Below are 72089 nucleotides of genomic sequence, written 5' to 3'. Positions count from 1 at the left end.
GTTCAGCAGAAGAACGAAATTCATACAGGTTTGAAACAACTTGAGGGTGAATAAATGATGACAGAATTTTCATTTTAAAGTGAACTATCCCTTTAAAGGGTCTCTGTGGATACAATCAGTACAGAAACAGATAAGTCACTTAATGTATTTATTAAGCAGTTATATAAAAACTTGAGTCAGAAACATTTTAAAAAGGCATGTAAAAATATGTACAGAATATCAAAGCAAATTGTTCATTGAAAAAATAAATAATTTTTGATTCATGCAATGTGGCCTGTCTTTATCATCTGCTAACATAAACCACAAATTCAACATCATTCATCAACTATCCTACAAATCATCAAGGAATATACAATACACAACACCTCTTGCTTTGTACAACTTTTAACAAACGTTTTTACAAACCAGTTGATTTAGCAATCACTGCACAACACTTGGACACATGTTTGTAAGAGCACAGCAGACTGTGACAACTTTCTTCTTGTTCTTTCTCCTCTCCTGGCCTCTTGCTAATTACCTGATGTGTGAGGTATTTTCTTAACTGACGTGCAAACCTCTCTTTGTTCATCCCTTTCACTTCATTGTGGCCCAGAAGCAAAGATGGTGCCCAGTCAGGATGAGTATCCAGCATTTCTAATGCTGGTTGTCCTGTAAATACAGCAATTTTGTAGGTTATAGATAATTATGGACATCTTAATATACTTTCAACACACATACACACACACACACTAATACATATACATATATATATATATATATATATATATATATATATATATATATATATATATATATATATATTCACACACATACATAATTATGTTAGTAGAAACTGGACCAGAAGATAAACAAAAGCTAACAATTTTAAAGTGATCTTAATAAAACTATTGACAATGTGTGACATATATATATAATCAACTTCTTAGATATTGTGATTGTTGTTGCAAATGGAACATTATCTGTTGATAGCCACAAATTATGCATTGCTCTGGAAGTCAACACACACCGACGTTTAAGACAATAAGAACAAAATGAAAATATTGTATTTAGGTCAAAGTTAGAGACCACAGAACTCACCTGACTGAAAATGCAGCGAACACACTCTCGCTGATGCAGGGATGTTTTGGAAAGTAAAATTTTTTTCTCCTGATTGCGGCAACCCACGCGATCCGGTGTTACGGTTTAACTGGTTACCGTGTTATCTGGTGACCAACTTCCTGTTTAGGTCTCCGCTGCAGATGTGCTGGAACGACGGCAGCAGATTCGCCGATTCTGAAAGCACAAACTGACGTGATATTAAGTGCCTAATAAACGCAGACTTGCTCATTGCATGATTTTGATATTCTTGCAGAGATAACAAGTTATAGGTATGATCGCCCGTAGCGGCTGAAGTAAGTAGGATAAACAAAAAAATAAAATAAAGTAAATCTGTGTTGGCACGGGTTTCGAACACGCGCTAAAAGACGACGCGCCGCGAGACGACACTCACGAACCACCGAGCCATCGATCTTTACATAAGCAGCTCCAGATCTCTGGATTCAACACAGGACTCTCGGCGTCACATCGTGAAACTGGCTGAATCAAGGAACTGTGACCGTGTTAACTTCTGACCTCTGTTTGCAAGCCAAAATCCAATTTTACTGTTGCTATAAGTTAACATTTCCAGCCAAAGCGCTTCTAATGCTGCTAAATGATTTGATACGATCTGAAAATTACTCATCGTCAAAAATTACGAATCCCATTAATGTAAACATGCATAACAACAGCCCAACGTTTAAGTAGCTTAGTTCCATTGGTTCATTGGCAAAACACATTCTTAAGTGGCAGGCTGCCCACATACACTTCTTGGCTATGAACTGCAAAACTAGATGTACAGAATGCATCATTTCACTTTGAGGAAGAATATTTAATAATAATAGGTTGCACTACTTTGCTGTAAAGTGTAACTTACTTTGTTTAAATAACTGCAACATATTTTTCTGCTTGAATGGTTGTGATTGTATGCATCTGAATTGAAATCAACTAGACACAAAGCACAATTGACTACATATAATTATCATTAAAGACTTACATGCAAAGACCATCAAAGTTTTGATTGAACCCAAATGGCCATTTCCGTTACAACCATTAAAGCTCGTGAAAATGTTCTGTGTTGTTTTTATTCAGGTTTTTCAGCAGCATTTAGACAATATAATAGATAATATTTCACATAATCTTTATTAAACAAATTAGATGATAAACAAGTTAACACAGGCACATTGTCTTTAAAGTGCAACATGCATTCTTCACAGATTAATATCACATGTGACCTATGGTTTCACTGGAACTGTGTTGGTCAGCCTCCTATTGAGGAAGATTTCTTTTGTCCAGCTTGTGTTTAAGTGTGTGTGTGGTAAAGCAGTGAAAAGTCCTCTAGAAGTGTTATATGAATTTGTTTTTTACCTTTGTTTATATAGTGCTTTATACAATACTGATTGTGTCAAAGCAGCTTTACAGAGTCAACAGGAAAATGGAGAACAACAGTCATTTTTCAGCTAAAGTCAGTTCATTGATTTAGTGATGGCATCGTCAAACCAATGAGCTTAGTGATTATGAACCAGTGAAATGAACCACTTCTGTGTACACTGTCTTTTGTAGCATGATTGATTTGAGCATTAACATTTCTTTGATTCATTTTGTTTTCTTTGTATTTTTGACAAATGTCTAGTACACCAAGATAAATTCCTTGTACCTATAAATCCATTGTATCTTACAATAAAAGGGATTGTGAAAATAACTTGGAGCATTGATTGAAAGATTTTGGAAATTTGTCATTTACATATTTTGACATTGTGGCTGAGAGGTTGCATGGGAACAATGTCCCAACAGATATGGATCCATTTCGAAATCCTGATTTTTACTAGTGTTTTTGACACTCTTTAAAAGTTGTGGCTATTTAGTAACACTTTAAATGTTGTTTTGGATAGATGACAGGTGATATATATATTTTTTTATGTTGTAAAACAAGAAGTGTATGTGGGCAGCCTGCCACTGTAAGAATGTGTTTTGCCAATGAACCAATGGAACTAAGCTACTTAAACGTTGGGCTGTTGTTATGCATGTTTACATTAATGGGATTCGTAATTTTTGACGATGAGTAATTTTCAGATCGTATCAAATCATTTAGCAGCATTAGAAGCGCTTTGGCTGGAATTGTTAACTTATAGCAACAGTAAAAAAATTTTATTTTTTTTTTTTATTTTTCTGTTTGCAAGATTTTGGCTTGCAAACAGAGGTCAGAAGTTAACACGGTCACAGTTCCTTGATTCAGCCAGTGTCACGATGTGACGCCGAGAGTCCTGTGTTGAATCCAGAGATCTGGAGCTGCTTACGTAAAGATCGATGGCTCGGTGGTTCGTGAGTGTCGTCTCGCGGCGCGTCGTCTTTTAGCGCGTGTTCGAAACCCGTGCCCTCACAGATTTACTTTATTTTATTTTTTTGTTTATCCTACTTACTTCAGCCGCTACGGGCGATCATACCTATAACTTGTTATCTCTGCAAGAATATCAAAATCATGCAATGAGCAAGTCTGCGTTTATTAGGCACTTAATATCACGTCAGTTTGTGCTTTCAAAATCGGCGAATCTGTTGCCGTCGTTCCAGCACATCTGCAGCGGAGACCTAAACAGGAAGTTGGTCACCAGATAACACGGTAACCAGTTAAACCGTAACACCGGCATCTTTTCGTCAGCTCCTCCACCTGCTTCCCTTGTTGTTTTTTCCAGGAAGGAAAGCTGAAAAAACGTATTCCGTTGTTCAGTTTACTCCCTGAACGATCGTGTGACCTGCTATGGCAGTTTTTGATCGAGCAGTACTGGCCAACCATATCGACATTTATTAAAATCTCGACAGAAAATCCAAACACAGCCTCCAACACACGAATTCAAATACAGCGGTATAGGCATAGACAGTAAAAGAAATGGACACAGCGACCCCATTGGAACTCAATTGAGACAAGTGAAGCCCATTTTTAGCGTTTTTTAGCACTTCCGTTTCTGACGCGCAGACTCAAACTAAGCTTGACGACGTCAGCAACCTGTCTGCCAGATGTAAATCTTCTAGTGGCTGTGCGTGCAAACTGCCATCGTTAATCTTGCAGAGACGGCGAGCTCGAGCGGGGACTTCTTTGTCGTGAGTGAGCAGGAGTAAGTATTCTGATTAATTATTTTGTATAGTATTTTAAAATGTAACGCCAGTACGCCATATTAAGTTAATTGCCTGCAAGCTTCTCCTCCTGTCTGTACGGTAATGCGACAGAGAGCCGAGTGCTTATGACGCAATCGTTAGCCTATTTTTTACAAAAACTGTTTATACGGGGCCATAATGTAACATAGAAGGTAATGGAGCCCTTTATACATTGTCGTGTATCTTTAGAAATAAATAATGGACAAACAGAGTCTTTAAACGCCTCAGATGTAAAGTTATTCGCTGTCAAAGTGACGCCAAAATGAATGGGAGTCAATGGGAATGCTAACGCAAGTGAAGTTCTGCTAAAAGATGGCAGCCCCCACCCGACTTCTACTTCCGGTCGAGTTCCTTGCCCCTTGGGTATAGGGCGCGATCCTGCAAATATGGCGGAGGACCCATAATGCAACACGGCGTGACGTCACCTTCACATTCCCTATATATGATGACGGAGCTCCCGCTGAGCTCATCTCCGAGATCGGCGAAACACATTTTTTAAATAGACGCTGTCATTATAAATAAACCGCATATTTGAGTTTAAAACAACTACATTCTCGCCTGAAATACTTTTAAAACTACATTTCATGACACAATAACAGTAATATTTTGAAAATTATCCGAATAAAAATGGCGGTTGAAAATGTTGCATGAACTCAGCTGGCAGAAGCCCCCCCCCCCCCCCCCCCCCCATGACGCCAATTCGCGTCTGTTGTGAAGTTAATTTCACGCGCGAATGATCTCAAAATGGTCAAGCGGCAAACTAGACGCGGTAGACGTGAATTTGACGCTCTATTCGCGTTTGGTGTGAACACAGCGTAACAATATTTAAGCGGAGCGAGTGAGATGAGGCGCCCGCGCTGTAGTGCGTCACTGCACCGTGACAGAGAAGAGCTGTCTGCTAGCTAGCGGCCACTAACGCTAACAATGGCCAGTTTTGACTGCAGAAACTTTACCCAGGAACTAAACTTTTGGGTGGTTGAAATGTTAGCTAGCGGCTACAAAGATGATAACACTAGCTGAGCTAGCAGGGCCATAACGGCGGGCTCAACTACTTTCTATAATAAAATATGGAAGTTACTGCAAAAGTCTTTTTTTTATGTAATCTAGGTTGTTGCTTTCTTCATTATTCATAGCATATGTGTTACAAACATTCGGTATATTACCTTATATTCAGTATTCCGAATGATAATAGATTATTCCAGCGTAGACACTTTTCCCTCGTGGAAACTTCCGACCGTTAACGATGTCCAACGTCGTCATCACGACACTTCACGTCTCTTCAAAAGATGTACTGTATGTCGTGCGTAGCATAGACATAAGCCGCGTCCGAAATCGCATACTTCCATACTATATAGTAGGCGAAAAACAGTATGCGAAGCAAGTAGTATGTCCGAATTCTCAGTATTCGAAAAACAGTAGGGCGAGATGTACCCGGATGGCCTACTACTTCCGGCCGAATTCCGTAGTATGCATAGGATGGACACTTCTCTATCCCATGAGGCACCGGGAGAGGGCTCGTCATACTCATATTCGAAAATAACGGAAAATCGGAGGATCGTGACGCCGCTGTTTTGAAGTGTAAGTACCTTATGGATAAACGCTGTTCATTGTGGTTAAAGTGTACTTGTTTAACATAATCCAAGTAAACGACTGATTTGTTAAAGCTTTACACATTGTAAACTGATGAGACTGTTTTGTAAATTGAGTTTAAAAATATGTTTAATAATCATTATCGATCAGAGGCTGTGCCTCAGCTTGTTAAGGCTGCTTTCTACAGATGGCTCGTTAAGTAATTTAATGATATAAAATTACAAAATTTTAAGTAATTGAAACGAGTTAATTTACATTTTACTAGTGTTGATATTTTGATAAAAAAAAATGTTGGTTAACTTACAAGGCATAAATCATCAGTAATGTGTAATGTGTAAATCCTGTTCTGATGTTACAGAGACTAATGAACACAATCATGTTCTCATCCACTGATGAAACCCTATTCACTGGAAAGCATAATTCAGTAAGTATATAAATTAAAATTAATCTTAACTACACACACTCTTTACATGTATTTATTTTAGGATCATCACTGAATTATGCTGTTTTTTTATATTATAATATGAATTTCCAGGTATTTCCAGTTGCTAATTGGTCAGTTGCAAAGTACTTAATAACAAATAACTTTTGAAGCAGTTGTGTGCACTGATTTTGTAGCAGTTTTCAGTTGTTTTTTTAACATCTGAAGAATGTTGTCTTGAGAATGGGTGCCACACTTTAGAGAAATACCCATACAAATTATTCTCTTTATGTATTTATTTATTTATTTTTTATTTCTACATGGATAAGAGCACAAAGCTTCAGACAAAACCACATTAACATTTTCATAAAGTAGTATAATAGAGCTTAAAGCAACAGCAAAAGGGAATTTCTTAAGACGTTTCTATAATAATGTCAGGAAAATAAACTTCAGCAGCTTCATTTCAGTAACTGTAGATGAGGACTTTAAATTTGGGAATCAAAAATGAGTGAAAAAAAGTGGAATTCAAAAATATAACCCAGGGATAAAGTAATACATATTTTAAAATTAAACTTGTTGTAAATATGTTGGTATGATATGTTATGTGATATGTTTCTAGATTTTCAAATTGTAAAATTTTCATTTTCAACTGTAATATGAATTCCCAGTTATGAGTGTAATATATTTGTGTATATATAAATACACACACGTTTAAATTTAAATACTTACATGTGTATTTATACATATTTATGTGATTTTATAGTATTTATATTTCTTAAATAAGTAATATATGTATATCTTGATTTGACAGTCTTAAAATGACCTGCACAACGTACACAAGCTGAAACAATAGCACTATGAGAACATGAACTGATTTGCAGAGTCTTAACCTGTTCGACTGTCCTACAGGTAATCTGCTCTTGAAGAGCTGCACACGGTCATCTGGTGGGACACAGCTGTGGACAGATTGTCCCGCACATGCTCTTCTGTGCTGACTTCTGTGTTTTGGGGTTCCAGTGTATCATCGTCATGATCCTCCACAACTTCTGGATCAGCAATGTCCTCATTCAGAAGACCGAGGTGGTGGAGCACTGCACAGCATGCAACAACATCTGCACAAAGGCAGGACTCACTTCCAGGGCCTTGAAGAAGAAGATGGAGCACAGCTGGTCTTCATCATCCTGAAGGCTCTCTCAACAATGTTCTGTGCACGAGCATCATTGGTGTTGAATCAAAGCTGTGCAGGATTGTGTTCAGACTCTCTGTCTGCTGTGATGAGGCAGATGAACACCCACACAAGGATACACACACCATCTCCCAGGATGTGTTTTCCTGCAGGTGGATAGGCCTCCAGTGTTCTTCAGCACCCTGGCATCATACACAGACCCGGGATACTCAACAAAGATATCAAGGTACTTCCCATGGTGGTGACCTGCAGCTGAACAGAATGAAACCGCTTCCTGTTGAAATAACATTGGGCTTCACTTGCTGGAGGTTCGGTTTGTATGTGACAGCCATCTATTGTCCCAGTTACCAGAAGAAAAGCTGCTTCCACTGCCTCCAGGTCATCTGTGGTGGAGAAGGCAATCAGCCTCCTCAAAATCCCCATGACAGACCTGCTCATTCTGTGCACAATGTTATGCAGCTCTTGGATGTCAAAGGCCAGTGACAGCAGCCTGTATGATGCTGTTCACAGTCTGTAAATATCTAGTTTTTGTTTTTTAGAATAAAATTTCAATAGGTTACACATTTTTTTGCTGATATATCTATATCTAACTATATATATTTATATATGTGTGTATATTGTCTATAATGTATATATTATGTATGTATTTATGTATATATTGTGATGTGTGTATTTATGTGTATATATGTGTGTGTGTGTGTGTGTTTATTTGCCTAAGCATTCATTCAAGTTTATTAATTTATGTTCGTTTTGTGTAATTTTATTTGTATTTATTACAATAAATTACTTTATATCCTTACATAAAATCAGTCTGTCATTCTGTTCACAGCTGTAGCTGCTGTTATTCTGAGGTAGAAAATTAAAAGCTACATTTATTTTAGTAAAGGATTTACAAGCTGTCAACGAAGGCATGATCTGCGAACAGCTGACCGACGCCTGCTTTGAATTGTTAATTCAAACGACATAAAAACGCAGACGAAAGCGGCAAGAAAAACGAAAAACATCACCGATGTTCGCTCAGTAGATTGGGCTCTTTAAATTTACGCGCTGTTGTGACGACGTATGTCATGTGACAATGTCAACATGGCGGATGTAGTACGTCCGAATTCCATTCATACTACCCACATTCATACTATATAGAACGTACTTTTCTAACGGTCGAGTAGTACGTTCAAATTCAAATGTAGTATCCAGTACGCAGTATTCGATTTCGGACGCAGCTATATAAATAACTACACGCCTCATTGGCCGCTCTGAGCCGTTGCTGCGATACGTCAACGCCGCCGCCATGTTAGTGAGGGCAAGACTGCCTTAAAAATACATGGAAGTAAACGGGGAGCTCCGGTTTTTTTCTGAATAAAAACACTATAACGTTCACATTTATCAACCGATTTCAGGTTTGTGATCTACGTGCAGTTAAAAACTTTGCCTCCAATTATTTAGTTAGGTTTGGAAAATTATTAATTTTCGTAAGGAATTGTGAAAGCTCACATTTGTCTCACTTCTTGATTTCGTTTATTATTTTCGGTTTACAATTCTAATGCTAATTTAGTATAACTGTGACATATGAATGTAATTTAATTTGAATATTCATTTAATTAAATGTATTTGATTTTATTGCCTTGTCTGTGTTCAATCCCAACATTTTTCTCTTTTTTCTCTCTTTTGTGTCTCAGATCAGAACACAGCTCATTCCCTTTGAAATTCTGTGATAAAATCTAAGTAATACATCTTTAAACACTAATAATTTACTATTGTTGAGAAAATTTAATAAAACAAGTAAATACAAATCAAAAAGTGACACTATAGCCTACAGATGAACTCCACAACAAATAATAACACATGTAACTGATGAGGCTATGGACCCAGTGAAAATGAAAATATGAACTGATACAGTGCACAGTAGAAATATAGTAAAAGTGATATGTTATATTAAAAAGTACATGTAGTACAACTTAAAGTAAAGTGAATAATATGAAAAGCGAGTACAATGCTACAATAACATATTCGATATAATAGATTTATAACAGTATAAAATTATTTGTATAATATGAATAATACCATAATAAATAACTGAACAACAATAGGTTAACAATAGCAAGAAGAATATGTAATATCAAGGGTGGAATAATACAGAATAGACAAAAATGAAGAATAAATTAATAGTAAATTAAAGAGTAAAATAAAAAAAATTGAAATGTAATTTAAAAATTCTATTTGTGTAATAATTATTAATCAAATTCAGACACAATATAAAAAAATTGTGGACATGAGTTCCAGATTGTGTTTAATTAATGAGCTCCTTAAGTAAAATATATACATGTATAATATATACATGTACACACACACACACACACACACACACATATATATATATATATATATATATGTGTGTGTGTATATATATGTATGTATATATATATATATATATATATATATATATATATATATATATATATATATATGTTCTATAATGCACATTACACACACTCATGCAGAAAACACACACATTTTGAAACAGTGATTTATTTTTCCATGTATGTTAACACATATAAATGTTTGGGTGCGAGTATGTGAGGTTTACCTTGCACAACAAAATCTCAAAGTATAGTTGTTTATCACAGACCAGAATATGAGATGCTCCCCTCAAAAACTTGATATTAATCAAAATTAATAATAATTATAATAACATCACAATGAGTTTATCATGATATTGCAGCTGGATTCACTATGAGTTCCTGTGTTTTTCATTTCTAGGCTATTAACATCATGTAGTTTTTGTGTAAAGACACACGCAGTACATTATCAGCATTAAACAGCCTGTGCAAAGCTTTTTAAAAGCAGTCTATAGTATTAGAATATGAGCTGGTCATTCTGTCGATTCATTCAGGGCTGCTCTGGGTTTAGTACAAACACAACAATAGTCTGTGGAGGTATAGTCTTGTCTCTGAGAACAGCTTTCCTCAGCTTTCCTTCAGACTGTCCTTGTCCTGTTTGCAAATGACTAAAAGAGAAGAAAAAAGAATACATAGAATCAGTTCACAGTTTTATGAAAAGCAATGAAATCCTTATAATCAAGTGATGATAAACTTAATCGGTAACACTTTTGAATAAAGGTCCATAAGTTAATATTAGTTAACTACTTTAGTTAACATGATCTAAGCAAGAACAATCCTTCTACAGCATTTATTAATCTTAATTGATGTTAATTTCAACATTTACTAATGCATTATTTAAATCAAAAGTTGTGCTTGTTAACATTAGTTAATGCACTCTGAATTAGCATGAACTAACGATGAAAAACTGTATTTTCATTAACTAACATGAACAAAGATGAATAAATACAGTAATAAATGTATTGTTCATTGTGTTTTCATGTTCATTAATGAATTAACTAACATTAACTAAAGGACTAGTATTCTAAAGTGTAACCACTTCATCTGTGTAAATAAGTAACGGTAGTGAACTTAAAGAGAGAAGCTTTAGCTCCATCATTAATCTAGACAGTCAAAGGGCTCACTCTGTTTATTGTGCTCATAACACCATTTAGTTTATTATATAAATGGCAATATAAGTTAAAACGAAATAAGAATTCATTTAAACTTCATCTAAACTTTTTGAATTCTTATAAAGTCTCAGCTTTCACTGCTAACTACGTTAGCGATATCGCTATCTATTATTAATCGTCTGACACTGGTGGTTAATTAAGCTGTCAACATAAAGTTAAAAATGACCAAAAACATCGAGAAAGAACAGCTGAGTCTTACCTGTGAAAGATAACACCCCGAGATCTGTTTTTATTATCGTGTGACGGTTTGTAGGTGTCCAATCTGTCGATGAGTCAGGTGTGTTTTCTTCTGTCCTGATGTGAGAGTTATGACAGTTGCCCGCTCCAATATGGCGGCGACGTTGACGTGCGGTCGAGCGGCCAATGAGGCGTCTAGTTATTTATATGTCTATGTGTATAAGTGTGTGAGAGTGCAATACCATTAAGCGAGTTAGGGGGGCAGTACTGAGCAAAATATTAGCACACTTAAACACACTTTTTTTTTTGTTCATCACTTGTGGGCCAAACTCAGATTTCTGCACTAGACATATCAGCAAAGCGTCATTCCAATCATAATCTTTGTGGGGTCCAGCAAAATGGCCCCACACCGTTTTTGGGACCCCACACCGTGAGTGTGCTGTCAGGTTGCGGTCCCCACAAATTAATAAAAACAAGCACACACACACACACACACACACACACAACACCACATTGTCTTAACAACATACTCCACTCTATACCACACACACACATACACACACACACACAACACCACATTGTCTTAACAACATACTCCACTCTATACCACACACACAAACACACACACACACACACACACAACACCACATTGTCTTAACAACATACTCCACTCTATACCACACACACACACACACACAACACCACAAACATTGTGTTAGCATCATACTCCACTCTGTATCACACAAACACACACACACACACACACACACACAAAACTACAAACATTGTCTTAACAACATACTCCACTCTATACCACACACACACACACACACACAACACCACAAACATTGTGTTAGCATCATACTCCACTCTGTATCACACACACACACAAACACACACACACACACACACACAAAACTACAAACATTGTCTTAACAACATACTCCACTCTATACCACACACACACACACACACAACACCACAAACATTGTGTAAACAACATACTCCACTTTATACCACGGACACACACACACACAAAAAGCTCCATCGTCCGACACGTAAGTGCTACGTTAGCCGAAGGTAAAGTGCACACTCATTGTTTGCCTGGTGCTCGTGTTCTCGATGTTTCTGCGCAGATACCCGCGATCCTGAAGGACAACGAGAGCCCCAGAGCGGTCGTGCTTCACGCCGGGGTTAACGACACAACGCTGCGGCAGACGGAGACGCTGAAGAGAGACTTCAGGAGCCTGATCGAGACGGTTCGCAGCACGACGCCCGCGGCAACGATCGTTGTGTCAGGACCACTGCCCACGTATCGACGAGGACAAGAAAGGTTCAGTAGACTTTTTGCTTTAAATGAATGGTTGTTGTCATGGTGTAAAGAACAGAAACTGCTATTTGTTAATAACTGGACTCTTTTCTGGGAGCGTCCTAGACTGTTTCGCGCTGATGGATTACACCCCAGCAGAGTCGGAGCGGAGCTGCTCTCTGACAACATCTCCAGGACACTTCGCTCCATGTGACTAGTAAGACAATTCTCAGATAACTATTATGATGAGTTTTGTTCCACCCGCTTAAATGATAAAAGTACTTGCGCTGTAAAAACTATTAAGACTGTGTCTGTTTCCCGAATAGTGAGGTCAAAATATAATGTAGGATCTAGAAAAAATCTTATCGTAATTAAACCAGAAAAATGTAAAGTAAATGAACAAAAACAATTTTTAAAGTTTGGGCTCATAAATATTAGATCACTCGCACCAAAAGCAGTTATTGTAAATGAAATGATCACAGATAATAGTTTTGATTTACTCTGCTTGACTGAAACCTGGCTAAAACCAAATGATTATTTTGGTCTAAATGAGTCTACTCCACCAGACTACTGTTATAAGCATGAGCCCCGTCAGACTGGTCAACAATATATAGTGATATTCTCAATGTTACCCAGAAAACAGGATACAGGTTTAACTCTTTTGAAATGCTTCTGCTAAATGTTACTCTGTCAGACATGCAAAAGAAATCTAATGTATCTCTTGCTCTGGCTACTGTGTATAGACCACCAGGGCCATATACAGAATTCCTAAAAGAATTTGCAGATTTCCTCTCAGACCTTCTAGTTACAGTTGATAAGGCGCTAATCATGGGAGATTTTAATATTCACGTTGATAATGCAAAGGATGCATTAGGACTTGCGTTTACTGACCTAATAAACTCCTTTGGAGTCAAGCAAAATGTCACCGGGCCCACTCATCGTTTTAATCATACACTAGATTTAATTATATCGCATGGAATCGATCTTACTGCTATAGATATTGTACCTCAAAGTGATGATATTACAGACCATTTCCTTGTATCGTGCATGCTGCGTATAACTGATATTAACTATGTCGCAGCGTTACCGTCTGGGCAGAACTATTGTTCCAGCCACCAAAGAAAGATTCGCAAATAACCTGCCTGATCTATCTCAACTGCTATTTGTACCCAAAAATACACATGAATTAGACAAAATTACTGACAACATGGGCACTATTTTCTCTAATACATTAGAAGCTGTTGCCCCCATCAAATTGAAAAAGGTTAGAGAAAAACGTACTGTACCATGGTATAACAGTAATACTCACTCTCTCAAGAAAGTAACTTGTAGTCTTGAACGCAAATGGAGAAAAACTAACTTAGAAGTTTTTAGAATTGCATGGAAAAACAGTATGTCCAGCTATAGACAGGCTCTAAAAACTGCTAGGGCAGAGCATATACACAAACTCATTGAAAATAACCAAAACAATCCTAGGTTTTTATTTAGCACAGTGGCTAAGTTAACAAATTACCAGATGCCACCTGATTCAAATATTCCACCAATGTTAAATAATAATGACTTTATGAATTTCTTCACTGATAAAATAGATAACATTAGAAATACAATAGCGAATGTAGATTCTACAGCGTCTAACACTTCAGTTTCATCCATCGCACCCAAAGATAAACTGCAGCGCTTTACAACCATAGGACAAGAAGAGCTAAATAAACTTATCACTGTATTTAAACCAACAACATGTTTATTAGATCCTGTACCCACTAAATTACTGAAAGAGCTGTTACCTGTAGCCGAAGAACCGCTTCTCAATATCATAAACTCGTCGTTATCTTTAGGACACGTCCCAAAACCATTCAAGCTGGCGGTTATCAAGCCTCTTATTAAGAAACCAAAACTAGATCCTAGTGTACTGGCAAATTATAGGCCTATTTCAAATCTTCCATTTATGTCTAAAATTTTAGAAAAAGTGGTGTCTGCTCAATTGAGCACCTTCCTGCATAAAAATGATCTGTATGAAGAATTTCAGTCAGGTTTTAGGCCCCACCAAAGCACAGAAACTGCACTTGTTAAAATTACAAATGACCTGCTCCTTGCGTCAGACCAAGGCTGCATCTCATTTCTAGTCTTACTTGATCTTAGTGCTGCGTTCGACACCATAGATCATGACATACTCATAGATCGATTACAAAACTATACAGGTATTCAAGGGCAGGCTCTAAGATGGTTTAGATCCTACCTGTCCGATCGCTACCATTTTGTTTACTTAAATGGGGAGTCATCTCATTTATCATCAGTAAAATATGGAGTGCCACAAGGATCCGTCCTAGGTCCCCTTCTATTTTCAATATACATGTTGCCCCTTGGTAATATTATTAGAAAATACGGAATTAGCTTCCACTGTTATGCTGATGATACTCAGCTATATATCTCAACGAGACCAGATGAAACTTCCCAATTATCTAAGCTAACAGAGTGTGTTAAAAATGTAAAAGATTGGATGACAAAGAATTTTCTCCAATTCAATTCAGATAAGACAGAGATACTAATTATTGGACCAAAAAACACTACACAGAATCTTGTAGATTACAATCTGCAACTAGACGGATGTACTGTTACTTCCTCTACAGTCAGAAATCTGGGAGTTATATTAGACAGCAATTTGTCTTTTGAAAATCATATTTCCAATGTTACAAAAACTGCATTCTTCCATCTTAGAAACATTGCCAAGCTACGAAACATGTTATCTGTTTCTGATGCAGAAAAGCTAGTTCATGCATTCATGACCTCTAGACTGGACTATTGTAATGCACTTCTAGGTGGTTGTCCTGCTTCTTCAATAAACAAGCTACAGGTCGTCCAAAATGCAGCAGCTAGAGTCCTTACGAGGTCAAGAAAATATGATCATATTACCCCAATTTTACAGTCTCTGCACTGGCTACCTATTAATTTCCGTATCAGTTACAAATTATCATTACTTACCTATAAGGCCCTAAATGGTTTAGCTCCAGCGTACCTAACTAGCCTTCTACCACGCTACAACCAATCACGCACCCTAAGGTCACAAAACGCTGGACTTTTGGTAGTTCCTAGGATAGCAAAGTCCACTAAAGGAGGTAGAGCCTTCTCACATTTGGCTCCCAAACTCTGGAATAGCCTTCCTGATAATGTTCGGGGTTCAGACACACTCTCTCTGTTTAAATCTAGATTAAAAACACATCTCTTTCGCCAAGCATTCGAATAATGTATCTTTTTAATTGTGAGTGTAGTTGCATCTGATCAAATGTGCATTTTATTCATTAGCTTGGGTTAAACTAATTTTACTTTGTTGGATCAGCAGCTATGCTAATGATGTCTTTATTTTGTTTCTATGTTTCGCCACGGGATTTACATCCCGTGGTAACTAGGATTTACACAAGCTCCAGTCTGGATCCAGAACACCTGAGAAGAGATGATGCTGACCCTCAGATGATGCTAACCCTGAATCAACAAACAGAACTAACAATTATTGCTAAATGTGTGACTGAATCATATAATAACTTAATTAATAATATTGATAGTTCATCGTCTAGCTGACTACGTCTTGTAGAGCTGTAATCGGGCCTTTAAAGTTAGGCCCGACAGGACCCGAACCCGACAGGTTTCGGCCCGAGCCCGACAAGTACATTTTGATTGACAGCTTTTTTAAAGCCCGACATTATTCAAATGTGCGCACGCACACAGCTCTTTTGCCTTTTGCCAACAATGAGCAATTTATTCATGATTTAACATAATTTACTCATAACTAACGTAGACTAGACCACTTGGAAGTTGGAATAAAGAAATAAAATAAGTCCTGTGTCACATCGTAACATCTCAGCATTCTAGACATAGGCTCATTTAACCTATAAATAGACCAACGCACCAATAAAAACGAGTCATTTAAAAAAAATTAAATTAAGATAAATTTTAAATTAAGATGGGTATTTGGCAATAACGAAATTAAGATAAAGGCTCCGCCGGATTTGCTTTATTTAATAAAAGAATAATGCCAACATTAGCGTAAACACTCTGTCAACATTATGCATTTAAGACTCAATTAATATTTAGTTATCATTTGAAAAAATATCAAAATAACTTATCAAAATAAATAAGAATATATCAATATCCATCCAACATCCACACATCCAACATCCATCCATATATCCAACATCTGGTCAACATCCATCCATCCATATATCCAACATCTATTAAAGATCCATCCATCCATCCATATATCCAACATCTGTTCAACATCCATCCATCCATCCAACATCTACCCTACATCCATCCATCCATCATCTACCCTACATCCATTCAACATCCATCCATCCAACATCTACCCTACATCCATCCAACATCCATCCAGCCATCATCTACCCTACATCCATCCTACATCCATCCAGCCATCATCTACCCTACATCCATCCAACATCTACCCTACATCCATCCAACATCCATCAATCCAACATCTACCCTACATCCATCTATCCATCATCTACCCTACATCCATCCAACATCTACCTTACATCCATCCAACATCCATCCAGCCATCATCTACCCTACATTCATCCGACATTCATCCATCCAACATCCATCATCTATCCTACATCCACCCAGCTCTCGAACATCCATCCAACATCCATCCATCCATATGTCCAACATCTATTCAAGATCCATCCATATATCCAACATCTGTTCAACATCCATCCATCCAGCCATCATCTACCCTACATCCATCCATCCAACATCTACCCTACATCCATCCAGCCATCATCTACCCTACATCCATCCATCCAACATCTACCCTACATCCATCCAACATCCATCCATCAAACATCTACCCTACATCCATCCATCCAACATCTACCCTAAATCCATCCAACATCCATCCAGCCATCATCTACCCTACATCCATCCAACATCCATCCATCCATCATCTACCCTACATTCATCCAACATCCATCCATCCAACATCTACCCTTCATCCATCCATCCATCATCTACCCTACATCCATCCAACATCCATCCATCCAACATCTACCCTACATCCATCTATCCATCATCTACCCTACATCCATCCAACATCCATCCATCCAACATCTACCTTACATCCATCCAACATCCATCCAGCCATCATCTATCCTACATCCACCCAGCTCTCGAACATCCATCCATCATCCATCCATCCATATGTCCAACATCTATTCAAGATCCATCCATATATCCAACATCTGTTCAACATCCATCCATCCAGCCATCATCTACCCTACATCCATCCAGCCATCATCTACCCTACATCCATCCAGCCATCATCTACCCTACATCCATCCAACATCCATCCATCCATCATCTACCCTACATTCAATTCAATTCAAGTTTATTTGTATAGCGCTTTTTACAAAACAAATCGTTACAAAGCAACTTTACAGAAAATTATGTATCTAAAATATTTAGTGGTAGCTAGTAGTTTGTGCACATTTGACAGGATTTTAGAAAAAAAATAAAAATTAAAAAATAATAATAATAATACAAGACGTTAGAGCTGAAGATCTTTGCCCGAACCCGACGGGTTCGGTCGGGTTCGGGCTTAGTTTCTATCATCTTATGCGGGCTCGGGCCGGGCTCGGGCTTGCGCTCCGGTTTGCGAGGTAAACGAGCGGTCATGTGATGTGTTTCGATTAGCGCGAGAAAGATGCGAAAATGAATGCTGAGGAGGTGTAACGGAGGCTTGCCTCTGGTGATTACGTTTTGGTTGCACCAGCAACTAAAGCAAACTCTGAGGTGTGGAAAAGTTTTAACCATGCTTATAATGAGAATAATGAGTGAATAATGACGCACCATCAGTGAGCGCAGGAACACGCTGAAGACATCTACAGTGGATTCAATCATTTTCCTCCACAAAAACATGTCTGCTTAGCCTAATCGCTGTGAGTAAAGGTTTTTCAAATGATAACTAAATATTAATTGAGTCTTAAATGCATAATGTTGACAGAGTGTTTACGCTAATGTTGGCATTATTCTTTTATTAAATAAAGCAAATCCGGCGGAGCCTTTATCTTAATTTCGTTATTGCCAAATACCCATCTTAATTTAAAATTTATCTTAATTTAATTTTTTTTAAATGACTCGTTTTTATTGGTGCGTTGGTCTATTTATAGGTTAAATGAGCCTATGTCTAGAATGCTGAGATGTTACGATGTGACACAGGACTTATTTTATTCTCTTGAGCCCTTTGTCAATTTAATCAGACTGAGTAAGCTTCTTGTTGCACTAAAAATCTTTTATCTGCACTGTTTGTTCACTTCACGGATTTGCACTCGATCTGCCTTGTGCCGCTTTATTTAACTTGATTTTTAATTTTATTATGTCTTTTTTTACATTCCCTTAGTGTATAGTTGTGTCTACATTTTATATTTGACCTAGATTTTTAGGCTGTACTGTTAATGTTATCTGTATGCACCGGGGGTCTTCGATTCTCTGTATGTATGTACTGTACATATGGAAGAATTGACAATAAAGCAGACTTGACTAATAGTTAACCTTTAAGTTAGTAATTTTGTATTAGTATGGGTCTATATAGACTTATATAGATACATATATAATCGAAGTGGATGTAGGGTAGATGTTGGATTGATGGATGTTGGATGGATGTAGGGTAGATGATGGCTGGATGGATGTAGGATGGATGTAGGGTAGATGATGGCTGGATGGATGTTGGATGGATGTAGGGTAGATGTTGGATGGATGGATGTTGAATGGATGTAGGGTAGATGATCGATGGATGGATGTAGGGTAGATGTTGGATGGATGGATGGATGTTGAACAGATGTTGGATATATGGATGGATGGATGGATCTTTAATAGATGTTGGATATATGGATGGATGGATGTTGACCAGATGTTGGATATATGGATGGATGTTGGATGTGTGGATGTTGGATGGATATTGATATATTCTTATTTATTTTAATACATTTATTTATTTATTTTAGGGCCTAAATACTGAAAGTGTGTGGGGCATATGTTAAATATTTCAAAGGATTTTTCATTTCTTTAAATATCTCTGTATCATTATTTCAAAATTTGAGGCTTCACTGGAAAGAACAACTTGTGTTAACATGACATTATGGATGGATGTTGGATAGATGATGGATGTTGGATGGATGAATGTCGGATGAATGTAGGGTAGATGATGGCTGGATGGATGTTGGATGGATGTAAGGTAGATGTTGGATGGATGTAGGGTAGATGATGGATAGATGGATGTAGGGTAGATGTTGGATTGATGGATGTTGGATGGATGTAGGGTAGATGTTGGATGGATGTAGGGTAGATGATGGCTGGATGGATGTTGGATGGATGTAGGGTAGATGTTGGATGGATGGATGTTGAATGGATGTAGGGTAGATGATGGATGGATGTAGGGTAGATGTTGGATGGATGGATGGATGTTGAACAGATGTTGGATATATGGATGGATGGATGGATCTTTAATAGATGTTGGATATATGGATGGATGGATGTTGACCAGATGTTGGATATATGGATGGATGTTGGATGTGTGGATGTTGGATGGATATTGATATATTCTTATTTATTTTAATACATTTATTTATTTATTTTAGGGCCTAAATACTGAAAGTGTGTGGGGCATATGTTAAATATTTCAAAGGATTTTTCATTTCTTTAAATATCTCTGTATCATTATTTCAAAATTTGAGGCTTCACTGGAAAGAACAACTTGTGTTAACATGACATTATGGATGCAGTCCAATATAACATATAATTTCAATGCCTATATAAGAGAAACTGTTGGGTTTACATAAAAGTTCAGGCTGATGTTGTTCAAACATTGAGTGCAGATTGTACAGACCTAGACATTAAATTAATAATTTGTTTTAATCATTTCATAAAAAGTTTATTGACTGACAACTGTGTGGCATAAACTTTGTCATTACAATAAAATTGGGCATTTCAGTTTTGTCATAAAAACTGTCTTTAAAGCCGTATGTCTTGTAATCTGTAAAGGCAGATGGAAAGTTTCACATATATACATAGTTACTCATTACAAAAATAACTATTTTAGTCCAAAAATAAGGGAACTGGGAGTAATAATAAAGGCTGGTGTCAGCAGCTGCAGATAGTGACCTTGGGCCCCATTAACATATAAAAACTTGGTATATATGTGTGTATGTGGGCGGACCTCTCAAGTCGGCAATCCTAGAAACGTTCCCCACAAGGGGCCAAATACCTTTTTCAACAAAACTTTAGAAATTTATCAAATTGAAGTGATATTAATGATTGAGATTTTTTTTTAGATCTAATGTTGTTTTTATAGCAGTGTAGGACCACTGGAAAGGGTGGATCCCACAACGCATAAAAAAACTGGTGGGCCCCATGAGTGGGCCTGCGCAAGAATGTGTGTGTGTGTGAGAGAGGAAGGGTAGGAGAGTGTGTGTGAGAGAGAGAGAGAGGAAGGGTAGGAGAGTGTGTCTGTGTGTGTGTGAGAGAGAGAGAGAGAGAGAGAGAGGAAGGGTAGGAGAGTGTGTGTGTGTGTGTGTGTGTGTGTGTGTGTGTGAGAGAGAGAGAGAGAGTGTGTTTGTGTGTGAGAGAGAGAGAGAGAGTGTGTGTGTGTGTGAGAGAGAGAGAGAGAGAGAGAGTGTGTTTGTGAGAGAGAGAGAGAGAGAGAGAGAGAGAGAGTGTGTGTGTGTGTGTGTGTGTGTGTGTGTGTGTGTGTGTGTGTGTATGTGTGAGAGGGAGAGTCTGTGTGTGTGAGAGAGGGTGAGAGTGTTTGTGTGTGTGAGAGAGAAAGCCAGAGATAACTTTTACTCTTAAATAAAACTTCTGTGTGCACACATGCTTCTTTCAAGTCATTTCCATTGTCAGTTTGAAATACTCTATAACGTTTCTCCACACTTGTTTGTAGTTCTTTCTTCATGTAAGTGCAGATAGTCTTGGCAGAAATGCATTATGTTCCTTGTTGTCTTCTGTAAACAACATTGAAGGGATTATTTCCCTCACTTCGATTATATATGTATCTATATAAGTCTATATAGACCCATACTAATACAAAATTACTAACTTAAAGGTTAACTATTAGTCAAGTCTGCTTTATTGTCAATTCTTCCATATGTACAGTACATACATACAGAGAATCGAAGACCCCCGGTGCATACAGATAACATTAACAGTACAGCCTAAAAATCTAGGTCAAATATAAAATGTAGACACAACTATACACTAAGGGAATGTAAAAAAAGACATAATAAAATTAAAAATCAAGTTAAATAAAGCGGCACAAGGCAGATCGAGTGCAAATCCGTGAAGTGAACAAACAGTGCAGATAAAAGATTTTTAGTGCAACAAGAAGCTTACTCAGTCTGATTAAATTGACAAAGGGCTCAAGAGCAGTTATTTTATTTAACTGACAGGTGAGTTGGTAGAATGACGCCAGTTCGATTAGCAGCTTTTAATAAATAAATAAAAAACTACACAAACGGCCTTTGACAATACTACTGACCTCAGTCCAAAACACGGCAAGTTAAGTAAATTAAGCCTAATACCAGCAATGAATCGCAAAGTATGGAGGAAAGTGATCATGTATTTTCATGTAACGACTCGCAAATTCTTTATTATTTTGGATTGGCAACCACGTAAACGCATAGTAATGCATAGCGTAAAGTTACATTTAAAAGCATCCAACTAGACCCGCTGTTAAATGTTAAACACAATACAACTAACGTTACACAAATATGCCACAAGTTGTGCCGCCTTGCCGTCAAGTGTTTTAGTAGGTACCGATAGTGTAGGAAAACAGTGACGTTTTCTTCTACGTAATTACGAGCATGCGTAGAACGGATCGTGCAGGTGGAACGGATCGTGTACCGACACTCCCCACAATGTACTATGGGTTTTAAAATCTCCACACCATACTACTATATCTTCATTTATCCCTTTAATACCTTCCATACTTTCTAAAGTTAGTCGTTTACATGGATTGTAGAAATTTATTATTACATACTTCTTTTTTCCAATCCATATCTCAATACTTATGTATTCCATTGCTGTTCCCTTCTCCAGAACTCCATACGCCACTCCCTCTCTTATAAAATCCATACATCCTCCACCATTCCCTTCTTCCCTATCCCTTCTCACACTTATATATCCTTTTAAAACAAAATCTAATCTAGGCTTCAGCCAAGTTCTGAACACATATCACATCTGGCTTTTCATTCAATTCATTTATATATCCTTTGAATTCTTGTCTATTTGCACAAAGGCTTCTGGCATTCCACTGAAGGATACTTAACATAAAAATTATTATCCAACCCATATCTCCTGACTCAGCTGAGATTCTGTATTGATTAGACTATCTCCTCACATTTCAGTCCTTTAATATCTAGGAATCTTTCTGCAGCTTTGACAATTATCTGTATCTTTTCTGTTCTCCTTTCAGTTTATTACTCCAACCATAAACAATACAAAATTTTTTCTTATTTACTATCATTGCTTCTTCTGGTATTTTGCTCTCTCTTCTTCCTCCTGTTATCAGGTTTTTGGCAAGGAGGAACTCAGGTGCAGACAGGGATCTCAAAACAAAGGGTTTATTAAATACAAAAAGGGGAAAACAAAACCCACGAGGGGGAAAACACGGAGCAAGGTAAAGACTAAATAACAAAAACAGGACTGGACTGACAAGATAAACAAGGACTCTAAATACTAACTATAAACACTCACGGTAATACAAGGACTTCAGCGGGTACAGCACAATCTCACACACAATCATAATTGTAGAACACCGTTGAGGTACAATCACAATGACAATGAACCGACGCAAGACAGAGCACACTAGGAGATCTAAATAGGGGTACTAATCAAGACACGACAGGTGTTACAGATAGGACAATCACGACACGACTAGGATAACAAGGGGGCGGGGCAAGGGAACGAGACAACACAAGCACATGGCCCAAAGACAAGGCCATGCGCTTGTACACAAAACATGGGTCTGTCATGATCCTGCCTCAAGACTAGGAAAAATCAAGGACACGAGGGCAGAATCATGACAGAACCCCCCCCTTAAGGAGCGGCTTCCAGACGCTCCTCAAGGGAACATCAAACACGGGACATGACTGACATGACAGACTGGGACACAGACACAAACCAACAGGACATGACAAATAACAACAAAGGCAAACATGAGTACACAACGGCAGGGTTGGGGTGACAAATCAAAAAAAACAAACAGGGAAGGGGAGGGGGCGGGACCACAAAGTTCATGGGGGACAGACCAGGGCGGGTGGGTAGGGTAGGAATCCTAGGAGGACAGGACGAAGGCTGACGACGGGGGGTACGGGCAGGTCTGGGTGGTGAGGGGCGGGGAGGGGTCTCGGGACAACTGACAGGGGACATGACAGGACCAGACAAGGGACGCGGGACAACACTTACGGGACGCGGGGCAAGACTTACGGGACGCGGGGAGACGACATCTACTGGACACGGGGGGACCACAGGACACGGGGGGACCAGAGGACACGGGGGGACCACAGGACACGGGGCCACATCAACGGGACACGGGGCCACATCAACGGGACACGGGGCCACATCAACGGGACACGGGGCCACATCAACGGGACACGGGGAGACAACGGCTGGACACTTGGGACTTCTGGGGACAGGGTCAGGGGACAAGACAGGACTGACGGGGATTTCTAAAATTTGGACAAGACGGGACAAATAATCAGAAAAGGCTTTAGCAGCCAGGACAATTGGCATCTCCTTACGAGATGAGACAGACTGTACAAGAGTCTTTGCTGCAGAGTCGGCCGCGGCTCTCTCCTCCGCTCTCACGACTGCAGACTTGAATAGGGCTCTCTTCTTTGCCGGCTCGGGCACGCCAGCGCTCACCGCTGCTGGCTCGGGCACGCTCACCGCTGCTGGCTCGGGCACGCCAGCTCTCAACGCTGCTGGCACGGGCACGCCAGCTCTCAACGCTGCTGGCACGGGCATCCAGCATTGCCTCCTGTCCGCTGAGTTCCATTCTGGTCGGTTCATTCTATCAGGTTTTTGGCAAGGAGGAACTCAGGTGCAGACAGGGATCTCAAAACAAAGGGTTTATTAAATACAAAAAGGGGAAAACAAAACCCACGAGGGGGAAAACACGGAGCAAGGTAAAGACTAAATAACAAAAACAGGACTGGACTGACAAGATAAACAAGGACTCTAAATACTAACTATAAACACTCACGGTAATACAAGGACTTCAGCGGGTACAGCACAATCTCACACACAATCATAATTGTAGAACACCGTTGAGGTACAATCACAATGACAATGAACCGACGCAAGACAGAGCACACTAGGAGATCTAAATAGGGGTACTAATCAAGACACGACAGGTGTTACAGATAGGACAATCACGACACGACTAGGATAACAAGGGGGCGGGGCAAGGGAACGAGACAACACAAGCACATGGCCCAAAGACAAGGCCATGCGCTTGTACACAAAACATGGGTCTGTCATGATCCTGCCTCAAGACTAGGAAAAATCAAGGACACGAGGGCAGAATCATGACACCTGTATTCTCACCACCATTTCTATCCTCCATTTCTCCTGCCCTACTTTCCTTATTCCTAGCATTTACTACTCTCACTGCTTCTGCATATGAAATGTTACCTTTAGTTTTTTTCTTTTGGATCTCCACAGCTTTTTTCCTCACCTCGCAACCTCCATATGCAGCATTATGATTACCCACACAATTACAACATTTCACCTCCACTCCTTCACCACACCTACCAAATTCATGCTCCCCCCCACATCGTGCGCACCTTGTCTTAGCTTTACACACTAATGCTGTATGACCATACCTCTGGCACTTGTAACACCTCAGAGGTGGAGCAATATATTTCCTTACCAGATAACTAACAAAGCCCATCTTCAATCTCTCTGGTATTTCTTTTCCTTCAAGTTTTAGCCTCACTGATAAACTATCTACTCTTTTCCCTTCTCTATTCATCTGCAATCTAACTGCATCCAACACCTTTCCCCCTATTATATTCTTTTTAACTTCCTCCATGCTTAGTCCTATTGGCACTCCGTTTATTACATCATAGACCCACGATTCCTGGCCTACTATCTTGTAACTCGCCACCACCTGTTTCCCCATAGTTTTTAGTTTTGTAACCCTATGCTTTTGCTCTTCGCTATTACATGATATCATGAAGGCGCCATCTTGTAGCAATTTACCAAACATTATTTCACCACCTGCTTCCTTAATACGTCAGTGCCATTGGGTTTATACCTGAAATTCCTACTTCTCCTTTGAACTTTACTATTACCCTAACTACATTATTGTTAATTTTGTTTCGGTCTTCATCTTCTTCCTCACTAGGTACCGAACTACTATCCGATCTTTCTCCCTTACCCTTTTTTCTCTTCTTATTTACCTTCCTTCCTGATTTCCTCTCTACCTGTGTCCATCCTGTATCCATATCATCTTCCTCTTCCCCCATATCTTCCCTCCATGCCCACTCTGCCTTCTTGTATTCCCAGCTTTTTCCTTGTTTGAGTTGAAAAACCCAAAATGGCCACCTCTTTTCTTCTTCTTCTTCTTCTTTTGGAGTTTTATGGCGGTTGGCAAACCAGCTAAAAGGTGCATTTACCGCCACCAACTGGACAGGAGTGTGAAGCGTTAACTGAGTGAAGCAAATATTCAAAATAAATACATAATTAAAAAATAAAATAAAAATTATCTTCCCCATTTTCATATTAAACTATATTCTGTTTATCAATCCTGTTTCTCTTAGATACCTCATTAGAGCACTATAAATCCTTGTTTCTTTCTGAGCGTTTTGAAATATACTATTTACTGACAATGTATTTATACTTAGGTATCTTAATGCTTCTGTAAAGTTTATTCTTTCTCTGTTGTATTCTGTGTAGTGAATCAACACATGTTCAACTGTTTCTGATAATCCACATTTATCACAATTCTTAGATTCTTTTTTTCCTATGATAAAAAGTGAGTAATTAAGACATGTGTGCCCTATTCGAAGCCTAGATATTATGGAATCTTCCTTTCTGCTTCTGTATTTATTTCTCTCAACCCCAACTTTTACTTTGAATTTTATACAGATGTCTACCATTTTTTCCTTATCCCATTTCTGTTGCCACATTTTGTTTAGAGCAGATTTTATAATTGCTTTAACTTCAGTTTTACTTAGTTAATGTCTATTACATTTCTTTTCAGAGATCTTTTTGCCAACTGATCAACCTCCTCATTACCCTCTACCCCCACATGTGCTGGAACTAGGGCTGTCAACGAATATTCTAAATTCGTATATATATTCGAATAGTTTTTAAACAACAAATTTCGAAGGTGAAAATTAATATTCGAATAAAAAAAAATATGGAAAAAACGTTGCGGTAGTAGAGGCGTGGCTGTCTGCTTTGCGAGTGGGTGCGCTAGCGCCCGATCAGTATCGTGGATGGGGCACACTTCGGGGAGTTCTGTCAAGCAATGGATCCGAGGTTTGATTATTTATCGTTTCATGTCAAGGAAAAGTTTACCACAGCACAGCTCGCTCGGAGCATTCAATGTCAGTTCTATATGCTGTAAAACTTCAATTAATATTAACCCCTTTGCGTGCGAACATCGCTGACGGCCCCAGTTTATTATTGTTTCACTTTCACAGCACATTAAACATCACTGTCTTACTTCATCTGGATAAACTATGCATCAATTGAAAGTTTAAAGACTCTAGCTTCGATATTTGACCAATATTTTGATAAAACATTGTTGCAGTGACAGATATTTAGTGATTTATGTCAGGAGTGCAAAATAATAAATCCGTATTATGCCACATTTTGAATAGAAATTCACAACTCACTCATATTCAGTCACATCAAGAGCGGTTTATTTGTGTTCACATAGACTCACTGAACAGCGTCAATAAGGATTTATAGACCAAAGATGCATATCTGCGGAGATATATGGATATATTTACTGATGTTTACTTCATATTTCTTCAGACAGAATCGTCATTTCTATTCATTTTCCACGGATTTACGCGATCAGATGATAAACAGCCTCTCCCAGCGATCTGTGTATGTGTTTGCTGTGCCGGCAGCTCGTGCTGTGTGTGACTCAGACTCTGATTGGGTCTTCCCAAAAGTCAATCTGAGAGTGTAATATCTGGACACCGCCCCATCGTGTCACATGCTTCCTGCACACTTCCTGGTAGTTATCTGGCCAAAACAACACTGAAACACCTCTGTACACACAAAATATCCGAACAATAAACCCGCGATTACGATAGTAAAGCTTGGTATGAGAATTTCTTGAGATCTGGGGCGTTTTTATAAAAAAAATCGAAAATGTACATCGGAAATGCTAACTTGTGCAGCGATGAAAAAGGCTACAAATAACATAATTTTACAACAGTAAACGACCAAATTCCACCCCTGATCGCTAAAGGAAGTTATTATAAACACTCGATCGGGGTTTAAAGTGAGTTTTTAGTAAAAGTGTACTAATAATTTCATAAATTGTCAGATGTAGCTTGATGCTAACGTTAGCACCAATGCTACTAATAGCAGGTGCTTTTCTTCTTCATCATGCATTTTTGTCACAATAATTCACGTAAGGTCGTAAGAAAATGTTTTGTTGTATTTTTATAGTAAGACTTTTGATAAATAAGGGCTAAATGCAAACAGAGACTGAAGTGAGATTGCTGCTTTGTGTCTTTGTAAAGCCTGAAAAACCACAATCAAGGCTAATAAAGGTGGAATAAAAACAAAACAATAATGATAAAAGAATAATGCGGATAATGTGTCATACCTGGCGGAGGTGTGAAAGACTCGTTTGGTGAGAACAATGGAATAACAGATAGGGATTAATCGGGCAGTTTTCATAGCCAAACAAACACAAAATACACAGGAGAGTTTACATGTGAGATCTCACAGAGATGACAAGGGCCATAAATCAATCTGATTAGCCTTCTCTAAAAACACACATGACATGGCCTTAGAAAATATTTCATAAAATTCACCGTTTTACAGATTCGATTATGAAATTTTTTATGAAGGTTTGGAAGACTTGTGGCCTTAGCTACACTGTGTTTTCAAACTCATTTCCTACATCAACATTTTTTTAAATGCATTTAAAACATATGTTTTTTATATTTTTATTTTTGTTTTTATGTTTGAGCTTATATATCTCTATTATCATAACAGTCTGAGTGATTCTGATTCCTGAACAGTAAACTTTAAAGTGTCAGCTTTGTGAACAATGGTTGATTATGTATCTAGTCAGAAAGAATCATGAGCAGAAACCTTTTTATTTTGGGTATGTAATTTCGGTCTCCATGCCAAAAAAGGGGGGTTACTAGTAAGGGGTTAATAATATTTGTTTCTATCACTGAATGAAGCCTGCTATATTTGGGACAGAATTCGCAACCTTAAATTGTTCGCACAAAACTCTTAATCAGCACTGAAAAATGTGTTTGTTCATTTAAACCATTATGCGCAGAGAGGGTGAGAGGGTGAGAGAGCGTGAGGTCTGCAGTCTTGGACATTAGCTGATTTCATTGTTTTTGTGTAGGTAATACGTTGTCAAATATGTTTTAACTTAAATAGACTATCTATACAAGTAGTTATGTCTCTTTGTATTATTTTGTCCTGTTATTGACGTCATGCGCGTCATTGACAACATGCCCCACCAGATGTTCGAATAGTTCGAATATTCTTGTTTTTTTTTAGAGGGAATATTCGAACGTCCTTTTTGAGCAATTTCGACAGCCCTAGCTGGAACCCATAAAAATGAAATGTTTACTCCTATTCTGTACAGATTTTGTAGTATTTCATATAAAATATCCTGGCTGGATGCTGACTTTCCACTGTTTATACTCATTAAAACTGAATAGGAGTCTGAGCAAATCACTACATCCATAGGATGAACATCTTCTACCCACTGAAGTGCCATTAAAATTCCAATCATTTCTGTGGTGTATACTGAAACATGATCTGTAATTCTCTTTTCAATACTATATTTAAAATGAGGAATGTAAACTGCTGCTGCTGTATGTCTAGTATCTGGATTCTTAGATCCATCCGTGAATATTTGAATACTGTTATAAATTTCCTTGACTTAGATGCTGCTTCACAACTATATCTTTTGTTATGATTGTTTCCTTTTTTATTATCTTCTCTTGCAATGTAAAATCTACATCAGGTTTAGGGAAAAGCCATTGAGGAATTGCTGGTATTACCACTGTGGGAATAATATTTAAATTATTTATTTCTATGTTCTGGGCTTCTTTTCCTACATTCCATCCAAAGCTCTCCTTTTCCATACTCCCAGCATTTTTGTAGGATCTTTTTCACTGGGTGATTCTCATCATGTCCCTTTATTGTAATCCAATATGTCATTTTTAATTGTAACCTCCTAACCTCCATAGGCATTTCTGCCATTTCTACATGCATTGCTGAGACAGGGGATGTTCTGAATGCCCCACAACTTATTCTTAATGCTTGCGACTGAATAACATTTATTTCCTTTAACTTGGATGCTGATGCTGAGCTGTATACTATGCATCCATAATCTATTATTGGTCTGATCAACGCACAATATATTCTTCTTAATGATTGTTGACTAGCACCCCAATCTACTCCTGCCAGACACCTTAAAACGTTTATTTTTTTTTTACATTTATCTATAATTTCCTTTATATGACTGTCAAATTTAAGTTTTGAATCAATCCACAATCCCAAATATTGAATTACCGATACTTGTTCTAAGGTTTGTTGATATAATTTTAATTTAATTTGTGGGTTACTCTTCTTTTTTGAAAAACAGATAACTTGAGTTTTTCCTACTGACAATTTGAAACCCCAGTTGTTTACCCATTTTTCCACTTCCTCTACTTCTCTCTGCATGCTTTTTTCAAAAAATGTAACATTCCGTCCTCTTTTCCACATGGCTCCATCATCTGCATATAGGGATTTTCCTATTCCTTGTCTAGACAATACATCATTAATCATTATATTAAACAAAATTGGACTACAAACACTATCTTGAGTAGTACCATTATCTATTGTGTATATTTTTGAATAACCAGACCCAATCTTGACCTGTATTGTACGCTTGAACAGAAAATCCATTATCCAATTATACGTCCTTCCTTTGATACCTATGTTATCCAATTTAATAATCCCTCCTTCCACAACATATTGTATGCTTTTTCCACATAAAAAAACACTCCAATTAATACTTCTTTATTTATAAATGCTTTTCTAATTTCTGATTCTAGATGTATGATAGAATCCACCCTTTCTAAATCCACTTTGATGTGGACATAAAAGATTGTTCTTTTCCAATGTGTAATTTAGTCTAGCTATTACCATTCTTTCCACTATTTTACATAAGTTCGATGTAGTTGGTCTAGTGTTAACTGCTTTGGAGTGATCTTTCCCAGGTTTAGCTATTGGAACAACTACTCCATGTTTCCAGGAGGAGGGGAGCTTTCCTACCTCCCATATTTTATTGAATAGATGTAATATGACATTGAAAGATCTATGTGATAAATTCTTTATCATCTCATTACATATATTGTCTTTTCCTGGAGATGTATTTCTTAAACCTGTCAATACCTGTTTAAGTTCATACAGAGTAAAATCTTTATCCATGGGGCTTTCAGATGACATTCTTTGTACCATGATATTAGGATTATCTCTTATTACTTGCTCTCTTTTCCTTCTCTTATCCTCTGATATGTTACAGTTACTGTGAATCTTCACAAATGTTTTTGCCAATACTTTTGCTTTTTCACTTTCTGTCATTATATATTTGTCCTCATCTATTATTACAGGAATATTTCTATAAATTTTATTCCCTCCCATTTTCCTAATCAAGCCCCATAATTCACTTACACAAAAATACACTCGGGAGTGGACGGGCATTCGGAATGGTCAAAAATACGTGACAAAGAGTCGGGTTTAATATTTTTGGAACCCGGGTGGTACGAGATAGTAAAGTCAAAACGTCTGAAAAAAAGTGCCCACCGAGCCTGCCTGGAGTTCAACCTTTTGGCAGTGCTAATGTATTCTAGATTCTTGTGATCTGTCCATACAATAAAAGGAACCCCCATCCTTCTAACCAGTGTCGCCATTCCTCCAATGCCATCTGAACTGCCAACAATTCGAAATAAAATACGCGCAAGGGTGGACCTTACCGTCTAAGGGAGAACGTTGCGATAACACCGCTCCTACCCCCACCTCCAACGCATTGACCTCCACCACAAACTGACATGTTGGGTCAGGGCTGATCAATATAGGGGCTGAAACGAAGCAGCTCTTCAGTTTGGCGCAAACAGCCTCTGCTGTGTCTGACCACCTGAACGCAGTCTTGGCGGAGGTCAAGGTGGTCAGAGGTGCAGCTAGTTGGCTGAAGTTGCGAATAAAACACTGGTAGAAGTTGGCGAACCCCAGAAACCTCTGTAGGGCCTTACGGGAATCTGGACTTGGCCACTCTACTACAGCCTTAACCTTCTCGGGATCCATGCGTATTCCCTCAATCGACACGATATACCCCAGAAATGGAATTGGCTGTGCATGAAACTCACATTTCTCCGCCTTGACAAAAAGACCATTCTCTTGCAACCTCTGAAGCACTCGTCGGACGTGCTGCACGTTCTTGGAGAGAAGAAGAAAAAATCAATATGTCGTCCAGGTAGACATATATGAACTGATCAATCATATCTCGCAGCACGTCGTTGACGAGTGCCTGGAAGACCGCTGGGGAGTTGGAAAGCCCGAAGGGCATGACCAAATATTCAAAGTGCCCTCTGGGGGTATTAAAGGCGGTCTTCCATTCATCCCCCTCCCTTATGCGGACCAAATGATAAGCATTGCGTAAGTCCAGTTTAGTGAAAATTGATGCTCCCTTGAAACCTCTCGAAGAATCAGAAATATATTTCTCCATAGCCTCCCTTTCCGGAACAGAAAGTGAATATAATTTGCCATTAGGCGGAGACTTACCTGACAGTAAATCTATGGCACAGTCGTATGGACGATGCGGAGGAAGAGAAGCAGCACGAGACTTACTAAACACTTCCTTCAGATGGAGGTACTCCGTGGGCACGTTAGACAAATCCACCGCCTCCTCCTGTAACACAGACATACAGTATTGTTCAAAATAATAGCAGTACAATGTGACTAACCAGAATAATCAAGGTTTTTCGTATATTTTTTTATTGCTACGTGGCAAACAAGTTACCAGTAGGTTCAGTAGATTCTCAGAAAACAAATGAGACCCAACATTCATGATATGCACGCTCTTAAGGCTGTGCAATTGGGCAATTAGTTGAATTAGTTGAAAGGGGTGTGTTCAAAAAAATAGCAGTGTGGCATTCAATCACTGAGGTCATCAATTTTGTGAAGAAACAGGTGTGAATCAGGTGGCCCCTATTTAAGGATGAAGCCAACACTTGTTGAACATGCATTTGAAAGCTGAGGAAAATGGGTCGTTCAAGACATTGTTCAGAAGAACAGCGTACTTTGATTAAAAAGTTGATTAGAGAGGGGAAAACCTATAAAGAGGTGCAAAAAATGATAGGCTGTTCAGCTAAAATGATCTCCAATGCCTTAAAATGGAGAGCAAAACCAGAGAGACGTGGAAGAAAACGGATAACAACCATCAAAATGGATAGAAGAATAACCAGAATGGCAAAGGCTCAGCCAATGATCACCTCCAGGATGATCAAAGACAGTCTGGAGTTACCTGTAAGTACTGTGACAGTTAGAAGACGTCTGTGTGAAGCTAATCTATTTTCAAGAATCCCCCGCAAAGTCCCTCTGTTAAAAAAAAGGCATGTGCAGAAGAGGTTACAATTTCAAATATTCCACCAACGTTAAATAGTAATGACTTTATGAATTTCTTCACTGATAAAATAGATAACATTAGAAATACAATAGCGAATGTAGATTCTACAGCATCTAACACTTCAGTTTCATCCATCGCACCCAAACATAAACTGCAGTGCTTTACAACCATAGGACAGGAGGAGCTAAATAAACTTATCACTGTATCTAAACCAACAACATGTTTATTAGATCCTGTACCCACTAAATTACTGAAAGAGCTGTTACCTGTAGCCGAAGAACCGCTTCTCAATATCATAAACTCGTCGTTATCTTTAGGACACGTCCCAAAACCATTCAAGCTGGCGGTTATCAAGCCTCTTATTAAGAAACCAAAACTAGATCCTAGTGTACTGGCAAATTATAGGCCTATTTCAAATCTTCCATTTATGTCTAAAATTTTAGAAAAAGTTGTGTCTGCTCAATTGAGCACCTTCCTGCATAAAAATGATCTGTATGAAGAATTTCAGTCAGGTTTTAGGCCCCACCATAGCACAGAAACTGCACTTGTTAAAATTACAAATGACCTGCTCCTTGCGTCAGACCAAGGCTGCATCTCATTTCTAGTCTTACTTGATCTTAGTGCTGCGTTCGACACCATAGATCATGACATACTCATAGATCGATTACAAAACTATACAGGTATTCAAGGGCAGGCTCTAAGATGGTTTAGATCCTACCTGTCCGATCGCTACCATTTTGTTTACTTAAATGGGGAGTCATCTCATTTATCATCAGTAAAATATGGAGTGCCACAAGGATCCGTCCTAGGTCCCCTTCTATTTTCAATATACATGTTGCCCCTTGGTAATATTATTAGAAAATACGGAATTAGCTTCCACTGTTATGCTGATGATACTCAGCTATATATCTCAACGAGACCAGATGAAACTTCCCAATTATCTAAGCTAACAGAGTGTGTTAAAAATGTAAAAGATTGGATGACAAAGAATTTTCTCCAATTAAATTCGGATAAGACGGAGATATTAATTATTGGACCAAAAAACACTACACAGAATCTTGTAGATTACAATCTGCAACTAGACGGATGTACTGTTACTTCCTCTACAGTCAGAAATCTGGGTGTTATATTAGACAGCAATTTGTCTTTTGAAAATCATATTTCCAATGTTACAAAAATTGCATTCTTCCATCTTAGAAACATTGCCAAGCTACGAAACATGTTATCTGTTTCTGATGCAGAAAAGCTAGTTCATGCATTCATGACCTCTAGACTGGACTATTGTAATGCACTTCTAGGTGGTTGTCCTGCTTCTTCAATAAACAAGCTACAGGTCGTCCAAAATGCAGCAGCGAGAGTCCTTACGAGGTCAAGAAAATATGATCATATTACCACAATTTTACAGTCTCTGCACTGGCTACCTATTAAGTTCCGCATCAGTTACAAATTATCATTACTTACTTATAAGGCCCTAAATGGTTTAGCTCCAGCGTACCTAACTAGCCTTCTACCACGTTACAACCCATCACGCACCCTAAGGTCACAAAACGCTGGACTTTTGGTAGTTCCTAGGATAGCAAAGTCCACTAAAGGAGGTAGAGCCTTCTCACATTTGGCTCCCAAACTCTGGAATAGCCTTCCTGATAATGTTCGGGGTTCAGACACACTCTCTTTGTTTAAATCTAGATTAAAAACACATCTCTTTTGCCAAGCATTCGAATAATGTATCTTTTTAATTGTGAGTGTAGTTGCATCTGATCAAAGGTGCATTTTTATTCATTAGCTTGGGTTAAACTAATTTTACTTTGTTGGATCAGCAGCTATGCTAATGATGTCTGTATTTTGTTTCTATGTGTTCTATGTTTTGCCACGGGATTCACATCCCGTGGTAACTAGGATTTACACAAGCTCCAGTCTGGATCCAGAACACCTGAGAAGAGATGATGCTGACCATCAGAGGACCTCAGATGATGCTAACCCTGAATGAACAAACAGAACTAACAATTATTCCTAAATGTGTGACTGAATCATATAATAACTTAATTAATAATATTGATAGTTCATCGTCTAGCTGACTACGTCTTGTATTATTATTATTTTTTAGTTTTTCTAAAATCCTGTCAAATGTGCACAAACTACTAGCTACTACTAAATATTGTAGAAACATAATTTTCTGTAAAGTTGCTTTGTAACGATTTGTTTTGTAAAAAGCGCTATACAAATAAACTTGAATTGAATTGAATTGAATTGAACAATTTGCCAAAGAACACATCAACTGGCCTAAAGAGAAATGGAGGAACATTTTGTGGACTGATGAGAGTAAAATTGTTCTTTTTGGGTCCAAGGGCCACAGGCAGTTTGTGAGACGACCCCCAAACTCTGAATTCAAGCCACAGTACACAGTGAAGACAGTGAAGCATGGAGGTGCAAGCATCATGATATGGGCATGTTTCTCCTACTATGGTGTTGAGCCTATTTATCGCATACCAGGGATCATGGATCAGTTTGCATATGTTAAAATACTTGAAGAGGTCATGTTGCCCTATGCTGAAGAGGACATGCCCTTGAAATGGTTGTTTCAACAAGACAATGACCCAAAACACACTAGTAAACGGGCAAAGTCTTGGTTCCAAACCAACAAAATTAATGTTATGGAGTGGCCAGCCCAATCTCCAGACCTTAATCCAATTGAGAACTTGTGGGGTGATATCAAAAATGCTGTTTCTGAAGCAAAACCAAGAAATGTGAATGAATTGTGGAATGTTGTTAAAGAATCATGGAGTGGAATAACAGCTGAGAGGTGCCACAAGTTGGTTGACTCCATGCCACACAGATGTCAAGCAGTTTTAAAAAACTGTGGTCATACAACTAAATATTAGTTTAGTGATTCACAGGATTGCTAAATCCCAGAAAAAAAAATGTTTGTACAAAATAGTTTTGAGTTTGTAAAGTCAAAGGTAGACACTGCTATTTTTTTGAACACACCCCTTTCAACTAATTGCCCAATTGCACAGCCTTAAGAGCGTGCATATCATGAATGCTGGGTCTTGTTTGTTTTCTGACAATCTACTGAACCTACTGGTAACTTGTTTGCCACGTAGCAATAAAAAATATACTAAAAACCTTGATTATTCTGGTTAGTCACATTGTACTGCTATTATTTTGAACAAGACTGTAGATACAGACAGACAGGCAGACACTAAACAAGACTCATGACACTTTTTAAACCAGGAAAGAATGGAATTGGAGGACCAGTCTATTTTGGGGTTATGGAGGAGGAGCCAAGGGTGACCAAGGACTATGGGTGCCAGAGGAGAGTCAAGTATGTGGAAGGAAATAGTTTCAGAGTGATTGCCTGATGTGATGAGGGTGATGTCTTCTATTATACTCCATATAACTCCATATACAAGTCAGAAACTAAGCTTTTTTTGCACAGGCCTATCTAAAGGGTTAATGGTCCCACCTAGTGATCAACTGTAAAAAATAACAAATGTTACCTCTTCCCAACACGGAAAACCACCAGCAATCAAGAATCTCACACAAACACTATAATTTGCTGTTATACTCCATATAACTCCATATACAAGCCAGAAAGTAAGCCTTTTTTTTGCACAGGCCTATCTAAAGGGTTAATGGTCCCACCTAGTGATCAACTGTAAAAATAACAAATTTTACCTCTTCCCAAAAGGGAAAACTACAAACAATCAAGAATGCATGATTATATGGTGTCATGGCTTTGCAATCAAAAAATGTCGTTAAAATGGAGGTCAATGGGGCAAAAACAGCCACCAAGAACAAATGAGGAAGAAAAAAATTAAATCTAATGCTGCAAAAAAACTAACAATGCATCAAAGCCAATCTTGTTACTAGTCTTTGACATGCCCAAGACTGTGATAAATGGTAAAAAAATATCCAGTCCACAATCACTTTTTAAATTGAAAATATGTAAATTTTGAGTGTTTTTTCCCCCAAATCAGTGACATAATTTATGAACTTGGTAATTAAAGAGTTAAAATCTTGGATTTTGATCAGGGCTGCGGTTGATTAATAGATTTATGAAAAAAAATAGAAAAAAAATATTTATCTTATACATTTTACAGCAGTTTAATTTAATGGATGTTTTCATCCACAAACATAACGAAAGGGTAGTGAATTTGCACAGAGTGTACCGTTGAGTTTTTGAAAAATTTCAAAGCATTTTCCCAAAATATGGGTCAAAATAAAATTTATCACCAAATATCATTCCGTTAGCTCAAACACAGAGAAAGTTGTGGCCAAAAAAATACTCAACTTTACCTCCTAGTGGACAAAAACGTCCCCAACAACGCATTAGGGTTAAAACAGCTCGACGCCACTTTAACTTGGCACCAAGTTCTGGAAAAACTGTGCCCATATCTTTTCCCATCCCTTCCTGTCTAGTCTAAAACCATGACCGTGTCAACTGTCACTTCATGTTCGAAAATCTATAGCACGAATCAACCAACACAAGTTTCGAAAACGGAAATAGAAAATTGATTTTAATGACCTTCTCTCGGAGCGCGTCCAGGTTTTTTTTTTTTTTTTGAACACGCATCACACAGCAACTGCAGCTTCGGACACACGCATAAGAGCAAATAATACTTCTGCACAATGTTCTCTTTTTACAACAGAAATGTGAATTCTGCCAGTATTCAGACTGTCTCATACAGATTCGGGCTAGAATCGCCTACAGCTGTCAAAAAAGCTGAAAAAATTTGAATTTTTTACTGAAATATGATCAAAATTAGAATTTTATTCAAATTTAAAATGCATAATTTCAGTTAGGGTGAAAAAAAGCTTTTTGCTTCTCTTCTGAGGCCTCAAGATAGCACATCGAGCAAAATATTACTGCACGTTTATTCAAAGTATTAGAATAAATGACTGTGAAAAAACAACATAATATAATAATGTTTATGAACCAATTATTATTAATTAAATTGCTTAAAGTACTATAAAAATGCATTGTTAAATAAATAAAAAGGGCGGAAAACCAGTCACAAAGAACACATTTTTTCATTTAAAAACATAATATGCAGTGGGATGGGGAACAAAAACCCAACATAAAGTCTCGAGATATTTTTAGAAAATGAAATTAAATACATAAATTTGACATGTCCTTCTAAACATGCGGCTCTCTTGTGCGAAACGCGAGTCCAACGGTGTCCTTCTAGAAAATGCGCGAAATATGCGTTCTGTGTGAATGGCTTGGTTTCAGTTTTGATGTAAACATTCTCCACATTGATGTTCTCTTTTTTTGTAGTGGCTTCATCTGGATAGGCTAACAAAACCTTATAATGCAATGCCACATACATCGTCATCGCATCTCGTGCGCCACTGATAAAGATCAAGTATACTTCGGCCGTCCGCATACTGTCTGCATTATGTCCTTTTCGTCATCCGCGTGTGGGCATTTTTTGAGACCGCGGACGGTGCACATACACGAGGTGAAAGATGAGACAGCAGTTACTGCGTGTCAAGCTCGTCCGCTTTTGAAATTTGTGTAGACACACAGCTGTGCGCGCGGTGAGATTGAATGGAACACGGACTGTGAAGTACCGGGGCTCATAAGGCAGCTTCCTTAATGCACACCTAAACGTTTTTGCATTCGAATGTTGGTTTTTATTTTAAATTCGACAAATATTCGAAAAAAATAATTTTGGTTGTTGGTTTGTTTTGTTTTTATGTTGTTGAAATTTCTAATCATAAACACAGCCACGTTGAAGCCTGCAGTAAATGTTTTGCATTATGGCAGTCCACTCTGCTTATTGTTTTTTCGAAAATGTTGCACTCATGTTTGTCATTGTGCACTTAACTCCACGCCAATAAATCATCAGAAATATTGGTCTTTACATTCGTCCTGCCTGTTGTCCGTGGATTTACCTATATTTTGTTATTTGCCGTATAAAACTTATTTAGACATGTAAAATTGATTTTACAATCGATTCAATGAACTTGAACTTGTCACTCAAATCAAACAGGATTTTTTTCACCCAAGTGATGACCCAAGAAAGCAAAGTAAACGTTCTCTCATTTGTAGGTTGCATTGACACCAATGGTGGATGCAAGTAAAACAGTAAACCAGTACCTATTTTTTTTCTTCTCATCTGAAATTCATGTAATAAACATGTTTTTGACAAAGATTTCAATTTGTTTGAGGTCTATATAACCTCAAATCAAAATGAGGTTTGCAATGATGCGCCCGAAAGCACGGGTTGAAGACCCAGCCAGTGACGTCACGATATGCTAATTTGTTTAAATTCATACCTGCGTCATCACCATCACAAAAATTTACTTTTTTTTTTACATTGAAGCTTGAAAAAAAAATTTGGACCGACCTACCAACCCTTTCTTTTAAAAGCTACTGTTACTGCAAACCAAAATATTTTTAAGGATGGCCTCACACTTTTAGAAATTTGAAATGTACAGGGAGTGCAGAATTATTAGGCAAGTTGTATTTTTGAGGAATAATTTTATTATTGAACAACAACCATGTTCTCAATGATTCCAAAAACTCATTAATATCAAAGCTGAATATTTTTGGAAGTAGTTTTTAATTTGTTTTTAGTTGTAGCTATTTTAGGAGGATATCTGTGTGTGCAGGTGACTATTACTGTGCATAATTATTAGGCAACTTAACAAAAAACAAATATATACCCATTTCAATTATTTATTTTCAGCAGTGAAACCAATATAACATCTCAACATTCACAAATATACATTTCTGACATTCAAAAACAAATCAGTGACCAATATAGCCACCTTTCTTTGCAAGGACACTCAAAAGCCTGCCATCCATGGATTCTGTCAGTGTTTTGATCTGTTCACCATCAACATTGCGTGCAGCAGCAACCACAGCCTCCCAGACACTGTTCAGAGAGGTGTACTGTTTTCCCTCCTTGTAAATCTCACATTTCATGATGGACCACAGGTTCTCTATGGGGTTCAGATCAGGTGAACAAGGAGGCCAAGTCATTAGTTTTTCTTCTTTTAGACCCTTTCTTGCCAGCCACGCTGTGGAGTACTTGGATGCGTGTGATGGAGCATTGTCCTGCATGAAAATCATGTTTTTCTTGAAGGATGCAGACTTCTTCCTGTACCACTGCTTGAAGAAGGTGTCTTCCAGAAACTGGCAATAGGACTGGGAGTTGAGCTTGACTCCATCCTCAACCCGAAAAGGCCCCACAAGCTCATCTTTGATGATAGCAGCCCAAACCAGTACTCAACCTCCACCTTGCTGGCGTCTGAGTCGGACTGGAGCTCTCTGCCCTTTACCGATCCAGCCACGGGCCCATCCATCTGGCCCATCAAGACTCACTCTCATTTCATCAGTCCATAAAACCTTAGAAAAATCAGTCTTGAGATATTTCTTTGCCCAGTCTTGACGTTTCAGCATGTGTGTCTTGTTCAGTGGTGGTCGTTTTTCAGCCTTTCTTACCTTGGCCATGTCTCTGAGTATTGCACACCTTGTGCTTTTGGGCACTCCAGTGATGTTGCAGCTCTGAAATATGGCAAAACTGGTGGCAAGTGGCATCTTGGCAGCTGTACGCTTGACTTTTCTCAGTTCACGGGCAGTTATTTTGCGTCTTGGTTTTTCCACACGCTTCTTGCGACCCTGTTGGCTATTTTGAATGAAACGCTTGATTGTTCGATGATCACGCTTCAGAAGCTTGGCAATTTTAAGAGTGCTGCATCCCTCTGCAAGATATCTCACTATTTTTGACTTTTCGGAGCCTGTCAAGTCCTTCTTTTGACCCATTTTGCCAAAGGAAAGGAAGTTGCCTAATAATTATGCACACCTGATATAGGGTGTTGATGTCATTAAACCACACCCCTTCTCATTACTGAGATGCACATCACCTAATATGCTTAATTGGTAGTAGGCTTTCGAGCCTATACAGCTTGGAGTAAGACAACATGCATAAAGAGGATGATGTGGTCAAAATACTCATTTGCCTAATAATTCTGCACACAGTGTATGACTGACACAGAACACTTGGAGAATATGATGACACACAGAGTAATGAAAAGATTGAACTATATTACTTAAAACACACTCTATTACTTAGTACACACACACACACACACACAACCAATTATGTTGAAGATATGTATTTATAGATATTTGTAATGAATTTACAGGTAGTACAATATTTGAATTGAAAGTGCATTGTTAATAATATTTCAAGTTCAAACTTAATCATAATGTGACAATTGTCAAAACTGATATGTCTGTATAAATGAAGTGGTAAGCTTCAACTTAATGTGATTTTAAATGTAATAATAATGATTTTACATTAAATGTCAGTATCTAATAAAACCTGAGAAAGTAACTATATAAGTGATAAAGTAAGTCAACAACTGATGTTTTGCTTATATCTAGTTATTGTATTTGCAGCGTAGATATTTACTGTTTTTAACCTTAATAAGTATTACAGTGTCAGTTTTTGTACAATCTCCATACATTTTTGCATGGTTGTATAAAATTATGAGATGCACAAGTTTGCTTAGTTTTATGATATTTTTAGTTTAATTTTAAGATTTATAGACTTTTGGGTGAAGAGTATGTTATGATATGGTACTGATATTACAGTCGTAATGCTCTCCTTTTGGTCGCCACCTTGTCGTGGTGGAGAGCCTTGCGTGTTCCGATGATCCTGAGAGCGATGCCGTCCGGAGCTTAAGCTCCTGGTAGGGTCACCCATGGCGGTAAGGTTGAGGGGGGAGGTTCCAGACAAAGAGCAACCCAAAGGGATATACCATCATACCTCAACAGAGAAGGAAAACTTTGTACAGAAACCTTCATGAGCCACTGCCTTGTGGTTAGCTCCAGGGAAAGCAAAGGCTAAGGGAGAAAACCTCAACAGAAAATCAGTAGTGGAGCCCCTCAGGCGGATGGCGAAGGAACATGCCACCATCCGGCAACTCCTGCAGCTGCGCTGACACTGACCGTATTGGAGAGGTCACTCCAGCTGCACTGTCTCAGTGCAGAAACAACAAGGGGACAAGCAGTCTACCAGTGTTAAGTCGTGGCTCATTTGGCATCGAGCCGGGCACTAGGGGTTGCTCCTGACGGTGGGAGGAACCATCGTGCTCCATTGGGTCATTACCGCCCGCCTTAACCCGGGCAGCCCCCGGGCAGTTAGGTACTACCCCGCCACAACCTGCTTGCTTCATCGGGTGCATGGAGCTTAGACAAAATCGACAGGCAGGTTGTAAAACCCAGCACCAGGAAATTAAAAGAAATAATCAAAAGACCACAAAGTCACCAGCCCTGCGGCTGGCAGCCTGGAATGTCAGGACATTGTGCCCTGGCCTCTGTGATGATCTTCAGCAAGTCGACGACACTAGAAAAACCGCAATCATCAATCACAAGCTGTTAAGGCTCAACATCGACGCTGCTGCCCTTCAAGAGACACGTCTTCCATCCAGTGGAAGTCTGAAGGAGAGAGATTACACTTTCTTCTGGCAAGGACTGGAGCAAGACAAGCGCCGACTTTATGGGGTCGGCTTTGCAGTGCGAAATTTTCTCTTACCATCAGTAGAACCTCCTTCTCAGGGGACTGAGCGTATCCTCTCCCTCCGTCTCACAACATCCACGGGACCCTTGCACATCTTTAGCGTCTACGCCCCCACACTATGCTCCACAGCTGAGGATAAAGATGCTTTCTATTATGAACTTGAGGCCAAAATTGCAGAGATTCCACCGAAAGACAACCTTCTCATGCTCGGAGACTTCAATGCCCGGGTGGGCGCTGATTACATATCCTAGCCACACTGCATTGGACATTTTGGCGTTGGCAAGCTTAATGAGAATGGACAGCGACTACTTGAGCTATGCTCTTACCATAACTTGTGCATTACCAACACCTTCTTCCCAACCGAGCTCCACCACAGAGTGTCTTGGAGACACCCCAGGTCCAAACACTGGCACCAGCTTGACCTTATTGTTACTCGGAGACCCATGCTCAAGCACGTGCTCGTAACCCGCGCGTATCACAGTGCTGACTGCGACACGGACCATTCCCTGGTCAGCAGCAAGGTGTGCCTCCAACCTAGACGAATCCATCGCTCAAAGCAAAAGGGCCGCCCTCGCATCAACACGGCAAGAACATCAGTGCCAGAGCTGCGGGAACGCTTTGCCAGGGCCATTGATGAGGCCCTGGAGGACTGCCCTGTAGACAGTGTTATGATGCGATGGGAGTATATCCGTGACACCGTGTACAAGGTTGCCTCAGACACCTTCGGGAAGACGGTGAAAAAGAGTGAAGATTGGTTTGTGGCAGGGATCACGGTACTGGAGCCTGCCATCACTGCAAAACGTACCACTCTCCTTGAGCACAGTGGCAGCTTACTGCTAGGACATTGGCTGGCTTCAGAGAGGCACGTAATAACAAGAGGATTGCTCGAAAGTGTGAAAATGACTACTGGCTGAAGTTGTGTAGCGATATTCAGACTTCGGCGGACTGTGGTAATATCCGAGCCATGTATGAGGGCATGAAGAAAGCGTTTGGTCCCAATGCCATCAAGACTGCTCCCCTAAAATCTACTTCCGGCGAGATCATCACAGATCGCAGAAAGCAGTTTGAGAGATGGGCTGAGCACTACCAGGAACTGTACTCAAGAGAGAGCATCGTTACTGACACAGCCATTCGAAATACCATGCCTCTGCCCATCATGGAGGAGCTTGACTCACCACCCACCATCGAGGAACTTGGGAAGGCCATTGATTCACTAGCCTGTGGGAAAGCACCAGGCAGTGATGGAATTCCAACATCAAGAGGTCATCAAGGCAGGAAAAGTGAGCTCTCTTCTCAGCCACCTCCATAACCTCCTGCTCAAATGCTGGGAAGGGGGCTTCATACCCCAAGACATGCGAGACGCTAAGATCCTCACGCTCTATAAGAACAAGGGCGATCGCAGTGACTGCAATAACTATCGTAGGATCTCCCTCAGTGTTGCGGGGAAAGTTTTTGCACGTGTCATCCTTAACCGCCTACAACTGCTCGCCGATCGTGTGTACCCGGAGTCGCAATGTGGGTTCCGAGCAAAACGGTCAACAATTGACATGGTGTTCACCCTTAGGCAGCTACAGGAGAAGTGCCTTGAGCAGAGACGTCCCCTGTTCCTTGCCTTTATAGATCTGACCAAGGCGTTCGACATGGTCAGTTGGATTTGCCTTTTCACTCTCCTACACGGGATTGGATGCCCCCCCATTGGATGCACAGTCCAGTATCGCGAGTCATCCTCAGATCCCTTCCCAATCAGGTGAGGTGTGAAGCAGGGATGTGTCCTGGCGCCAACACTCTTTGGCATGTTCTTCTCCCTGCTCCTGCGATATGCCTTCTGCAACTCCGAAGATGGGATCTTCCTCCATACTAGGAGTGACTAGCCAAGAGGGCTATTGACAACACTCTGTTGACACTCAAAACAAAACTGAAGGTGTACCAAGCATGCGTCTTGAGCACCCTCCTCTATGGCAGTGAAGCTTGGACTTTATATTCTCGAGAGCAAAGATTGAATGCCTTTCATATGCGCTGCCTCAGACGACTCCTGAACATCACCTGGCAGGATCGTATCACAAACAGAGCCATCCTGGCTCAGGCAGGTATGCCAAGTATGTTCACCATCCTCACACAGAGGCGACTGTGCTGGCTTGGCCACCTGTGCAGGATGGATGACGGTCGTATCCCAAAGGACGTTCTGTACGGGGAGCTTGCCACAGAAACACGACCAACTGGACGGCCAACCTTGCGCTACAAGGACGCCTGCAAGCGAGACTTGAAAGTGTGCAGCATCTGCCCAGCTGATTTGGAAGCAGTGACATCGGACCGTGAAAATTGGCGATCCACCCTTAAGACTGGTGTCCTCCTAGCCAAAGAAAAAAGAGCAATGCAGTGGGAGGAGAAGAGGACCCGCCGGCAGCAAAGTGTTCAGCCTGCCCCCAATGACAACACCACTACTTACACTTGCATCAAGTGCCAGCGGTGCTGTCGCTCCCGTATCGGACTCTACAGTCATAGCAGAGTGTGCAACCAAACCACAGACTGACCTGGGTGCAGATTCTAAACCATTGTCTCTCGAAGACAGAAGGATGCCAACAACAATGCAAAATTTATTAATTTTTTTATAGAGAATCGTAATACACCAATTTTACTGATTTTGAGTAAAAAAAAAAAACACTACGAACATGGATGCTGATGGGGTTTAGACTGATGTATGAAAGTAGACCACATTCATTATGGAGAAAACACTTGAGATAGACACAGGCTGCGTCCGAAATCGCATACTTAATGAGTAAGTACTTAATTTCAATAAGTACTTACTTAACGAGCGCTAAAAGAGTATGTATGTCAGATTCGTCACTTCCTGTTTGTTGTTCACGGCTGTACTGCGTTTGAGCTCCGTCACTATATTCTTTTCATTGACTATTTTTAACTTAAAAATCTATTTTATACACCATCATTTCCGTTTATATAACGCGTGAATATATCCTCTATTGTATTCTACAACAAAAACAATCAGAGCGACTCGCTATCACTAGATTTATTTTGATCTCCCGGGTCCGCTATTAGCTTTTAGCCAGTTAGCATCAGCAAGCGTGGTTGCTGCTAACTGCACTTACATTGCTAATACTCTATTCACACACATTACCACTGCTGTACTCACTGTTACTTGCTATAATGGTGGATGAATGTCTCCACTCTGTGCAGCTCGAGCTCGAGGCCGTGGGGAAGCAGATTCGCGACCTGGAACAGAGGCAGGACCAGCTGAGAGAGCGGAGAGCCGCGCTGGAATCATCCCGGGCCGACGCTCACAAGTCCGGGGTAAGTATACAGCGTGCTGTTAACAGTCCCACCACGTCTACTCCGTGTGTTTCTCTGCGCAGGCCCGGTGCACCCAGGACGCGATCTTCCCAGATGTCCTTCACTGCGACGCCGGGACACCACGGACCCTGGGTGCATCCACAGCGGAGGACGCGAGCCGGGTCCCGGGCGACGACATCTCCCCCTCCTGCCTTCGAGATCTCCATCCAGAACCGCTTCGCTCCCCACCGCGAGACAGGACGCGACGCTGTGATCATCGGAGACTCCATCGTCCGACATGTAAGTGCTACGTTAGCCGAAGGTAAAGTGCACACTCATTGTTTGCCTGGTGCTCGTGTTCTCGATGTTTCTGCGCAGATACCCGCGATCCTGAAGGACGACGAGAGCCCCAGAGCGGTCGTGCTTCACGCCGGGGTTAATGACACCATGCTGCGGCAGACGGAGACGCTGAAGAGGGACTTCAGGAGCCTGATCGAGACGGTTCGCAGCACGACGCCCGCGGCGACGATCATCGTGTCAGGACCACTGCCCACGTATCGACGAGGACACGAAAGGTTCAGTAGACTTTTTGCTTTAAATGAATGGTTGTTGTCATGGTGTAAAGAACAGAAACTGCTATTTGTTAATAACTGGACTCTTTTCTGGGAGCGTCCTAGACTGTTTCGCGCTGATGGATTACACCCCAGCAGAGTCGGAGCGGAGCTTCTCTCTGACAACATCTCCAGGACACTTCGCTCCATGTGACTAGTAAGTCAATTCTCAAATAACCATTATGATGAGTTTTGTTCCACCCGCTTAAATGATAAAAGTACTTGCGCTGTAAAACCTATTAAGACTGTGTCTGTTCCCCGAATAGTGAGGTCAAAATATAAATATAAATATAATGTAGGATCTAGAAAAAAATCTTATCGTAATTAAACCAGAAAAATGTAAAGTAAATGAACAAAAACAATTTTTTAAGTTTGGGCTCATAAATATTAGATCACTCACACCAAAAGCAGTTATTGTAAATGAAATGATCACAGATAATAGTTTTGATTTACTCTGCTTGACTGAAACCTGGCTAAAACCAAATGATTATTTTGGTCTAAATGAGTCTACTCCACCAAACTACTGTTATAAGCATGAGCCCCGTCAGACTGGTCAACAATATATAGTGATATTCTCAATGTTACCCAGAAAACAGGATACATGTTTAACTCTTTTGAAATACTTCTGCTAAATGTTACTCTGTCAGACATGCAAAAGAAATCTAATGTATCTCTTGCTCTGGCTACTGTGTATAGACCACCAGGGCCGTATACAGAATTCCTAAAAGAATTTGCGGTAACACTTTAGAATACTGTTTCTTACTTACTACATAACTAATTAGGAATTACTGAAGAACTAACAGGTGATTATTCATTAACACTTAACTCACTACTGTTAACTACTAAGAAAGATGTGTTAACTAATCAGTATGTAATATAATTTTATGATTGTGTTAAGTAACAGTTAGCTAATCAGTAACTAATATATTCTGTGATACCTCCTGAATAACTACTATTAATTATCAACTAGTTAAGGTTCAAGAAAAATAACTATGAAATAACTACTTCTGAACAGTTATACGCAAAAAAACACTATAATAATCAGGCTGTGTCCCACAAATCAAGTACTTGAGTAAAAGTACAGATACCCCAATAAAATATTACTCCAGTAAAATTATAAGTAGGCTTGTTAATTTTCAAAATTACTTGAGTAAAAGGACAAGTACAAAGAACTACTACAGTAGCAACTTTGTTACAGCCCAATTATTAGCCTATAATGGAAATGAAATATGGATTTTGTTTGCTTCTAAATGTTTAACTTTTGATTATGAAATGTTTGTTAAATTAGTTAAAATGTGGGCAGTATACATGTTAAAATGGAATAAAATATGCTGTATTAAGAAATGTTCTCATCTGAAATAAACAGATGAACAAAGTTTATGATTACTTTTATAGGTTGTTCTTAGTCAAAATGATGTCGTTTATTAAGTCCTGCAAAATTATTTGATAATTAATTATTAATTACTAATCGGTTCCCTATGTTTTCACTTTAGAATACTGTTTCAGATTCTAATTAATTCTTCAGGAATTATTTGATAATTCTTTATTAATTACTAATCGTTTCCCTGTGTTTTCACTTTAGAATACTGTTTCAGATTCTAAGTAATTCTTGAGGAATTATCTAATAATTCAGCCTGATCTCACAATCAAAACGTACATATTTAGACGTAAATTAAAACTGTCCAATATGTATGTGCCTTTAAATATTTACAGTGTTGTTTACGTATTATCTAGACATAATTACAGGTTCAATACGTAACAATATTTACATAAAAACCACCTAAAATAAGTACAGATAGAACGTTTTCTCTGACCAGTCAGTTATCCATAGAAAAATGCGTAACCCCACCCGAACCTAAACCTACCCAATTTATACATAATGTTAAAAGAATAAAACATAAAAAAAGACAATTTTAGTAAAAATATAATATTAAAAAGTTATTTTGAGCCACTAGCGTTAATTCTACACCTACTCCTAAACCTACCAATAACCATTTCTTAAAACTACATAACGTTACTGTTATAAATAAACAAATAACAGACAAACAAACGTAACACTAATCATTTATTTTTTGCGAAAAGATCAAAAGTGGTACCAAAAGTAGTTCAAATGATAATGAGTTCCAGTCGCAGTCCTCTCTGGAGGTAATAGTTTTTATAAGGTACAGAGCAGAATTTAATTTATTAATCCGTGAAATTATGAATCAGTCTTCTCTCCGTGAAGGCGCACTGGCGCAGTACTGATTTCAAATGTCTATCAACTGAAACAAGGCATGTCGCAATCTGTGACGAATTAGGTGAGAACCAATGAGAGTTCGATATCAGTGCCGTAAACCGTGTCGTAACGTTTCTCGAGGGTGGCGCACTGGCGCTATTTTCACATTCAAATCATATCATAACGAGCGCGGGCTTTGACTGTGTGATGGTCGCTGTTACTGAGAATGAAGATGAAGATCGATTGATAAAGGGCTGAATTTGGATATGTTCCTTGCAAACATCTGGATTCTAAAGATATGGAGTACAGCAAACAAATAAAATGGATGTGATTTGTCATTTCATGCTGTGCTCTTGTGTATCTATGGTTGTAATGCCACTCATTGGATAGGAGAAAATCGCACAGCAAAATATTGCAAAATGTTTCAGGTTCAAAATAAGTCATTCAGAATTATTTGATCATTAATAATTAATTACTAATGGGTTCCCTATGTTTTCACTTTAGAATACTGTTCCAGATTCTAAGTAATTATTGAGGAATTATCTAATCATTATTTATTAATTACTAATGGTTTCCCAACATTTCCACTTTAGAATAGGTTTAATGTTTCAAGTTCAAAATAAGTCCTGCAGAATTATTTGATAATTAATTATTAATTAATAATGGGTTGCCTATGTTTTCACTTTAGAATACTGTTTCAGATTCTAAGTAATTCTTCAGGAATTATCTGATAATTAATTATTAATTACAAATTGGGTACCTGTATTTTCAATTTTCCTGGTGTGTATATATATATATATATATATATATAATGTCGTATATGCTGAGGAGGAACACATACAGTACTGTATATAAAATATAAAAACTAAGGTAAGTTATCACAAGGCACTGGAGTGGGGTTCCTACTAGAAGGTGATTTCTTACAAAACACTCACAAAACAATTTACTACATAGGCAAAACCTCTATAAAATGTATTGCATTGATTAATATTGCATTTTCATACTACTACTATTATTGCTAATATCATTTATATGAAAGGGTCACAATTCAATGTAATTGTGTAAAACTGTTCATTAGTAGTTACTTCATAGTTATTTTTCTTGAACCCTAACTAGTTGATAATTAATAGTAGTTCTTCAGGAGGTATGACAGAATACATTAGTTACTGATTAGCTAACTGTTACTTAACATAATCATAAAATTATATTACATACTGATAAATTAACACATCTTCTTTAGTAGTTAACAGTAGTGAGTTAAGTGTTAATGAATAATCACCTGTTAGTTCTTCAATAATTCCTTATAAGTTATGTAGTAAGTAAGAAACAGTATTCTAAAGTGTTACCGAATTTGCAGATTTCCTCTCAGACCTTCTAGTTACAGTTGATAAGGCGCTAATCATGGGAGATTTTAATATTCACGTTGATAATGCAAATGATGCATTAGGACTTGCGTTTACTGACCTAATAAACTCCTTTGGAGTCAAGCAAAATGTCACCGGGCCCACTCATCGTTTTAATCATACACTAGATTGAATTATATCGCATGGAATCGATCTTACTGCTATAGATATTGTACCTCAAAGTGATGATATTACAGACCATTTCCTTGTATCGTGCATGCTGCGTATAACTGATATTAACTATATGTCGCAGTGATACCGTCTGGGCAGAACTATTGTTCCTGCCACCAAAGAAAGATTCGCAAATAACCTGCCTGATATATCTCAACTGCTATTTGTACCCAAAAATACACATGAATTAGACAAAATTACTGACAACATGGGCACTATTTTCTCTAATACATTAGAAGCTGTTGCCCCAATCAAATTGAAAAAAGTTAGAGAAAAACGTACTGTACCATGGTATAACAGTAATACTCACTCTCTTAAGAAAGTAACTCGCAGTCTTGAACGCAAATGGAGAAAAACTAACTTAGAAGTTTTCAGAATTGCATGGAAAAACAGTATGTCCAGCTATAGACAGGCTCTAAAAACTGCTAGGGCAGAGCATATACACAAACTCATTGAAAATAACCAAAACAATCCAAGGTTTTTATTTAGCACAGTGGCTAAGTTAACAAATTACCAGATGCCACCTGATTCAAATATTCCACCAACGTTAAATAGTAATGACTTTATGAATTTCTTCACTGATAAAATAGATAACATTAGAAATACAATAGCGAATGTAGATCCTACAGCATCTAACACTTCAATTTCATCCATCGCACCCAAAGATAAACTGCAGTGCTTTACAACCATAGGACAGGAAGAGCTAAATAAACTTATCACTGTATCTAAACCAACAACATGTTTATTAGATCCTGTACCCACTAAATTATTGAAAGAGCTGTTACCTGTAGCCGAAGAACCGCTTCTCAATATCATAAACTCGTTGTTATCTTTAGGACACGTCCCAAAACCATTCAAGCTGGCGGTTATCAAGCCTCTTATTAAGAAACCAAAACTAGATCATAGTGTACTGGCAAATTATAGGCCTATTTCAAATCTTCCATTTATGTCTAAAATTTTAGAAAAAGTTGTGTCTGCTCAATTGAGCACCTTCCTGCATAAAAATGATCTGTATGAAGAATTTCAGTCAGGTTTTAGGCCCCACCATAGCACAGAAACTGCACTTGTTAAAACCACAAATGACCTGCTCCTTGCGTCAGACCAAGGCTGCATCTCATTTCTAGTCTTACTTGATCTTAGTGCTGCGTTCGACACCATAGATCATGACATACTCATAGATCGATTACAAAACTATACAGGTATTCAAGGGCAGGCTCTAAGATGGTTTAGATCCTACCTGTCCGATCGCTACCATTTTGTTTACTTAAATGGGGAGTCATCTCATTTATCATCAGTAAAATATGGAGTGCCACAAGGATCCGTCCTAGGTCCCCTTCTATTTTCAATATACATGTTGCCCCCTTGGTAATATTATTAGAAAATACGGAATTAGCTTCCACTGTTATGCTGATGATACTCAGCTATATATCTCAACGAGACCAGATGAAACTTCCCAATTATCTAAGCTAACAGAGTGTGTTAAAAATGTAAAAGATTGGATGACAAATAATTTTCTCCAATTAAATTCAGATAAGACAGAGATACTAATTATTGGACTAAAAAACAATACACAGAATCTTGTAGATTAAAATCTGCAACTAGACGGATGTACTGTTACTTCCTCTACAGTCAGAAATCTGGGTGTTATATTAGACAGCAATTTGTCTTTTGAAAATCATATTTCCAATGTTACAAAAACTGCATTCTTCCATCTTAGAAACATTGCCAAGCTACGAAACGTGTTTTCTGTTTCTGATGCAGAAAAGCTAGGTCATGCATTCATGAACTCTAGACTGGATTATTGTAATGCACTTCTAGGTGGTTGTCCTGCTTCTTCAATAAACAAGCTACAGGTAGTCCAAAATGCAGCAGCTAGAGTCCTTACGAGGTCAAGAAAATATGATCATATTACCCCAATTTTACAGTCTCTGCACTGGCTACCTATTAAGTTCCGTATCAGTTACAAATTATCATTACTTACCTATAAGGCCCTAAATGGTTTAGCTCCAGCGTACCTAACTAGCCTTCTACCACGCTACAACCAATCACGCACCCTAAGGTCACAAAACGCTGGACTTTTGGTAGTTCCTAGGATAGCGAAGTCCACTAAAGGAGGTAGAGCTTTCTCACATTTGACTCCCAAACTCTGGAATAGCCTTCCTGATAATGTTCGGGGTTCAGACACACTCTCTCTGTTTAAATCTAGATTAAAAACACATCTCTTTCGCCAAGCATTCGAATAATGTATCTTTTTAATTGTGAGTGTAGTTGCATCTGATCAAAGGTGCATTTTTATTCATTAGCTTGGGTTAAACTAATTTTACTTTGTTGGATCAGCAGCTATGCTAATGATGTTTGTATTTTGTTTCTCTGTTTCTGGAGGGATCTTCATCCCGTGGTAACTAGGATTTACACAAGCTCCAGTCTGGATCCAGAACACCTGAGAAGAGATGATGCTGACCCTCAGATGATGCTAACCCTGAATCAACAAACAGAACTAACAATTATTGCTAAATGTGTGACTGAATCATATAATAACTTAATAATATTGATAGTTCATCGTCTAGCTGACTACGTCTTTGTTACGTGTTAGAACGTAATTGTGGTGTTAAAAGTGTTAACCTGTGAGCGGTGTGTATTTTCTTGTGTCTCTCTCTCTCTTTCGCTCCCTGCTCATTAGAGCAACAGGTGCAGCTGCTAAGTGGGCGCAGCTGAAGCATGTCAACGTGTGGATATAAGCAGTGAGGATTGTCTGTTTGTCGAGCTCACCCTCCTGCTTCCTTGGTGTAGATCGTGTGTGGACGACTGCTGCTTAAAAGAACGGTGTTGTGTTAACCCCGAGAGAGCTGTGCTGTGTCCCAGTTCATGTAAAACTCCTGGTGAGGAGTTAGAACTGGTAGTGGTATTAGGCCGGTAATTGTATTGTCAAACTAACCATTGTTTGTTTAAAATAACCTGTGAGAGAGGTTTTTAGGCCTTTTTATTTCCTTTATAGTTTTCTCCTGTTTAATGGTCAGAAAGGGAGGTAAGGATTTGTATTTTATTTATTGTTTAATTCCAGGGAAGAGGACTTAAAACTTAGTTAGAAAACTCCCTTTTGTTTATTGTTTTGGCCATTTTGAAGCCCTCTCAGCTTAAGTTATTTCTCGAGTCTCATCCCAATGTAAACAAATAAATACCACTTTTCTTGACTTCTGGGTTGTGTGCCGGCGTGTTTGTGGAAGCAGGAGATTGAACTCCGGGCGGCACCCCTTTTCTTTGGTGTTGCTCTCGATGTGCGTGCATGTGGCACGTAACAGTCTTGTATTATTATTATTATTATTATTTTTTATTTTTTATCTTTTCTAAAATCCTGTCAAATGTGCACAAACTACTAGCTACCACTAAATATTGTAGAAACATAATTTTCTGTAAAGTTGCTTTGTAACGATTTGTTTTGTAAAAAGCGCTATACAAATAAACTTGAATTGATTTGAATTGAATGTACTCTACAGCCAAATATCATTGAGTATGAATGCGGTCCGCCATGTTTACGTTATCATGTGACCTATGACTTTATAACGAGCGCAACGACTTCAAATATATGACTGACTGCAACAGGTTTAATACGTACTAAATATTTTGATGTTGATGCAATTTTCTCCTTTTGTGGTCTTGTTGAATACACAGATGCCCTTTTATTGTTATTGTAGTTTAATCCTTAAAGATTAAACCCTTCATAGCATCAATAACTCCACAACCCTACCTCGTACGGTTTTCCTCCGCTTTTGCAGTATTTGTAATATCTGCACAAATAAGACGTTGATCAGCTGCTTGAAGATCTCACCTTTGGAGAAGAATATTGATTTTACACTTGAAAAATGTAAGTCAAAGTCACCTTTATTTATATAGCGCTTTAAACAAAATACATTGCGTCAAAGCAACTGAACAACATTCATTAGGAAAACAGTGTCAATAATGCAAAATGATATTTAAAGGCAGTTCATCATTGAATTCAGTTATGTCATCTCTGTTCAGTTAAATAGTGTCTGTGCATTTATTTGCAATCAAGTCAATGATATCGCTGTAGATGAAGTGACCCCAACTAAGCAAGCCAGAGGAGACAGCGGCAAGGAACCAGAACTCCATCGGTGACAGAATGGAGAAAAAAACCTTGGGAGAAACCAGGCTCAGTTGGGGGTCAGTTCTCCTCTGACCAGACGAAACCAGTAGTTCAATTCCAGGCTGCAGCAAAGTCAGATTGTGCAGAAGAATCATCTGTTTCCTGTGGTCTTGTCCTGGTGCTCCTCTGAGACAAGGTCTTTACAGGGGATCTGTATCTGGGGCTCTAGTTGTCCTGGTCTCCGCTGTCTTTCAGGGATGTAGAGGTCCTTTCTAGGTGCTGATCCACCATCTGGTCTGGATACGTACTGGATCCGGGTGACTGCAGTGACCCTCTGATCTGGATACAGACTGGATCTGGTGGCTACGGTGACCTCGGAATAAGAGAGAAACAGACAAATATTAGCGTAGATGCCATTCTTCTAATGATGTAGCAAGTACATCGGGTGTTATGGGAAGTGTTCCCGGTTCCAGTTTACCTAATTAATGCAGCCTAAAAATCCTTTAACGGATTTGGATATTAAAAGCATATTAGTATGTTATGTGTATGCCAGGTTAAAGAGATGGGTCTTTAATCTAAATTTAAACTGCAAGAGTGTGTCTGCCTCCCGAACAATGTTAGGTAGGTTATTCCAGAGTTTAGGTGCCAAATAGGAAAAGGATCTGCCGCCCGCAGTTGATTTTGATGTTCTAGGTATTATCAAATTGCCTGAGTTTTGAGAACGTAGTGGACATAGAGGAGTATAATGTAAAAGGAGGTCATTCAAATACTGAGGTGCTAAACCGTTCAGGGCTTTATAAGTAATAAGCAATATTTAAAAATCTATACGATGTTTGATAGGGAGCCAGTGCAGTGTGGACAGGACCGGGCTAATATGGTCATACTTCCTGGTTCTAGTAAGGACTCTTGCTGCTGCATTTTGGACTAGCTGTAGTGTGTTTACTAAGCGTGCAGAACAACCACCCAATAAAGCATTACAATAATCTAACCTTGAAGTCATAAATGCATGGATTAACATTTCTGCATTTGACATTGAGAGCATAGGCTGTAATTTAGATATATTTTTGGGATGGAAAAATGCAGTTTTACAAATGCTAGAAACGTGGCTTTCTAAGGAAAGATTGCGATCAAGTAGCACACCTAGGTTCCTAACTGATGATGAAGAATTGACAGAGCAACCATCAAGTCTTAGACAGTGTTCTAGTTTATTACAACCGGAGTTTTTAGGTCCTATAATTAACACCTCTGTTTTTTCAGAATTTAGCAGTAAGAAATTACTCGTCATCCAATTTTTGCATTCCATTAGTTTTTCAAATTGGTGTGTTTCACTTCCCATAACACCAGATGTACAGTATTGTTCAAAATAATAGCAGTACAATGTGACTAACCAGAATAATCAAGGTTTTTCGTATATTTTTTTATTGCTACGTGGCAAACAAGTTACCAGTAGGTTCAGTAGATTCTCAGAAAACAAATGAGACCCAGCATTCATGATATGCACGCTCTTAAGGCTGTGTATCCAGACCAGATGGTGGATCATGCCTTGCTGCAGAAACCATATTAGAATTTACTTTTATCCATGTGTATTGTTTTACCTCAGGAAAAGCTTCTCTCCAAACATCTACAAGTTTATAATACATTAAGATTTTTTTCTTAAAAACATCTGCTGACAAACTATGAGGTTCATCAGGATTCCTATCTAAGGTATGACCTAAAGTGCAATAAAAATCTCCGGTCAATACAATGATCCTACCCTGTGGAGCACTTCTTACGGCTGATGTTTTTAATGACAGACAGTTTAGAGATTTAATGGAGTCAAAGGACCACTGTAAGTGCTGCTGTTTTCTTAAGGCCAGTTTATATCTGCTGTACTTTATCAATTATGTCTAAGGGATTTTGCATCTCTGCCATAATATTACAGACCCAAACCAGCCATTCCCTGCCAATCCCATAAAACAATGAATGTTTTATTCTGGAATGTTATGCTTTTAGTTTTAAAGTGGTTTTCACTATTAACCATTGTAAATTCTTCTTTAAATTCCAAAAGTGGGAATGTTGAAGGTTTCAATGTGATGTTATAAACATTTGAAACTGTTTGACTCTCAAGTGTAAAGTCAGTAATTCAGTGACATTTAACACAGTAAAATCACATTCTGAAGGTCAGGAAATTGCTTAATATATGCAATGTAGATTTGTATTTATCTGGATATTTTATTTAAAATATGCAAAAATTTTTTTAAGTCAATCCAAATAAATTTGATGTATAATCATGTTAAAAATATATTTGACTGAACGTGAATTTTTAGTTCCAATTGACTATAAACATTTGATTTGTCATACTTACTTTTTTCTATTGAGAAGTAATGAATTACATGTAACAAGTTATTCTATAAGCTAAACAATAATGTCAGTCATTTCTATGAATTCTGTAGAACTGTTAAGCAGGTGGAGAGGGAGCCATGAGGACTATAGTATGTACGACTTCTCATGCGTAACACAGTTAATTAGTTTGAACAAGTACAAACTTTTGACTTATGTTAGTTAGTGCACTTCTAAGTTTGTCTTAAAATCTGTTAAATGGGTGGTCAGTATTTGCTCATATATCTTAATATAGCCAACACAAAGTGTCTTAGTAAAGTGTCAGGCCCCCAGAAGAGCCTCATGCTCTTTGACACTGTTGTTTTTTTTCCTTGATCTGTCAGTCTGCAGTGTATCTTATTTGCCAATAACACCTAGGCCTGTCATAAAAATAAATATATCGACTTATTGTGCAATGTATGTAAATGACCTCAATAATTTTTTATTATTAATTATTAATAATGACGCAATATATCAGCCATTATATTTACATAAAATCATTTTGACCATGTTTTGTACATTGCACTTGTGCCTGTCTTTTGCAGCTTCTTGTACATAACGTGATGTAGTCGTGAAGTCCCAGTCCAAATTGAAAACATGCTTCTACAAAAAAAGTTTCATCAGCAGAAATGGGCTTGTTTAGGGATCTTTGTGCATATGGTCATCTGACTAGCCAAAGTTCAAGTTCATTTAATCAAGATTCAAGATTTTTATCCGTCACATACAAAATTTTATATAGCATATATAACCAGCAGTGAAATGTGAGTCAGGTCCGCTCCATGAACAGTGCAATTATTATAGAAAACAACACAGATGAAAATATACATAAATATAGCCATGTAAGAATGAAATAAATATAAACAAACAAAATACAAGAATAAAATATAAAAAAGATATTGTAGAATTAAATATAGAACGCAAAATAATGTGCATGAAAGTAAACTGTAGTCTTAAAAATAAAGATTCACAGGTATGTACAAGAGGCAAATGTGCAAACATGGTGACACTGTCAGTGTGTCCATGTGAGGTAATGAATGATGAGTATCTTACTGATGAAGTGAACATTAGGTGGAGACATGAAGATGTTAAGAGGCTGGTTTAGAGTTTAGGAGCCTGATGGCCTGGGGGAAGAAACTCCTACTGAGTCTCTCGGTTTTTGCCATCAGACTACGAAAGCGCTTACCAGATGGCAGCAAAGTGAACAGATGGTAACTGGGGTGGATGGAGTCCTTGATGATTTTAGCAGCTCTGCTTTTGCAGCGTTTGAGGTAGATGTCCTGCAGGGAGGGGAAAGCAGACCCGGAGATGCGATCAGCTAAGCGCACAACTCTCTGCAGGGCTTTGCAGTCTTGACTGGAGCTGTTCCCATACCACACAGAGTCAATACACTTTCTATAGCCCCAGAATAGAAAGTTTTCAGGATTGCTGGTGAGACCCTGAATTTCCTCAGCTGTCGCAGATGGTACAGTCTTTGCCTGGCTTTATTAACCTGTGTTTGAATGTGAGTAGTCCAAGTCAGGTCCTCCGAGATGTTTACACCAAGGTACTTGAAGCTGCTCACCCTCTCCACAGGAGTCCCGCTGATCATAAGAGGAGTATAGGGCTGCTGCAGTCTCTTCCTGAAGTCCACAATCAGCTCTTTAGTTTTGCTCACATTCAGAGAGAGACAGTTTTCCTGGCACCATGATGTTAATCTCTCTACCTCATTCAAGTATGCGGTCTCATTATTGTTGTGAATCATGTGAGAGAGAAGAGCAGGGGACTCAGGACACAGCCCTGTGGGGCTCCTACGTTCAGGGTAATGGAGTTGGAGGTGTACTGGCCTAGTTTCACCACTTGAGGTCTGCCGGTGAGGGAATCAAGAATCCAGTTGCATATAGTGAAGAATTCAGGCCGAGGTCCATGAGTTTGGAAGCTAGCTTTAAGGGGACTATAGTATTGAAAGCTGAGCTATAGTCAATAAATAGCAGCCTTACATAGTTCCTGTTATTCCTGTTCCTGTATCTCTCTATTAGTTTTATTGGATCTTAGTGCTGTGTTTGACACAATTGACCACAACATTCTTTTGCATTGACTTGAACACTTTGTTGGCATTAATTTAAGTGCATTAGAATGGTTTAAATCGTACTTATATGAGCACCATCAGTTCGTAGCAGTGAATGAAGATGTATCATATCGATCACTGAATTCAATGGTGAACTCCCTTTAACTGTCATTTAGCATTATTGACACACGGTTTTCTTAATGAATGTTGTTCAGTTGCTTTGACGCAATGGATTTTGTTTAAAGTGCTATATAAATAAAGGTGACTTAACTTGACTTATTACTCTCAATATATGTGAGAGAAGAGTGCAGGATGTGAGAAATGGCATCATCAGTGGAACTGTTTGGCTCCAAAGTATCCGGGATGAAGGAGCAGATGACGTTTTTAACCAGTCCCTCAAAGACCTTCATGACTATTGATGTGAGGGCAACTGGATGATAGTCATTCAGACAAGAGGGTTTATTATTCTTAGGCACAGGGATGATGACAGATTTTTTGAAGGAGGTGGGAACCACAGATGTAGCAAGAGACTCATTAAAAATGGATGTAAACAAACCAGCGAGCTGATCAGCGCAGGACCGCAGAACAAGGCCAGAAATCCCATCAGGTCCAGCTGCTTTCCTTACATTCACTCTCTTTAGAGCCCTCCGAACCTCGTCCTCCGATCACATGATGATTGCTGCTCTGACTGCTGCTTCCTGCCGTGCTGATCGGCAGACTCACGCTGTTAAGATTGCTTTCAAAGCGGCCGTAGAAAGTGTTTAGCTCGTCAGCCAGTGACGGATCTGCTCTCACCTCTGAAGAGGATTTATTTCCAAAGTCACAGATGGGACTGTAGATGGTTCGCACTCTGAAAGACTAGACAAAGTCTTTAACAAAAAGAATCAATCATTTATTTAGAGCAAGAGCAGACGTTTCAGCCATCCAGCTGTTCTCAATGCTCATAATGAATCAACCACAGACATGCAGTCAATTAATACCGATAGATAATCAGGAAACAAGTAACAGGTGCAAAGGAAGGGGCTTCAGCCCAGACCCAGAGAACAAGTAAAAACACAATTCTTTTAATAGAAAAGTTAACAATATTTATCTCTAAAAAAGAATAAAGGCATTTACAGAAAACATGAATAGTTTATCTCATCATTCATCCCTTTCGGGAAAAGGCTGTTGAGTTCAAAAATCCAAAAAGATTCTCCTGTAGCAGTTTTTTTATCTACATCACCACCTCTTCTTTTAGGCAAAACTCTTTCAATGCCCAGAAATTTCAGGTCAGAAATTGCATGCTTAGCTAGTTGAAAATGTTGGGAAACAGACGAAGTTGCATCACATCTCCTGATTGCACTCAAGTTTCTGGTACTCTTCTAATGCCCAGGGTAATTTTCCATGCAAAAGTTGCACTTCCTGTATACATTACCTTAAACTCCAATCTTTCACACATCCGCACACACGTAAGATATATAAAATCAAGCAATTGATTACATGTAAATCTACTCACGTGGTGTACATTTTAATCTGCCCTTGCCCATTATTGTATGTAGGCAAAACTATCAGGGCTTTACGAACGAGAATTTTGGAACACTTGAGTGCAATGTTGCACTTTTATTGAAAGGTTTTGGTTTGTACTTGGGTAAGCATAGACTTAGGGTAATTGTCAAAATATTTTTTTCCACTTGTCATCCTCGCATAATGTTGCCTATATTCTTTTCTTTTTTTTACAGTTAAAATAAACTAAAATGAAATATACACGGCTGTGGATGTTGTTTACTTCATTAATGTGTCTTACTGTGTTAATGGAATAAGGATGCGAGTAGGATTCGGTATTCGGTTTGGGGTTCGGCCAAATACCGAATCCACTATTTAAGATTCGGCCGAATCCGAAACCGAATACCGAATCCTACTCGCATCCTTATTCCATTAACACAGTAAAACACATTAATGAAGTAAACAACGTCCACAGCAATTTGTTTTTCATTTTAGTTTATTTTAACTGTAAAAGAAAAAAAATAAAGAAAAAAATCTGGATTCGGTGCCTCCCTAGAAATAACAACAGGACACACTACAAACAAGTTCAGTTATTTCGAAAAACATCTCATGTTCACTACCTGTGAATACCATTATACAGGAGTGTACAGCATAAAACAATCGAACATCATTACATTAGAGAAGGAAGAGTAAGGTATGTAACGTAGGGAGAATGGATTTTGAATGATAATACATTAAAGGTCATAATGTTGACAAGATGGCTGGTGTAATATACAAGCTGTAGCACCACAGTTGGAAAAATGAAAGCCATGCATGTCAGTACTTCCATTGAGTCAGTATTGTTGAACTATTGATCAGCTGACTTTACTGAAGAACTACAGACCATTTTAAGATCCAGCCACAAGGAATCCACAGTATAAAAAGAGGATACACAGTGGATCTCAAAGTGAGTGTGGTTTTATTGTCGTATTTGCTATTATAAGATCATTCAGTTGATCCATGACTTTTTAATCACTAAAGGACAAAGGAATGTAATTTGAGAAACTAATAAAAATCCTGAAACAAACATGTGATTCATGGAGATTTCTGTAGCACTAATTATAAAAACAATTCCAAGTCTCTGGGCACAGCCATTTAGCTGTTTTTCACCTTTTTTTCTCTCTTTGTCAAATTCTGACCCAGAGAAAATAAAATACACCTTAATCAAATTACTACGTTCATAAAAAGGATATATAACAGTGGTTGGGTACGAACCCAGTCTCCCCAAAAGCTTCACACAGCAAGAAGGTATAAGAAAAGTTAATTTCTTACCACTGTTTCTGCCAGAAGACATTTCTGAAGTCATTGTCCTGATGTTCCCAGTCATCTTTCTGAGCTCGGTGCAGTGCTGTCTCATCTCCCTCATCACAATCAGTCTTTCCTCTTCAAGACACACTTCTGACATGTACACATCAAACTCTTCTTCTTGGTAAGGAACATACATAACATCTCTTCAACACAAATGTGACCTGTACATTCTGAACAGCAGGCGTGTAAAACAGAAGTAGTGTATGAAATTACCAAAACCTGTTGAAAAACTGGGATTTAAGAAGATATAAGACATTAGGAAGACCCCCACACACTAAAGATAGTCTCCCTTCTTCTTTATTTCAAGAACTCTAGCCTTTAAATAGCTCCGTCTACCTCTCAAGCAGTGTAGGCCTGATGAAGACCTGCTGGTCAGAAGGATGTGTCCTAATAAACAATAATCATCAGTGTAGCACTCAGCAAGATAAGTATTTGAAAGTGCATACCCAAACATCAACAGATACAGGACAATATGAATAACTAACTTAGGAATTAATGTATCAAAATATAAACAAATAACTGAATAACTTAAAGGCATAATCAGCTTAATATCTGTAGAATGAAGAGGAAGACATTTAGAAAATAAGCACCTGGAAATATTATATTCAAAAACAATCCAGATAATACATCTGCAAGTCATAAATATATTAGATGAGTTGTCAACATACCAGTCTGATTATAAAGACTAGAGACATTTGTTCAGTTGATTTCTAAAGGTTGTGTTGGTCATCACATCTGGTACCTTCAGAATCTTAAAGCCACAATAATACAAGTAAATGATTATCATGTCTTTTATTGAGGCTCTACCTTAAGATTTTCAATACCAAATCCAAATCAGTGTTTACAGTCTCAGTGGAGTTCACAAGCCCACACAAGTTTAAGTCCTTCTTATGCATGGCACAGATTCTCAGTTCTACACGATTACGAGACTGCATTAGTAAACTACTTCGATGTCTGTCCCCTCAGTATCCCTCTGTCTGACATCATGAACTGAAGCACATCCTAGTTCACTGCTCAAATCCTCAAGTCTCTGACACTCAGACTCAGCCTTTTGAAAATAAAAAAATAAAGATTTTAACTTTGTGTTTTTAACTTTGTAACCTTAAAAACTGAGAAAAGTCATGAAAAGCTTTGTATTCCTAACTGAAGGCATAGCATCATAAAGTACCTTGATGTATCTGCTGGATAATGCAAGATTATCCACACAATTATGTGATGGAAGATAGTCCTATTAAAGCTCATGGTACTTCAGTTCATCCACACATTGACCATTGAGTTTTAATTCAAGAGAGATGTAATGCAGTTTTATTAATGTAATCTCCTTAATTTATGTCATTTCTGCAATCTCCAAAGACAAAGTTTTTGACAGAAAGAATAAAAATACTAAAAAGAAGAGGTTTTCTAAAGCAATATAAGCAACACACCAGATGTGTTCATGTATGTGGTTGTGAGGACACAATGAGACCGTTTACTGTTTCAGCCTCCTCTCCTGCAGTTGTGCCAGCACCTTCCTGATTTATGCCACTCCACATTATCTAATACATATTATACCTCAATCACATACAGTGTATTATACGGCTGTGCAATATGAACAAAAAAACCTATCACAATTTCTTTGATCAATTTTGAGATTTCTATTTTAATCATGATTTTGACACAGAAATGCAGTCAGGATAAATTTGAAACATATTTTCAAACCAAAGCCAATTACAGCTTTTTCAAAAAGTTGTAACGTCTCTAGAACAGACATAAGTCAAAATAATCAAGTTAAGGTGTGACAAAAAGTCTAGACATATGGCAAATAAATAAATAAATCCCGTGTCCAGGGCCTTTTTTTTCTTTTTTGCCATGCATTGGTCATAGAGCTCATTAATTGTAGCGGTGCCTCAGGTGTTGAAATAGAACATTATACAGGTTCACATGTACTCCGTTTGCAGTGCGTGTACTGTATGTGTATGAGGTGCTGAAACAGCAGCGAAAGCGCGTTATTGTAACACGAAAATCCACGAGCGTGAATCTCTCTGTTCACATGCAGATTTCCTTTGCTCTGTCACAAAACCAGACGTGCTTGCTCAGATACACGCTGCTCTGCGCGGAGAGAGTGTGCGCACTTAAAACATGTCTCCTCTCACTTAAACTGCGTCCTGTCCACTCCCACTGTCCAGACATCTACTTTACACAACAAATGTGGCAAATACTAAATCATACCGGATAAAGATAACACTTTTCTTTGTCTTATTAACGGAATACAGCAGCTATTCTCAACTCTGGCTCCAAGTTTAGCTCCAACCTTGATCAGATTCACCTGCATTTAGCTCTCTAGTAATCCTGAAAACCTTGATTATCTTATTCAGGTGTGTTTGATCATGTTTGGAGCTAAAGGACCAGAGATGAGAAACCCAGTAATACAGTGTTTGTATAGTGACTTAAGTCTATAATACACGTGACTATTTAACATTTCTAACAGTTACATTGATCTCTTAAAGTTTTCCCCCTCATAATCTGCAGATAGTCTGGAAATGTTAGCAGCATTTAATTTACTAAAACAAAAGTGAGAGAAAACGTACAGAGCTGAATTATTGTTACTGCATGTTTAATGGATCAATAAGTTATTCTTCAATCCACTTAACAGAAGAACTGGAGAACAACGGGGAACAAAACCCCTGCTTCAAATTCTGTATGAACATATCCCACATGAAAAAATACTATAGTAATTTATAGTAAATACAAAAATGTTTTTGAACCATATAGTAAAGTGCTTGAAATAATTTGATGTGGTAATTCTATAGATGCTGTGGTAATATAACAAACTATAGTAATAAAAACTAATGACATTACCCAGTACTGTACTAAGTTTATATTATACTTCAATACACTACAGTTTACTGTAGTAAAAATGAAAGTATACTACAGTATTTATTACAGTTGATCAGTTCACTGTAGTTAATACTACAATATGCTGTAGCACTCATTAAAAAGTGTTGTGAAAACTATAATACAGTAAAATACACTTTACCATAGTAGTTCAAAAACACTACAGTATTTACTATAAGTTACTATAGACATTGATTACTTCACTTCCATTTGATATCTTTGGATTTTCTGAGCATTACAGTAGTAGTGCTGAAGTTAACATCTCAGGATCAACGTTGATCCTGGAGGGCCTGTGTCCCTGCTGAGTTTAGCTTCAACCCTGAAAAAAAGCATAACACTAGGTGGAGGTACCACTAGGTGATGGTATACACTAGGTGAAGGCAGCACAAGGTGGAGGTTTACACTGGGTGGAGGCAACACTAGGTGGAAGTATAAACTAGGTGGAGCTTACACTGAGTGGAGGTAACACCGAGTGGAGGTACCACTAGATGGAGTTGTATACACTAGGTGGAGGTAACACTAGGTGGAGGTATACACTAGGTGGAGGTAACACTGGGTGAAGGTGTATACACTAGGTGGAGGTATACACTAGGTGGAGGTAACATTGAGTGAATGTACCACTAGATGGAGGTGTATACATTAGGTGAGGGTAACACTAGGTGGAGGTAACACCTAGTGGAGGTACCAGGAGATGGAGGTGTATACACTAGGTGGAGGTATACACTAGGTGGAGGTAACATTGAGTGAATGTACCACTAGATGGAGGTGTATACACTAGGTGAGGGTAACACTAGGTGGAGGTAACACCTAGTGGAGGTACCAGGAGATGGAGGTGTATACACTAGGTGGAGGTATACACTTGGTGGAAGTAACACTAGGTGGAGGAGGTAAGACTAGTTGGAGGTATACACTAGGTGGAGGTATACACTAGGTGGAAGTAACACTAGGTGGAGGAGGTAAGACTAGGTGGAGGTAACACTATGTGTAGGTATACACTAGGTGGAGGTAACATTGAGTGAATGTACCACTAGATGGAGTTGTATACACTAGGTGGAGGTATACACTAGGTGGAAGTAACACTAGGTGGAGGAGGTAAAACTAGGTGGAGGTATACACTAGGTGGAGGTAACACTATGTGTAGGTATACACTAGGTGGAGGTAACATTATGTGGAGGTAACACTAGGTGGAAGTAACACTAGGTGGAGGTAACACTATGTGGAGGTATACACTAGGTGGAGGTAACATTATGTGGAGGTAACACTAGGTGGAGGTAACACTAGGTGGAGGTAACATTATGTGGAGGTAACACTAGGTGGAGGTAACATTATGTGGAGGTAATACTAGGTGGAGGTAACACTAGGTGGAGGTAACATTATGTGGAGGTAACACTAGGTGGAGGTATACACTAGGTGGAGGTGTATACACTAGGTGGAGGTAACATTGAGTGAATGTACCACTAGATGGAGGTGTATACACTAGGTGAGGGTAACACTAGGTGGAGGTAACACCTAGTGGAGGTACCAGGAGATGGAGGTGTATACACTAGGTGGAGGTATACACTAGGTGGAAGTAACACTAGGTGGAGGTATACACTAGGTGGAAGTAACACTAGGTGGAGGAGGTAAGACTAGGTGGAGGTATACACTAGGTGGAGGTAACACTATGTGTAGGTATACACTAGGTGGAGGTAACACTATGTGGAGGTATACACCAGGTGGAGGTAACAATAGGTGGAGGTAACACTAGGTGGAGGTATACACTAGGTGGAGGTAACACTAGGTGGAGGTAACACTAGGTGGAGGTATACACTAGGTGGAGGTAACACTAGGTGGAGGTATACACTAGGTGGAGGTAACACTAGGTGGAGGTAACATTATGTGGAGGTAACACTAGGTGGAGGTAACATTATGTGGAGGTAACACTAGGTGGAGGTAACATTATGTGGAGGTAACACTAGGTGGAGGTATACACTAGGTGGAAGTAACACTAGGTGGAGGAGGTAAGACTAGGTGGAGGTATACACTAGGTGGAGGTAACACTATGTGTAGGTATACACTATGTAACAGATATGCAGATCATCGATTCATGTGTTTAATTCAGATTTTCCAAATGAAACTCTTTTTGCACCAAGTGCCTGGCCTGGCGCCAGCCTGGCTGGACTTAAATTATTTACGATGCCCATGCAAGCTTCAAAGAAGAAATGAAAACCCCCCAACCACATTCCAACACTGGAGACAAAGGAACTTTTCGTATAAGTTCCTTACTTTCATTTTATTATTAATATGTATTTTAATTATGTTTATGGATTGCATAAAATGGTTAATCCTTGTTATGTGAAGAGTATAAGTTGCAAGCTCATACTTTAGGAAATGTCTCTCCTCACTTTAACCTCCACAAAGAGAGCCACGTTTCTGCAACCCCCATCTTTGCAGGTCGTAAAACTTTACGACCACACTGGAGAGGAGAGAAGCCAAATCTTCTCCCCAATGCATTCTATGGAATGAATTCGTTACCTGTTAGTTTTTATGTTGTATAAATGTATTACGTATTCCCTTTTGGTACATTTAGATGTTTCCCAACATCTGCAGTGTTATCATGTTTTAAGCAAATCTTTAAATGTTTAATTCTACATTTGAATGTAACTTCATGTTTTGATCACATATATCTATTATGTTTAGTCTTGTTCTAATCGTCATGCTCTGACAGACCCATTTATCTAGAGCAAAGTAATGAAATATGTATGTTACCTGAATTACAAACTTGCTAGAATAATCCCTGGAATTTGGACAAGCCCTAGATCTCCAGGGGGGGGGGGCTGTCTTCACAGAGACAAAGGAACTTTTCCCTCCGTTTCAGATCGCGGACTTTCATTGGCTGTTTACGCGAAAAAGGGGCGTGAACCATTTCAAGCCATAAGAACGACCGAACAAGGTCCGCCTCTCTCTTCTTCCTCTTCTTCCTCTTCTTGGTTCTCGGACACGCTGCTCTCCTGTGCGACCCTCCGCGCGGCCTCGTGCCGCGCTCATAGCGCAAACCCCCTCAGCACAGGGGCAGAGAGAAAAAGCCATTTTAATGGCTCCTTTAGAAGCTTTCATTTCGTTCGTTTTCTTTTCTTTTCTTTACTAAGTTATTCAACTATTCGCCTCTCCACGCAAGGAAGACGAATTCTGGAACAATGTTTGTTGAACCTTTCAAATACCGCGCGAGGACAGAACAAAGGACCACGTGCTCCACGCTCACGCCAAGAGCCAGCGCAGCGTGCACGCGCGTCACATGGCCTCCGGCACACGCCTGCTGTTTTCAAAAGGACAAGCGCACAAAGCTTCACAAAAAGACCACGCTCACGCGCTGGGCCATGCAAGTATCACTTTTCTATGGAGATTTAAATGCTGGTTTAAAGTGTTGTTATGATCTGATTTGTTGTTGGCTTCCAAAAGTTACTGACTATGATTTTCATACCTGAGCTCCTTATGTGATCTCATTCCATTTTCTCTCTCTCTCTCTCTCTCTCTCTCTCTCTCTTTTATTCGGATTCGTTATGTATTGTATAAAGCTTACTGTTTGTATTGTCGTACGCATATTTACTCTGTGTGATTTGTAGTTTGATGTATTACTAGTTTAATTATTAAAAACCCATATACTGACGATTGGCTTGGACTCCACCCCACTCACATTACCAGTCACTGAGATGTTTGACCTATAGCTACAAGCTCTAAATTTAGAAACTAAATTTATCATAAGGATAGGATAATATTTTCATGGCCAGAGAATACTTTTCCTTGAATTATAAGGCGTGATAACTTTATTGAAAATTGATAGGTCTACAGTGGTTTGCTGGACATACCACGGTTTGATTTGCAGTAATTTACAGTAAGAGATATCACAATAATTGATATGAAGAATGTAATATTGACATATTAATGAGTAAGTTACAGTGCCCTGTGATTATTTATTGTTATAGGCAATTGAGCTATTTTTCATAATCAATCAAATTTAATGTAACTGTCATCTGAGATTTAAATTAATCATATTCCTGATAAATTATTCAAATTCCCTATATATCATTTGAGTTAATTACTATGTAAAACTCATTGTTGTTACATTATGGTGGAGGAAACGCGGGCATTTCAAACTTCGTTTTGTGAGCAATCAATCTATGTATATGGTTTTTAATAATTTCTGCACGTGCGCTATGAAATTATGTAATGTTACTTGTGAGATAAGTCGCAAGACACGAACTCACTCAACTGACTGAGGCAAAAAGCTGGTCAGTCAGCGCGCTAGATATTTGTAGAAACTTAACAGTATAGTCACTGTTATTTTTGATGAAAGTAAACTGCAGTATAATGTTAAAAGTATCCTGTTAAGAAAGACCAAAATCTTTTTACAGTGAAAACATTTTAATATGAATAATTAAAAGATAAAGAAATCTTTTATAGTTGCAAAATGTAAATCTGAACCTGAGCGATGTTCCTCTGATTCAGTTAAAAAGGCCTTATTAAATATCGTTATTGAATTCATGGTAAACCACATGATATTCAAAAAAAAAATAAACGATAAAAATTCCTGGTCTAAAATTGGCTTAGCTACCCGATTTTTAAACCTAAAACATTTCAATCATAAGTGCTATTTTGATAAATGTTTATTGGAGTCAACAGTTGGAAAATTCCTGTTTTTATTACAGTTGTGTTTTGGAAGTGAACGGATCCTTCTTCAACCTATGTTAATATAGCACCTCAGAGATTAAAACCTTTGGTTTGTTACTTGTGATTTTTGATGCAGAAAATCAGCCTGACAAACGATCAGATAATTTCTAAGTCATATTGAAATTGTAGTTCCGCTATCTAAACACCAGAGGGAACGTGTGGGTTAGAAATTTCAGGGTACACCCTGCTTTCTGATTCCAGCTTGCATGAGTGCAAAGCTGCCAACCTGTGGCCATTTCAGATAATGCGCTCTGATTGCTAATTTATAATCCCCTGTGATGTATATTTGAATTGGATGTCTAAATTCTCGATAATTATTTGCATTTACAGCTTTGCTCGTGTGAATATTATTACAGGGAAACAAAAGAATGTTCCCTGCCTTTGACTGTTTACATTTACTTTGAGTTTGGTTCAAACATGATTTGAATTAAAATGTAATTGTTAATAGTGGAAATCTAGATGTGTCAGGTCAACCACTGATTGACCCACTTAGAAGGTAAGCCATCTAGTGGCAGTCTCCTGTTAAATCGACTAACAGACCTCTGTCTTTTCCATTCTGTTTTGAATTGAATGTCCACTTTTACCCTCTTTGATTAATCTCACACTGTTTGATTAATTTCATGATCATTAATGATAACTTACAAGCTATCAATGGTTATTATAGGATATTATTCAGATTTTCCTTTTAATTCTTACATGCTTATTTTAAATTTTGATTTAAACCAGTTTTGAATTTTTAATTTGAATTAAGTTTTCTGCTCAGCAGGTTAAAGACAGAGAAGCAGTACTCCCCCCCCCCTTGTGGTGAAAACCAGCTACTCCTTCTCTCTTGTTTCATTCCTGTTTTTTGGTTTGTTTTTTTTATTTGATGTTTATTATTTTGCTTCTCTCTTTTGACTTAGGTTATTTTGATAATTACCATTATTATCATAATTCCTTTGTTTTGTTTTATCATGATTAGGTAAAGCTGTTACCTCTCCTCTCTACATATATAGTTACTCAATTGATGTTAAACAAACCAAACCTTAATTAACTTTAAGTTTCCTTTGTTCATCCTTTGTGTATTTGATTGTAGAACTCCCTCGGTGATTGGACAGTCATCTCAGGTTTCCAGTGAGCAAGGCTGCCCGACCGGTGTTCCTCTTGTCTCAAGAGACATCAGCAATTTTGGCACTCCAAAGGTTGTGCTAAAAGTCACAAGCCGTTCGAGACGGCGCCACGCCAGAGTAACGGAGGACCGGGGACACTGCGGTTCAGTGTTTGGGGAGCAACGGGGAGGTTGACCAAGGCACTGGTTCCCACCTGAATGACTTCAATTCAACCAGGTGAACCAAAAGTGATAAAACCTATCCACTTATTATAAGCCACAGAATATTAGATATTCCCCCGGATATATTTTAAGTGTTCTGACCCTTTTGCTTCTTTAAGCCACACCATATTTCTAGGTTTCCTACCCAGATAGCCCACTCACCTGTTGGCCCTATCTTAAAACCTAGCAGTAGGCTTAGGCCTCCTTATTCCCACTAACACATTGTGTTTCTATTGTTTTCATCTCATTTCAAGTGTTGTTTCACTTTGATCTTTTCTACCCTCTGTTCTGTTGTGATTTGTTTCTTTCATTTCACATAGAGACAGTAACCTGGGAGCCACCAACGAAGTTAAATAGTAGAGCGACAACCAGCAGCCGGTGTCATCACACGACCCGCTAGGCTACTGCCTGTCAAATCTCCATTTCAGGTCCTTCGTTGACCCAAGTTAATTGGCTACTTAACTGTCTGACTGTTTGCATCAGTCAGCCCCAAAATTCTCATAAACGGCACAGCCCGTATGAATATAGCTCGTTAAACGTAGAACGAACTTGCATTGGTCTTTTTGTGTGTGTGTGCTGTGCTTCTCTCGCCGACAGAGAATCAGGATGTTCCAGGCATCCAGTCCAGCAGTCCACGGGGGCCACCTCTCGACATGGTTGAAAGCAGTGACGACCCCCTTCCTGCCCAAGGACGCCAGTAACCTGCAGCACCCAGAGCAACTAGACACCGAGCTAGATGAACTGATGGCACGCGATCCAAACCAAAGCGACTACTACAGAGAACTCGCCAGGATCTTCGGAAGCCTAGTTCACATTCTCGTCGCCCAGGCACGGCTCAGTGAACGGAGCAACATCGCGGAGGAGGCCTGGAAGGACCAGGCCCCAACCCAGAGTCATCTTGATCAGCTTCTCCTCGAGACCCAGAACCAGCGCGAGAAAGAGGACGACACAGATCCAGAGCTACAGACAGGAGTTGAAAGACTTCACAATGCCCTGCAAGATCTTCGCCTCGACACGGATCAAAGAGAACAGCTGGAGAGAGAAGCCAGAAAAGACCTCACCAAAAAACTCCAGCAAGGTGACGCTCTCCTAAAAAGAGCAGAGACTGAATTGAAAGAAAGAGACTATAAAACCTGGGCCTGCAAAACACACTTGCAAGCGACCCGAGCTAAATTCAACAAGCTTACTCTGCAGAGAGACAAGCTCCAAGATGAACTTGACACTGTTCACACAGAACTGAGACAATCTCACAGATTACAGAGTGGCTGGAT

The 72089-nt window shown here is 38.8% G+C and overlaps 1 long non-coding RNA gene across 1 annotated transcript; it reads right to left on the bottom strand.

Annotated features, from left to right (window-relative positions):
• Positions 1-135: 135 nt before the first annotated feature.
• Positions 136-1804, bottom strand: LOC113099033 (uncharacterized). Its single transcript, XR_003289270.1, has 2 exons — positions 1078-1804; positions 136-648 (listed from the first exon to the last, which is right to left on the bottom strand). It is a non-coding gene; the product is annotated as an uncharacterized LOC113099033 (long non-coding RNA).
• Between the last annotated feature and the right edge of the window lie 70285 nt (positions 1805-72089).

The sequence above is a fragment of the Carassius auratus genome, unplaced genomic scaffold, assembly GCF_003368295.1.
Source record: "Carassius auratus strain Wakin unplaced genomic scaffold, ASM336829v1 scaf_tig00216838, whole genome shotgun sequence".
NCBI lineage: Eukaryota > Metazoa > Chordata > Actinopteri > Cypriniformes > Cyprinidae > Carassius > Carassius auratus.
This window is presented reverse-complemented; position numbering and strand designations above follow the sequence as displayed.